Source organism: Durio zibethinus, chromosome 19, assembly GCF_047325235.1.
Source record: "Durio zibethinus cultivar Kanyao isolate XHJ-2024 chromosome 19, ASM4732523v1, whole genome shotgun sequence".
NCBI lineage: Eukaryota > Viridiplantae > Streptophyta > Magnoliopsida > Malvales > Malvaceae > Durio > Durio zibethinus.
Window position 1 is genome coordinate 8,203,685 of NC_143180.1, and position 72,089 is coordinate 8,275,773.

At 28.3% G+C, this 72,089-nt stretch overlaps 1 protein-coding gene and 1 long non-coding RNA gene across 3 annotated transcripts; both read left to right on the forward strand.

Annotated features, from left to right (window-relative positions):
* Nucleotides 1-32,208: 32,208 nt before the first annotated feature.
* Nucleotides 32,209-32,856, forward strand: LOC111309880 (uncharacterized). The gene is made up of 3 exons (XR_016330377.1): nucleotides 32,209-32,317; nucleotides 32,449-32,614; nucleotides 32,747-32,856. It is a non-coding gene; the product is annotated as an uncharacterized LOC111309880 (long non-coding RNA).
* Nucleotides 32,857-58,287: 25,431 nt separating this feature from the next.
* On the forward strand, nucleotides 58,288-61,834 carry LOC111309881 (protein PIN-LIKES 3-like). Of its 2 annotated transcripts, none has more exons than XM_022908883.2 (11): nucleotides 58,288-58,534; nucleotides 58,654-58,804; nucleotides 59,017-59,096; nucleotides 59,212-59,336; nucleotides 59,446-59,567; nucleotides 59,668-59,898; nucleotides 59,996-60,088; nucleotides 60,231-60,302; nucleotides 60,419-60,471; nucleotides 60,581-60,766; nucleotides 61,197-61,834. In XM_022908883.2, exons 2-11 carry the CDS (start codon nucleotides 58,670-58,672, stop codon nucleotides 61,231-61,233), a joined length of 1,134 nt encoding a protein of 377 aa, XP_022764618.2. In that variant the 5' UTR covers nucleotides 58,288-58,534; nucleotides 58,654-58,669; the 3' UTR covers nucleotides 61,234-61,834. The 2 variants fall into 2 exon arrangements, with proteins under 2 accessions (XP_022764618.2, XP_022764614.2); XM_022908879.2 differs by having other exon boundaries at nucleotides 58,292-58,534; nucleotides 60,231-60,331; nucleotides 61,197-61,811.
* Nucleotides 61,835-72,089: the final 10,255 nt, after the last annotated feature.

A 72,089-nucleotide genomic window follows, 5' to 3' on the forward strand; every position in this document is an offset into this window, starting at 1 on the left:
GTGTTTATGATGATGCATGATCATGAAACAAAAGGAAAGCATAAAAAATTAGGGTTAGTAATTGTATTAAAATAAATATTCCTTAATACATCCTAATTTAGGGTATAATCTACAAAAATGGTATGGCTCTATCTAAGGTTGGTTTCTTAAGATTCACTATATGCAGGGTTTGGTATTTAACAAAGGCTAAAAAAGTTCCCAAATTGATCCTCATTATCGTCCACTCTAAACTAGTAAGGCCTTTAATCCTCACCCATAATGGGTTATCGATGGAAAAGATTCAACAAATGTTTTGCTAGCCCAAGCGGAGGCATTATAACCTTATGAAAGCATAGGTACTCTATTCCTTCCTAAAAAAAGATAGATTTGAAAGCCTAGGTATAGAGCTCATATATTAATGCAAGCGTATATGTGTGAGAGAGAACGTAACAATTATTAACCGAAATCAAATCAATAATATAATTAGCAACAATATAAAACAAGTAAAATAACATAACAAACTAAACGAAACCATTAAAATTTTTTATTTTTTTAAAATTATTTTTAATTTATACTAAAATGAGATAAGAAATTAAAATTAAACATAAAAAAGACCATAAAATCAAAGTTTGGATGACCCATGCTTAATTTTTGGCTTGATTTTCAAGCATCTCTAATGGAGTCACCAAGCTATCATAATGATTTTCTATTTAAGGGTACTTGATTGCTAGATTTGATGAAAATTTTTGGAGTCGCCACCAATCTTTTTTTTTTTGTAAGGAGTGATTGGCCACCCAAAAAACATCATCTTTTAATAAGAATCTTAAAATTAATTAAGATTCACTAAAAAATGCTTAGGTCTATGAAATATGGGTTGGGTTCGATAGTACGGTTCTGAGTAAAAAAGGTGTTATCACCCTCACATCGCCTATTCAAAAAAGTACTAATTAAACATATGTTATCTTTTAATTTTTATGATATGGTCTTCTTTATATTTAAAATTAATTTCTTAAAATTTATTTATGAAAAACATTTTTTGTTGTAAAATTATTAGTATTATTATTTTCGTATTCTATAAATTCTCTAACACTTTGGCAGAATTTATAAAAAACCTTTATTTAGAAAAATATTTAAAAGACTGACCATTCATAAAATTCTCGAAATTTCATCATAGGATATTTTGTTTATTTATTAAAACTAATTTTAGGATTATTCCAACTCTTTGGCACAATCACAAAATTTTATTAAATTGATTTTAGAATTATCCTAACTCTCTGATGAAATCTTAAAAATTTTAAAAAGATTTTAGAATCATCCTAATTTTCTAATGAGATCATAAATAAAATTATTTTTTATTGATGATAATTAAGAAAAAAAATGAGATTCTCCTAATTTTCTTAAAATTCTTACTTAAGAGATTTAATTAATTCTTATTGTAATTTTTTTGCTATTATTTTCTTTTTATTATTTTCATCTTTTTCTTATTATTTAAATAAATATTTATTTAGTAAATATAATTTTTTTTATTATCCCAACTCTTCGGTAAAATCTAAAAATATATTTTTGGTAATAATTAAGAATTCATTTAAAGAAATATTTTTATTTATTATTATTATTTAAATAAATATTTATTTAGTGAAAATAACTTTTTGGATAACCCTATCTCTTTGGTGAAATCCATAAATATGTTTTTGTAACAATTAAGAGATTTATTTAAACAAACACTTTTTATTTTTATTTATTATTATTCATTGTTTTTTTAATTGAAACAAATTTTTATTTTAGTAAAAAAAATAATTTTTAGATTATCCTAACTCATTAGTGAAATCTAAAAATATAATTTTTTACTTGCATTAAAAAATTTGAACTCTTTCAATTTTCTTTAAAGATTGTATTTTAAAAGAAAAAATCAAATAAGTAATTATTATTTTTATAGTAAAAGTGATATCTTGAATCATCCCATTACTTTAGCAAAATTTAAGAAATATATTTTTTATATAAAAAAAAGGAAATAGAACTATTTCCATTTTCCTTAATAATTTTTTTTGTTTATTTTTTAGGATTTATTTTGAATTAATGGTTTTTGTTTATTTTATATTTTAAAATTATCACTCATGGTAATTATGCTTATTATTATCTTTTGTTTAAATAAAAAAATATATTTTTAAAAAATCTAACAAAAAATAACAAAAATAAAAATAAAACCAAAAAATAAAATAAAATAAAAAGAAAAAAGAAAAACTTACAAATGGGTCAGATCTACTAACGGGTCCACATGCGGATCTAGTAAGTTTTTCCACTGGTTAGATGCCTTAAAACAATGTCATTTTGGCAGCCCATAAAAAAAAACTTTTTCTATTTTTTTTTATTTTTCTTTTTTCATTTTCTCTCTAAAAAACTAGAGCTTCTCTCACTAAAATCCAAACCCTTTCACCAACCACCATGATGCCTAGATTTCAACCAGTAAACATTGTGCATCAGTAGCCAAAATTTTCAACAATGCTAAAAAATTCAACAAATTTCAGTCTTCAATCATTTTTCAATTTTTAGTGGCAAAAAAATTCAACCAATCGCCAAAAAATTCAATTTTCCAAATTTTAAAAACCAAAAAAAATTTTAAAAATTCCTAAAAATTTATAAAATATTCTCCTTGACTTATTTAAACCCCTTTCTTAAATTAGATTCGTCAAAAAAAGAAAAAAAAATCCAAAAGGCCTAGATCGAGAATTTTATTCTCAATTTTTTGTGTTTCTGGAATTTTTTTTTGTTTTTATTGCTGGTTCCTTTATTCAAAGAGGACTATGATTCTTTTTTTGTTTCATATATGTGTATTTTGTTTCTTTGAATGGCAAAGTTCAATCACCTAAAAATTTACTCTGTCTCTCTTTTTCTGGTAGTGTGTTTTTAGGTTCCTTATTTGTCTTTTTTTTTTTTTTTTTTGCTTATAGGAATTGGCTCTATTTATAGAGCTAATTAGGGTATCAAAATCTCATATTTTCTGAGATTATTATGGACTTTCTAGGTGTTCTTTTGTGGGAAAATTTGAAAAATTGTCCAGTGACTTTCAGTCACCTAATTTCATACTTAAAAAATTAGGCAGTGCAGAGGACTTTGGGTGCATTAAATGCACTAAAACTTTGGGGAATGAAGAAGAAGAAAAACATTCTCAAAAGAACTAAGAAAATGATAATGATGATGATGATGATGATAATAATAATAACAACTATAAAAACTAATAATAATAAAATTATATTTAGATTAAAAGGAGACTAGACAAAATAAATGTCTATAGTTATAATATATTTTTTTATTTTTTAGCAAATCCCACCATGTGTTTGTTTTCCCACCCACCCAAAGCACTATGTAACATTAGTTTCCATCTACCAAAAAATCATATCCACAAAAAAATTCATTAATTGACTTACACTTTCAAATTAAAAGATAAACGGGAAATAAATAATAATAACAATAATATAGTAAAGTACATCAAAGTGATATATCATAAAGATGCATGATAAACAAGTGTTTTTTCTTTATAAATAAATTTTAAAAAGGTGAGTAAATGGAGCTTACTTTTTCTAGCAATGCTAAATCCAAAGAGAAAAATAGCCTTACAAAAATCATAGCCTAACCTAGTCGGATCAAGGCAATTCCGCTTGTCGAGGAATAAATCTAAAAAACTATAAAATAATTGAGCTACAAGCTTGTTGGGCACATATGTTTGCCACAAAAATAACAATAAAAATATTTTGTCAATATTTTATCAATAAAATATTTCATCGATAAAATTTTATCAATAGTAATTATATTTCTGGTAGTTACTTGCCAAACTCACAAACTTTTCTAACTTGTACCATGCACTAAGAACAATTTACTTGAGGATATGTGTTATTATTTATGCTAGTTTTACATCTAAGTGAATTTCCAAGATCTTTATCAAACAAAATAGCAATTCTAGCAATCTTTTTAGCTTACAAGAAACAACTCCATCAATCATAACTCGACAAAAGTTCTATTTAGCTGATGGGTCAATTGAGCTAAAGACTCTCTTTTATGATCATCCACTACATCATGAAAACAATTAACCTTAACAAAGTGATTTTTTTTTAATTAAAGAATGATTAAGCACGTTAGGATTTGGGTTTTGATTTTTAGAGAAAGGATAAAAAAGGTGACCGAAATGGAAAAAAAATAGAGAAATGATCTAGGATTAAGGTTTCATTTTGATCAATTATATAGTTTCCCAAAACGATTTTGTAATTTTGAGGAGAGGAAAAAAAATAAGAAAGAAAAGAATTCAAATAGTCTTTTTTTAGATAAATTAAATGCTTTTTACCTAACTATTTATGTTTAAACAAAGGTAAAAGATTGGAAAAGGTTCTTAGGCGTGTATTAATATTTTTTTAGGGGGTGTTTGGTTTAGGGGAATCCATGTATTTTCCCTCGAAATTTTATTAGTAGGTATTTGATTCCCACATTTGGTTCAAGATAATTCAATTATGAAAGAAAAGGACAAATTCCCAATAGTACTCAAAGTTCTAGAATAAAAAACTCACATCTCCTTTTGATATTCTGGGATTTCAAAAGGAAAGTTACGTTATTTTCAAAATTGACCTAAATAAAAAATTATAAAATAGTTGTTACCCTTTTGAAAAGCATGTTTGGAAGTGACTATAAGTTAGTTATGGGTTTTTGCTACTAAAATAGTTTTTTATATTGTAATTAATGGCATTTGGCATGAAAAATGCCTTAAATAATCTTTTTAATCTTTTACAAAAAAATTGAATGGGATTATTTAAGGTGTTTTCTGAAAAAAAAAAAGCCTTAAATAATCCCCTAAAAAAATTGAAAAAAATTGAATGAGATTATTTAAGGAGTTTTCTGGCTAAAAACATCTTAAATAATCCTAAAAAAAAAATCTTATAAGTAATTCCCAAAAATAAGTGCTAAAGGGTGGGGTTGAACCTGTAATTTTATGATTAATAGTCATATGCTCTAACCAACTAAGCTACTCTAATTTTTTTATATTTTATCTCTTAAATCTTATAAGTAATGAAAGGAATTATTTAAGATATTTTTTTTATCAAAAACGCCTTAAATAATATCCTTCAAATTTTGAAGGGTATTATTAATTTGAAAGGTATTATATAAGGCATTTTTTTACTAAAAATAATTTAAATAATCCATTTCAAAAACATTAAAATACTAGAAGGAGAAATCAAACCTACAATCTTATAGTTAATACCTATATGGTTTAACCGATTAAACTACTTCAATATTTTTATATTTTATCTCTTAAATCTTATAAATAATAAAAAATATTATTTATGGTATTTTTGACCAAAAATGCCTTAAGTAATCCCCTTTAAAAAAATATTAGAGATTATTTAAGGAGTTTTTGGACCAAAAATACCTTAAATAATTCCCTCATTTTTTTTAAATGGCATTTCTTTAAGGCATTTTTAGACAAAAAATGCTTTAAAAAATCTCTTTTAAAAAAATAAAATGGATTATTTAAGGCATTTTCTAACCAGAAACACATTAAACAATCCTCAATATTTTTTTATTGATGATATTTTATAAATAAAAATAGCAATAAAAAAATATTTATCTTCTTTTACTGTTAAAGGCATTATTTATTATTTGAGTATTTATTATTAATAAAAACTAATAAAAAGTTGTCATTATATACGTTAAGAAGATTATGGTAATTATTCAAGAATTAATATATGTGAATTCCTTTCAACCAAACAAGTAAATTTGAATATGGGATGCCCTGAAAATGGAAAAAAATTACCTAGTATCATACTTTCTCGGATATCACACTTTCTCCTGAAATCCAAGATTTTGCGAACCAAACACCTTCTTAAGGTTTTATTCATTCACACAAATTATTTAGCAGATGTACAAAAAATTAAGGCAATATGCTTTAATTGATTGTGTTTTATACTAGCAAAATTAATTCATTAATTATTCATCAACGTATTATCAGATTTCTATATATTTGTATATTTTTATAGTGAAACATAATAAAAGAAATCTAAAAATTATTAGGAGGGGAATTAAGAGTTCAATCTTAAGTTGTGTTTTTTTTTCAAAAATAAAAAGAGTTCTATTTAAATACAAATAAATATTTTATCAAAATAAAAAAATTAAATATACTTCTAAAAGAATAAAGATGAAATTTTTAGACTACAAAATTTGTATTTTTGTATCATTTTGTAAAGTAATTCAATATGATTTTTTTGTTAAAAAAGAATTACAACATGTGATAGAGATCTAAAATAAAAATAAAAGTAAAAATATAAAAAAAGAGTTGTTAACAAATATAAATATGATAATTTACAAGTAATAATTTGTTGAATATAATAAAGAAATATATATATATATATATGATTTGAATATCTCTTAAATTATAATGCATAAATTTAATTTATAAAACACAAAACTAATAAAATTAACAATTTTTTGTTAGAGGGTCAATTTAAATATATTTAATACAAATATATATACATATTAAAGGAGGTTTCAAACATTTAGGGGGGGCAAGGCCCACTTTGGTTTCCATTATGATCCGTTGTTGATTGGGTATATGTCATTCTGTTAACTTTGTTTATAGAGTTTAAAAAAATTCATTGATAATGTATGAGAAAATTTTGCACATATAAAAGTTAAAACCCTTGATAAATTTTTATTTATTAATAACCAATAATAATATCAAGAAATATGGATATACTAATATTTTAATTAATTCTTAATAAAAAAATTATTACAAAATCCATATTTTAAATTGAGTTTATATTTGATTTACTATCAATATATAATTTTTATTTACTAACAATACACCATATTCTGGTTCCTTATTAATTTATAAATTTAAAAAATTAAAGTCCTTAAAAGATAAAATTGAAAAAGAAAATTCAATAATTACTTTGTTCAATTAAACAATTTTTAATATTTATCTTTAAGGACTTCTAATTTTTTTAAATTTAAAAATTAATGAGATGATAATATATGATACTTTGGTAATGTATAAAGTTTATACACTGAAAAAAAATATCAAATATATATTTTTTTAATATTTCTTTACCTTTTATGATCAAATACATTAAATGGACCCATATTTAAAACCTTAACTATTATATCTTTTATTCACTATTATAAATACATGACTCAATTATAATGACTTCTGGTATAGGTTGTAAGCTTTTCGACATTTAGCTTATCATTTTGTTTTTGTCTTTTTTTTTCCTAATTTCTATTTTGTTATTTTTTTAAAGATAGTAAATCCCATAAAAAATAAAACATGTGATGCTTTAAACCGTTTCCTTCTTATTTTGTTGAAAATTTATTATTTATGACTTTTAATTTTTTTCATTTCTTTTTAAAATATTTCTTTACTATTTACTCTAAGGAGGCATTTGGTTAAGAAAAATCTATACATTTTCTTTCGGAATCTTATTATTGAGTATTTGATTTCAATGTTTGGTTCAAGGTAGTCTAATTTCGAAGAAAATTGACAGATTTCCAACAATACCAAAAGTCTCAAAATAAAAAATTCACCTTTTTCTATGGTATTCTAGGATTTCGAGAGGACGTTATTTCCAAATTTGATATGACTAAAAAATTGTGAAATAGTCGTTACCATTTTGAAAAGCATGTCTGAAAGTGAATGTAAATCAATTGTAAGCTTTTGCTGGTAAACATTTTGGTTTATATATGGCGTTTTGCATGAAAAACACCTTTAATAACTTTTTACAAAAAATTGAATGTGGTTATTCGAAGCATTTTTGGCCAAAAAAGCTTTGAATAATCTTCAAAAAATTTTATGAAAGGATTATTGAAGGCTTTTTTTGTCATAAATACCTTGAATAACCTCCATTAAATTTTTTGTAAATAATTATTCAAGATGTTTTTAGTTTGAGATTATTCAAGGCGTTTTTTGTGAGAAATACCTTGAATAATCCCTTACAAAAAATTTAATGGGCTTATTCAAGGTGTTTATGGCAAAAAACACTTTTAATAATCTACTTCAATTTTTATGAGGTGATTATTCAAGACGTTTTTAGCAAAAATGCCTTGCATAATCTCCAATTTTTAGGGTTTAAGGTTTAAGTGATTATTCAAAGCATTTTTTTGACAAAAATGCCATGAATAATCCAAAAAAAAAAGATTATTAAAGGCATTTTATGAGAAAAACACCTTGAATAATCTAAAAAAGTTTTGGAGTAAATTATTCAAGGCATTTTTAGTCAAAAATGCTTTAAATAATCCCCTAGTAAAAAAATTGAAAGGGATTATTTAATGAGTTTTTGGCTAAAAACACCTTGAATAACCCTATTTAATTTTTTATAAGGGATTATTCAAAGTATTTTTTGATCAAAATGTCTTAAATAATCCTCTTTTAATTAAAAATTAAATTATTTAAGTTACTATCATATTTGCCAATAAGATTATAGTAATTATTCAAGATTTAATATATGTAGATTCTCTCCAACCAAACAAGTGAATCAGAACATGGGATACATTGAAAATGAAAAAAAACCCCAAGTATCATATTTTTTCAAGATCATATTTTATCTTAAAATTTACGATTTCACAAATCAAACGCTTTCTAAATAACAAACTTACGTATATTTTTATGAACAATTCTTTAAAAAAAAATCTTATTTATGCTTGATTGACGCTAACAAAATCTTTCAAAAAAAATTAAAAATGAAAGTTGTGAGACTTAGAGTTGGCATCGGGTCAGGTTCGAGACGGGTTTTGCTCACCTCGAACCCGATCCGACTTCATATATCATCAAACCCGAATCTGATCCGACCTGAAATTTTTTTTATTTTTTCATACCCGAACTCGACTCGATACTATATAAACTGTACTGAATCCGATCAACCCGAAATTAATAAAATATTATTTTTTAAAATATAAATATTTAAAAATATAATTATATAAATATATATAATTAAATAATTAATTAAAAAATAATTTTTTATATAATATCGGGTCGAGTCGAGTTTGCCTAAAACTTGAACCCAACTCGATCCCGATTTTTTTTCTAGTCTTACCCAACCCGATGCGAAACTTAAATTTAAAAAAAAAAAAATCGACCTTATAGAGTCGAGTCGAAACCCGTCAAGTACGGGTTGAATTGCCGACCCTAGTTAGACTTGTGACCATTGGGAGTTTTATCTTTAAACTCTCAATTGCAATTTAAGAATAATTAAGAGTTGTCATTTTATTTATTTATATGTTGAAACTTAAGATCAGTGTTTAAGATCATAGTTTTGTTTTTATCAAAAAAATCCGATTCAAAGATTGAATATGAAATATTAGATGAATCAAATCTTTGAATCTTGTCTACCATAAATAAACTTTATTTTGTCACTTTAAACCGAATTCATTTGGGCTTTCGAATCAAAGAACATTTTTTTGTTGTTTGAATTCATTTCATGCAATTTATGAATATTTATTATTATGGGCTGTCCCGCGTACATCTAAAAAGATACAATTTTAAGCGATCAACCAATTATTAAGATGATGCAATACAATAATTATATTATTCAAATGCGTAAAATAAAACAAAACAATTCATGCTTATAATTCAATCAAGAAAGTGTAATCAGACAAATATATCATAAATGATGAAATGACAATTTTATGTGGCATTCGAAATGGCCAGAATAATAATGTTTCCATTACTTATTTGTGCAAAATATGTAACAAATCTAAACGACGGAATTATACATGACATATAGTCATATGCATGATGATTAAATAAATTAATTATCCATAATCTTGAAAAATAAACACAGTTGACAAAATTACTTAAACCTAAATCAAATTATATGGCATGTCATCACACATTTAAAGTATTACATTATGCGTATTAATGGACAATAGACGTTGCATGCTTATCATACCAATAATATGATTTTAAGATTAAATAAATGTTTTTAGAATTTACTATCTACCTGATTCAAGATTCGGGGAGATAAATTGAAGATTTGGCCTAATTGCGTGGATTGGAGTGGTTTGGTCCAATCTGGTCTGATATGATCATCTGGTTTGGAAGATCGGTGATGCATTGATATTAGTGTAACAGCGACAGTGCGAAGCAACGAGAATGAAACAGCAACAGTAATCAAGGGCAGATGCAAGAGCTGTCGTGAAGTGTTTATGGATATTTCTAAAATTAAAAAATAAAAAAAAATTTTGAAAGTTTAATTATTTTTAAAGTTATCTAATGATAATTTTTTTAAAAAAATAATTCGAAAATAAGTAAATTGTTTAATATTTTATGTTAAGATAAAATATATTATACATAATAATTTAAAATAAATAACTATAAATTATATATTCAAAAAAATTTTAATAATCAATTATCAATAAAATTTAAATTTAAAATTTTTTTATTAAAAAAATTTTTAATCAATTAAATTAATTATTTATTGATATTTAATAATGATTTAACAATATCAATTGAAAATAATGTATTTGATAATATTAACAATAATTTAATATATGATTATAATAATATAGTAATATATTTTTAAAAAACTTTTATATATCTTATAATGAAATACTTTATAAAAAAATTTTAAATTCATCCATAACAATGAATCAATCGATCAAAACAATGATAGAGTTTGTCGAGAAACGAGAAATAAGTTGGTTAGGGTTTTCTTTTAGTTTGGAAAGGGGCAGGTGTTTGGTTGCTTGCGGTGAATCGTGAGAAGGATGGTGTTTTGAAATTGAAGTTTTGGACAGATAAGAGGAGTATCGTGGACAAGGACAGGAGGGTTGGGGTTTGTGGGGACAAGACGTGGATGCTTGGTTTCGGTGGAAAAAAGGACGAGGAAGCAAAACCGGGTCTCGAGCGCAGCGCCTAATAAGTAAAGTCATTAAAGTAACATAATAATATAATTAAAAATTATATTAAAAAATATAAAAATAATATAATTTAAAAATTAAAAATTAAAAATTAATTTTTTAAATTTCATTTACTCCATCCAAAATCAATTTTTTGAAATCAAATAATTTTGAATTGGGAATGATGTATTTTAAGTATTAGTAATGATATAGTTATATATTTTTAAAACATCTGAATACATAATGAATAATTGTAATAACATAACAATATATTATTTTAAATTTTTATTTAGAATTTTTTTATATAGTATATGTGAACATTTTATTAAAAAATCTTAAATCTGCTATCACTGATAACGAGTTGATCGATAAAGACAAAGATAGAGTTTGTCAAACAGCAAGTAACAACTTGGTTAGGGTTTTTTTCAGTTTGGAAACGGGCATATGTTTGGGTGTTTTTGTTGAATCAAGTGAAGGTTTGGAAGGCGTATTTAGTAATAGAAGGGTTTGGTTTGCGGGGACAAGACGTGGATAGGGATGTGAAAAAAAAATCGAAAAAATTAAAAATTGATTTAAAATTATACTGTTTAATTTGGTTTGAATTGATTTTTTTATTCGATTTCAATTAAATTTAAATATTAAATATTTGTATTATGTTTGGATTAGATTTTGGATCAAGAATGAAATATTGAAAAATCAAATTAAACTAAATTACATATTTTTGTTAGCTTTTATATATTTTTTAAATTTTTATTAAATAAAATAATTGTTTTATCCTAAATCTATTTAAATATATTAAAAATTATTTTAAAATAATATATAAAAAAATAAAAATTATCAATTGATGAACTGAACCAAACTGATAGAATTTGAATTGGATCAAATTATATGGAAATTCAATTCGAATTTGAATAGAATTTTAAGAATTTATAATTATATACATTATTCGAAAATATCAAACTAAATTCAATATGAAAAATAGATAAAAATTTCTTCAAGTTGATAAAAAATTCATTAAAATAGTAAATTTCGTAATTTAAAATATAATATAATGATATAATATAAAATTTATATATAAAAATTTAAAAATGATATGATTTAAAATTTTAGTAAAAATCACATATGAATTGAATAAAAATAAAAATAAATTTTGTATATTTAGTATTGACATAAATTATGATACCCAATTTCATGTAAAACATGATATGAATATATAAATTATTAATGTTTTACATAAAATGAATATAAAAATTATTAAATTTATAAAATCAAAATAAGTAAGAACGAGTGAATGGATCCAATAAGTCTAGATTTGATGCTAACAGGCACAAAATCTCTCAAAATTCAATTAGAAAAAAAAAAGTTTCTTTTCATGTATTATGATCAAGAAAATGTATAAAATAAGCTGGAAAATGGCTTAACTATGAAAAAAAAGGTGGGAAATTGAAACATGATTTGGATTTGGTAAGAAATTTTCAAAACTAAAAATACACCTAATCCCATTAAATTAATTAGTTTTTTTAATTAAATATAATTTGGTTGCAACACACGGTCTTCACTATTCTCTCTTCTGATTGGAATTAAAGAAGGATAGTTACATTTTTATGCTTTATGCCTATTTATAGATGTTGGTGACAAGTTGTCTTTGTGAGGCAAATACCTAAAATCATAAGGTAAAAGGTCAGCTACTAGTGAAGGTCGAAGGTTTCTCCAACATTTGTGCCACAATGTTCAAATCAGTATTCAAGAAAAGAGAGAAATTGATAAATCTTAAGAAGAGAGTGAAAATTGAATGAATATACCTAGTGTAATGAGAGTGTTGGGCTTGGTTAACCTAAGCTCTGAGTAACATGTCTAAGGCTAACATGGCTGACCTAACCTAATCCAACAGTCAACAATTTAATTAGGGGGTGACAAGTTAGCATTCCCATGTGTCTTCAGGTAAGAATTTGAGGTGATCAAGCTAACATGATTCTTAAGACTTTAGTTCGAACAAAAAGATTCCTTACAATCAATTCTTCATTTGAAACCTTAGACCATAATATTAGCTTTAAACTTTTTTACCTGGCATGTGGAGTTCCTTTCAATCTTGTAAGTCTATTTAGAATCAAGTGGACTACAATAATATGGTCATTCATTTGGATCCCACGCATAACTATAAGATACAAATGCAATATTATACTGCTTGACAAATGTCTAACTCAAAAAGTTAGGGCCACTAAAAGTCTTGTGAAACATAACATAATCAAAAGACACATGAACACTACATTCATGTTTCTTTGTTAGTTCAAGTGCAATTCCAAAGATGAGATTACTGGGATCTATTGTTAGTTCATCCAATTGTAGCATTTCCATTAATGAGTAAATCACATAGGGATTGACACAATAACCTATCTTTTAATGAGGATGACTTTGTAAAGTTTAAAAGCCAACACTCTTAGTATCTAAGCTATTTTTTCAATAGATTGAATTGTCAAACTCAATGTTCTAACATAATCTAATAGATGAAATAATTTAGAATCACCTAAGTTGATGTAACAATCAACATAATGCCGTTGATAGTTTTCCAATCAAGTTTCCTTAATTACGGGTTGTGGGCCTATAAATCTATATTATAACCCTAAACATGAAAAGTAGCTAAAAAATTAGCTTCTAGTCTTATCAAAATTTATGACAATCTTTAGGAATTGATTTTGCTTAGAACTTGATTTGGATTGAATGTTACAATCTCGAAGGTTTCATTCCACATGAAATCCAAAAATACAGAATAACTTAACATATACCACACTATATATAAATGTGTGCGATTGTCTTTTATTGAAATCTTATTTTCTTCCGGCATTCTAAGTACAATATGCTAGGCGTCAACACCACAATCTTACAAAAAACTTAATAGAATTGTCCAAGATTGCACCTAATTTTATCATACTAACCACAATATTCATCACTTATGTCTAATCTTGTAGCCTTAATTTTTAATCTTTTGACAACTTGGTAGCAGCAGATTTAAGAAAAACTTTAAATTCACAGAGTAAGACTTCTTACTCCACATGACTGAAACCTAAATGGTTTTTAGTGAGGGTGATAAAGTACCTACATCCATTAAAAGTAACAAGTGAAAATAATTTAGAAATGTCGGTGTAAATCAATTTCTAAAGTTCTTTGTATCTACTAATCATGACTTATATTAATAGTAAGATTTCTCTTAATGCAATACATGCCAAATTCAGAATGTCCTTAATGCCCATGCTACAACATGGTAAACTTTTCATCTATTCTACCAAGATTAGAACTAATAACTACATCATTTATTATATGTACAACTGAATAAGATTGTCCATGTTTATAAATAGTACTACTATCCCACCATGAAAAGCAGAAGCTATAGTCTCTATATTAGATTGGAATGAAAAAGGCTAACAAAATGCCTTGTTTCACTTTATAATTCAAATTTTTTTTACAAATTGCCTTCCTATAGCTAATTTAACAAAAGTGGCTTACATTTCCAAATTTCTCTAATTTCAAGATTCATAGACATTTGTGGAATCAAATTAGAAAGTAGGCGTAACAAAATTCTTGTACTTAAAATGACTTTTTGTAGGATCTTTCCCAATGATGTTCCATTTGGTAGTAGTATTGACTTGTATCATTTAGAGGACAAAATGAGATTTTTGACTTATAATGCCTCTTTCTTTTAAATGGTTATAACACATGATATTTAAATCCTATGCTTCTTTTCTAGACTTTATAAGTGAATTTTACATTGTCACCACCAGAAAGAAGCAATTTAAAACCCACCACATTAGGTCATTTTCAAAAATGCATTCATGGAAACCATCTTCCCTATCTAATATAGTAGTGGAGAATGGTTTATATGGTTCAATACTTAAACCTTATGAAACTTTTTAAATTGATTCTTAATGGCATCTTTAGTTATCAGTGTGCAAATACTCTATCTGATGTGCTTACTAATGGTATACATATTATATATATTTGATAATCTTAATTAAAGTATCTTTAGAACACACACTATGCTTTTGTTCTCAATTGATCTCTTAAAAATGGGTATTAAATGTAGGTCAACTCTTAGGAAACATTTAAAATTCATTACACCTTAAACATCAAAAAGTGGTACACACCATTTATCTGAATTGATTTTGTTAGATAATAGTTGTAGAAACAAAACTGCGATTGGAAACTTCATAGAATAACTTAATTTGCATCATGCATGAAAAACAAAATCATGCCGTGAAGGTTATTCTATTAATATAAGAAATTAAAATTTTCTCAAAGCTTACTATATAGGATGATACCAATTTGGTCAGATATAAAGTTGAAATGACTTCCTACTGAGAAGGTAGCTAAATCATATTATATCTCATTCATGATCCTTTCCTTCCCGAGCATCATTCAAAATAATAACTAGTCCAACAAGAAAAGTGTTACTATTTCTTCATACCTTAGTTAGTATTGCAACTATCATAAGGGATTTGCTTCATTATTGTTTAGAATAAATTACAAGAAACATCTTTAAAATCTTCATGATTATTCCCATGACAGGTGAGTTCTAACCAATCTAATTAGAAATTTGTGTAATTTAAGAATATTCATAAAATTTTTAGACCAAAATTTAATTATAATAGAAATATGCTATCTCCAAAAGCATATATAGAAAATAAATTTGACAAAATCAATTAATTTGATTTAAAGTGAATATTCAAATAATAAGGTAATTTTATTAATTAAATGGGTTTTATGAAATTAAATGAATTATTAGCATATTGGATAAATTTAAATTCACAAAATTAGGCTAACCAAAATATCAAAATAATTCATTTAAAACCATTTAATTAGGCTGATATTTTACAAAGTGGAGCCATTAATTTTGGACCAAAATATTTTACAAAATTTTTTAACTAAAATGGTTTTAGGCAAAATGGTGAAAATCAATTAAATTAGGACTAATTTTAATTTCAACAAAATTAATCTAAAACAAAATGACCAAAAAAATTAATTCTAACAAAATGGCCTAGACCTAAATGGCCTAAATGAAATTAGTTTTAAAATTGACCTCAATTTAATTTAAGATTATCCTAAATCAAACAAATTTATTAGGCCCAAATTAATTAACAAAATGGTCAAAATTAATTAAATTAATGGCCTTACAAATTAATAATTAAGCTTAGCTTAATCAAAATAGCTCAACAATAATAAATCACTCCTTAATTCCCATCCAAATAGGCCTAAACCTAAATGATCCAAAAGGAAAAAAATCTTTAATGGGAAAAATTGAGGAAAATGACCAAAATTTAATTTACAACATGGTACAAGTTCTAAATTTAAACAAACGTGGCCCAGATAAGTAAAAAAAGGCATAGCAACAACAAAAAAAATCCAAAAAATGATCCAAAACACTAAGAGGGCATTTAGTTTGGGGAAAAGTTAGATTTTTTAGCCAGAATCTTACTTTTCGAAATTTGATTCTTTAGTTTGGTTCATGAAATTTGATTCATGAGGCTTTTTAAGACTTCTAATAGTGTAAAAATAGGAAGGTAATAGCCCTAAATCAGAAACCCGTCTCTCTTTAAAGGTTTTTTAAGATTCTGGATGAAATATAAAATTTGTCCCACTTTTGCCTTCAATAATAATTTTTTACAATCTATTTTATCCTTGAAAATCAATATAATTATATGATAAATTAAGACCCATTTGTACAAGTAAAGTAAAAGATTTTCATTTACACAACATTGTTATATTATAACGTAATCATATGTTATGAAAAAATTAATTATAATAAAAAATGTTTTTAAAAGAAAAACATAGTTGATTGTTGAAAAATATGAATTTTGATTTTTTTTTATAGTTTCAGAAGTACTATATTTTTAACATATGAAACATGGTTGATCATAGAAAATTATATTTTCAAGATAAAAAATAAATCTTTTGTTGAAAATATGAAAAAATATTTTCTAAAATTTAACAAAAATGATGCTTATAAGATAAAAAATAAAGTCTTCGTTAAAAATTAAAAAAAAATTCAGAATTCAATAAAAGTGATGTCTTTAAAATAAAAAATGTAATCTTTGTTAAAAATATGACATTTCTAAGATAAGAATGTAGTCTTTATTGAAAAGATGACATTTCCAAGTTTAAAACATAATTTTTGTTGAAAAAAATTATATTTCCTAGATAAAAATGCAGTCTTTGTTAAAAATATAGTTTTTGTTGAAAAGACAATATTTCTAAGATAAAAACATAGGCTTTGTTGAAAACATGAAAAAAAATATTTTTTAGAATTCAACAAAAACAATGTCTTTAAGATAAGAAAATTGCAATCTTTATTGAAAAGACGACATTTCAATATTATGAATGCTACGTGTTAATCATGTGTTATAAAAAACAATATAGTAAAAAACTTTATTAGGTAATCTTACATTTTTATTAATCAAATACAAAAATCATATATTCTCTAAGTCTATAGAAACCCAAGAATCACACATTTCTCTTTAGTATCACTTTCCCCTAAATCACTTTCCTTATTGGAATATAAGAATTCATAAACCAAACACCCCTAAAAGGTAAAAGTAGAATTTCATTACAAAATTTTCCTTTCCTTGTCTTTTTTTTTTTTTTTTAATTTTTGTCCAGCGCATGTATGTTTGGCATGTGTGTTACATGTACTTGAGGGATTGACCATGGCATGTGTAACACATATGCCACAGGTGGGGGGAATAACAAGCGCGTGTATTACACACACCATAGACAAAATTTTTTAGTGTGTAATACATGTGCCAGTCTATTTTTTCACCTATTTTGGGTTTTCTTATAAAATTTTGAGTCCTTCAATGCATGTTATCCCAAAACGCGCCATTTTCACACCATTTTGCATTAAAAAAAAAAAATCCTATTTTAACCTCATTCATGCTCATAATAAAACTAAAATTTGGAGCCCAAAATCGTAAAAAACCATATAGGTTTCAAAGAACCTAAAACTTTAAAAGCTCAAAATGAGCTCAAATGGCACTACAATAAATAAAAGTGGTAAGTGACCTCCACTGTGAGTTAGGTTTTGATACCAATAATTGGATTTGACCAAAAGCTCACCAAGTCATTAATACAATTTAAAATCGAAACTAAAATTGACTTGAACACAAACGAGATCCCAATCCCACTTAACCAAGGTCTATGGGTGTGTTATCATTGTCATAAGCTTTTCAATGTTTTTTTCAAGTGTCCAAACGGAGATCTACATGTGAAAGAAAGGAAAACTACTCTTTTCCTCTAGAAACTAAAGTTATGAAACCTAATGGGCCAACCTCATATATATATAGAGGTGATAATAGGGACCTCCTATAACATATTAGTCAAAATTGACCCATCCTATATTTGTCTAGATATAGAATTAAAACGAGATTATACTTAACTAAAATCATACTACATAATCGATATGTTACAATATGGTATGGCAATAATTATTCGTAATTTAATGTTAATTGTCTTAAATTCAAATTAATTCACTGTATTAGTTTATAATATGAGATAAATTCAACATTGTAGAGAGGTAACTGTTCCATGTATGACGTTAATAATGGGGGCAAACCTTTTATAAGGTGGTTAATTTTTTGTTTCTATTTTTATCTTTATGTCCATGATGCTCTCTGCAATTGGTGAAAAGTATAATTATTTCAGCAAATATATATGTAACCATCTAATTACAAGCTTGTTTTTGTATGTATAAAAAGATTTGAGATGAACATGTTAATAATTATAGGGATTATAACAGTGAAAAACATATTCTCACCTTTATTTAGGATCAATGTTATTACTATTCACTATTTTGGCATGGTTAGATCAAATTCCTTATAACAATTTGTTCTTATGCTCTAGTACATTCTGTTAGAATTTTTCAGTAAATGGCTACTATTAATTGGTAATTTTAATAATTTAATAAAATAGGTCGATAAGTTTAGTCCTAATATAAGACAAGTATAAGAGCTCAAATAATTAATTATGATAACTTACATATGGGTTTTATATATTTTATTGGGTTGTGTGGTTTGACGGTTGTATAAGCCTTTGGCCTAGTAAACCTTTGATAATGAGGTTTTTAGAGTTTTAATATGTTTGGCTAAATTCCCCTTTTCAATTCTAAATATCAATATCTACCTATTGAGAGCCGTCAATAAAAGAAGAGTGAAGAGAAAGACCCAGTCATTTTAGAAAAACTATAGTTGTTTATGTTTATTAACTATTTTTGCCTAAACATGTATGCAATATGATTGATTGGTGTTCTAATATTTACATATAGTTCTTGAGATTTAAGATTATACTTACATGTGGTATTAGAGCCTAATTATGTGATATTAGGATCCAAATTTATATTTTTAAATTTTAATTTCACGTGAAATTAAGTTTTGGGATGAAATTTTATGTTTGATGCAAGCCTAGCTTTTCAATTTTCTTTTTTCAAAATTGATTTGGGATTTTTGTTTTCCTTTACGAGAGGATTAAAACAATGTATGGAACATTTCTTAATTCATTTTGCAGAGTAAGAAATCAAGATTTAAAGATTTGAGATCAAGATTTGAACCAAATTTAAAATTTCCTTAAAACATCAATGTTTTATGTGTTTTAATCTGAATTGGTTCTTGAATATTGTTATCCATATGTTTTTAGATTGAAACATGTGCTTTAATTTCATGAAATTTGAATTTTAATTGATCAATTGGGAAGAAATCATAAATGGGTTATGCATGGATTTTTATCCAAAAATTTTGGCTCAAATCAATACTGATTCATGTTGTGATGTAATTTGAAGCATGAATTTTGTAAATATATGTGTTAATTAAAGTTTGGAACATTTAATTGTATTAAAACTCAAGGAAAACATGAAAAATTGAAGAAAGAAAATCAAGTAATAAAAATATATCAAGAATGGGTATGAACATGAGATTTTGTTCTCAAATTCATGGTGGTTTATGTGTTTTTGATGCATATTATTGATTGGGCTTTGTATATTATGTCCTAATTAAATATTTAAAGGTTTCATTATATTAAAAACTAAGAAAAACAATGTAATTTGGACTAAAATCTGAATTGGGTTGAATTGTGCCTTTAACAAGTCGAGTTAACCTAGTTGGAGGTAGGAGATAATGAATAGTACTGAATTAGAACAATATAAACTCAGTGAATAGTACCAAGTCATGAATAGTGCTAAAATCAATAAATTGACCTTTTGGACTTATTTCGAATCTATTTTCGATGTCATTTGTTTTATTAGTTTCAAAATTTTATGCTACATTTTTTTATTATTTTTATGAAATTTTTAAATGGCATAAATATTTATTATATAGTATTTGTGCATGATTAAATAATTATTATATTTTGTGCACGTGAATTCTATTATTTTATTTTATAATAAAATATTTGGGCATGCTTGAAGTCTATTGAAAATATGTACACTCCCTATGCATATTTAAGATTTACATACTCTCAACCTAAATTTTATGTGCACAATTAACAAATTTAGTAAAATTTATTTTTACTTATTTTTTGTTATTCATTTAAAATGCAAGTTAGATTTAAACTCCATAAGGTTTAGGTACAGTTAGTATCAAATTAATAATTTTATTTGGTAATTTTATTTAATGAACAAATAATTTTTGAATAGTTATTCATTTCAAATAAATGGATTTTATAATATTTTTTACACTAATTTATGTTTCCCATAACTATGTTGATATTGTGTATCATTGTTAATTTGTGAAAATTTTATTTTTGGTACATGATACATAAGAATAAAGTATTGAATGAAAATATTAAATTATCCATAAAATTCAAGACACTTGGTTTGAATGCAATAAATTACTTATTGATTTAGTGAAACACATTCAATTTAAGTATCTTATAAGAAAATATCATACCTATGATGATCTATCTAGATATGTATTAAATATTAGTGTCTCACAAAAGAATGATCAATTTTTAATGATCTAAAGAGAAACATCATAGTCAAGTATCTCGCAAGAAATGGTCAAAATGCATACACTCAGTAAAGTATGGAAACTAAAATTATGAGCAATTTAAAATTTTCAGTATGAGAAATATAATTAGTTAATGTAGGTTTTTGGCTACCAAAGTGGTTCACTCATTGATACTTGCAAGAATTTCTCATGTACAGAAATGGAAGTATTGTCAAATTACTTTATAGAATTGTCTTTCCAAAATGAGTTATTTTGTTTGATAATTTGGAGTGAACATGAAGCATCATGATTGAAGGTATACTGATTTAGAAGTTTTTTTGTCTAAAAAGGATAGATTTTTTGAAAAGTAGAATATTTTCATATTCACTTCATGTGAAAAGTGCCTAATAGCATATCATATTCTTTGCCAAAAGGGAAGTTTATGATAATGTGCTTGGATTGTTCAGTTTAATTATAAATAATACATCATGAACAAGTGTTATTTGTACGAATTGTTGTTCATATATGAAAAGTTACATTCTTTCATCTTGAATATTATAGTTGATTTTAATGATAAGAGATTAAGTAGCTCTAATTAAAAGTGATTTAAAGTTTAACTAAGTCATAGGTGTTTTCTTGGACATAATCACTAAGTATTGAACATTATGTTGATTATTGTCCAATTGTTAAAATGTTGCATTTTGTGATGATAAAGTCTTTTACTTGAGATAATTTTGTGAATCCTTTAAATATTGTCTAGTTATATGAATCCATGAAAAATAATTGTCACATGTATGATCAATAAGTTTTTTATATTGATTTGTTTTGATATATCATTATTTGATAAACTGATTTTATGAAAGGTCATGCTTATACAAAATGTGATATGTAAAATTAAGTTTGATTATTTTGAGAGCATGTGTTATGTGTGATAAATATGTTTAGCATGCATACAATATTTTAGTTTTATATATATCACATAATTTGGAATTTTAGACATTAAGTTTAAAGCCTATTAAAGTGCATAATATGATATATATTTAAAAACTCATATTTTTCATGGACACATAAAACATATATGTTAGCTATAATGATTTATGAAAGACATTTAGGTTTTATGCTAGTCTGTTGAACAATGGGAGAATTTTATTGTTAAAGTTATGAAATTATGTTATGGGAAATAACATGTGTTAAATAGTTGTATAGTGAATTTGGTTCACATAAATTGCTAGATTATATTTTAAAATCTTTTGCTTTTACAAAATACTTATTAAATCAAGTATGCTTTCATATGATATTAATTATTTTTTAATTATGATATTTTGAGAAAGCAATGAGCAAAAGTTGATTTCTTAGTAAGTATTTAGAGCATATTTTTTTATATCATAAAACTCGATAAATATTACCATAAAGATCCTAGGTAATAAAAAAATTGAGTTGTGAAAGTAAATGATATGAATAAAAGTTTTAGTCTATAAGAGTTAACAAAATTAGCTTTGTAAATTTCAAAGTATTAAAAGTTTTGACTAAAATGTAATATTGTTTAGGCTTACTAGGTTAATTAGCCTTATTATTATTTTTCTCATAGCTCGTGTTTGATAATATTGAAAATATTGTATTCCTCATGTGAATATGAGATTGGTTTATACAATAATCATTATTTGTATATGACTATCTAGAAAAATAAGCATTGTTGACATTAATCATATATTTTTATATTGAGATTTATGGTATAAAGATTGTGAACTTTGTTAAATTATATATAAAAAATAACCGCATTATGGCCAGTCAATTTTTAATTTAAAATTTCTTGTAGTCATACTTGAAAGTTTGAAATGCCATAATAAAATATAATTAACTGTTAAGATAATTTTCTTAGTAGTATGGCATGCTAAGTGTTTACACTGATTGATAGCATGATTATGAAATATGATTCAAAATTTTTTAAGATGCATAAAATGATAATGAGCATTCTAATTTTTAACTTTTAGTGATCTACAAAAGTACATTTAGATGTATCTTGTTTGGAGTGATCATATGTATAAATAGACATAAGAAAATTCGTAGAACTATAATGATAATGAAATTTCTTATGTTGCTATAGATTGTCTCTAGGTAACTACATGTGATTACCTGCCCAAATGAGATGATTATATGTTTTTAATTTAAAGATAATTATGAAACATTTTTATGAAGTGAAAAGATAAATAGACCTAGGGAATTTATTTGCCCAAATGAGATATATTTTCAAAAATCATTGTATTTTTCATTATTTTAAAGTGTGATCACACAAAAAGATAATATTTTCTTTAAAAAAAATCCAAAATTAAATTTATGATATGGTACCTTGATTGTTTGGATAAGACTAGTAAAAATATTAACTTGCTAAAGTCTTATATGCTTAGATCATTTATTGGCCTTTGTACTTAAATTTCAATATGCTAGGAAAAATGTCATCATAAGTCAATGTTTACCATGAGTGATAAGTTGTTAAATGTTTTATACAACATAGTAAATGCGTATATTGTTAGTCACTTGAATTTATCATATATGGGGATATACATATGCTATATAGTGTTTTATGATAACTAAAAAGGTTAGTTTCCATACAAGAAAGTTTTAGACCATTATGATATCTCAATTTGACCTAAGTAAAATTGAGAGTTGTTGAAATATAATAATTTAATAAATATTTATTTTAGTTGTTTAACTCTCAATTAAGATATTTGTTTGATTATCTTAGTTACCATTATCAAACCTAACAGTTATCAATTTTAAAGGGCATATTTGTTGTCATTTGTTTACAATGTGTTTTAAAAAAAATTAATATTTTCTTTTGAGGAACTCACATGTGAGGGAGAGAATATTGTTTTACACTTATCACATGTGTGAGAGTTTTGAGGAATGAAGTTTTGTGCAAATAAGTAAACTATTTGTTTCATTTTTATTAGTTCAATTCCTTTCTTGATAATCTTCCTTAAAATATTGTTGGTTTACTTTTCAGAAAGAGCAATAATTTTATAATTTTTTCTCATTTCACTTCCATTGTTTTGAACTATATGTGAACTAATTTTGACAATTATTTTAAAGAATGATAATATAACAGTTTTGATTTTATTATTGTTATCATTAATATTTTATTAATGCCAAAACTATTTTTTTAAAGAAAGTGAAAATCAATGGGAGTTTGTTTGCATATGTTTTAAAGTAGTAAGAACTCATAAATGCTATAAAATTATTAATTTGGAGATATCATATGTGTTAAGGTTAATGGGAGTTAATAGGTTATTAATTAAGACATTTTTTAGACATAAAAGATTGGCAATTCAATTAATTCCAAATTTATTGAAAATGATTTCACGTTAAAACATTGACAAATTTGTGTTGTATGAACATATGAATATGAAATTTTGTTCATAATATATTATTAGTTTGTAAGTGGTTTATTAAAGTGACATCATGGAAGTCCAAGAATAATAATGGTTATCACATTTCGCATTAAGGCAAACAATACATAATTTTATTATGACTTCATTTATTGAAGATAATTTTGTTATGACTTTATTTATTGAAATGCTTTTTATTTATCATTCAAAATTTAATTGGAGCATGTTTGTGATTCAATAGAGCAATAAAGTCATTATAATTTGATTACATGACTACGTATTTTCTCTATGTGAGGATTATGGTATTGCCAAGCTTATAATATGAATTTTTGTAGGTATGAAAAATAGAACATATTAAGATATTAAGTTGATGGTTACAATGATGCATTGCAAATTTACTTTTGAAACCATTACTATTTTAGGTTTCTTTATTTTGTTAAATAAATTGCATGTGATTGCTAATTACTTATAAGATATAGTTTGAGATTAATAAGTCCATGAGATACCATCAAGTGAAGTGGACACAATTATTTTATGTATACATCATAGTTGTTATTTATATATGTTTGTTATTGCATGTGCATATCTTATATTGACAAGTCATATTATAAAATTTTAAGACTTGGTATCTGTTTTAAGTATAACTTTAATTTCATTTGACTATGTCTCATAAATGATATCAGTAAGGAACTTCGAGGATAAAGAAGAGACATACATGCACAACTGGATGCCATAAAGATTTTTTAATAAGTTTAGAGAAATCAACAAGAGTACTAATAATGAAAATAAAACATTAAGATCACATTTAGGTATTATTTTCTTGCTACATAACCATACTAAGATCCATTGTCGATAAAGTCATTAGTACTTGTAACTATAGATTGGTCCTATGTTGATAAGAGGCATAATGGCTACCATGATTTAGTATTAGATGGTTTTATTGGACAAGATTATTAAGATATTATCTCAAGGGCTAAATTATTTTTAAAAAACTATGACCACATCAAAGTAAAGGTAATTAGCTTGGAGTTTTATTTTTTGGTTATGTTTTCTTAAAATCAAACAACCTAATTAATATTGCTTAAGTGGGAGAATATTTGAATTTTCCAATAAATGGGCTACTATTAATTAGTGATTTTAATAACTTAATAAAACTGACTAATAAGTTTAGTTCTAATACAAAATAAGCATGAAAGCCCAAATAATTAATTGTGACCACTTACATATGGGTTTTGCACATTTTATTGGGTTAGTATAGTTTAACGATCATATAGACTTTTAGCCCAATAAACTTTTGATAGGAAAGTTTCTATGGTTTTAATAATTTTTGGCTAAAGTTTTTTTTTAGCTTTTAAGTAATGGTATCTATCCATTGAAAGTTGCTACTAAGAGAAAAGTGAAAAAGAAAACCTAATCTTTTCAAAAAAACTACAATTACTTCTACTTATCAACTATTATTGCCCAAATAGATATGTAATATGATTGATTGACATTCTAATATTCATATATAATTCTTGGGATTTAAGGTTATACTTACATATTTTTTCACTTGCAACAAGTATAGGTAAAATAAGCAACTAATGTAAGATTTACTGTCTTGACCCCTTTCATTCACTCTTGACTAGCTATAATCTTGGTTTGAACAAGTTTAATCTCTCTATCAAATTCATTCACCTTTGTCATGTCTTAAATTTAGTGACAGATTAAAATTTTTTTTATGTGTCCATTTATATAATATTTATTAAAGTCGTGACGGTTATATGAATTCTATTGACAAAAAAAATATCCAAAAAAATTTGAGTATAAAAAAAAAATTTCTTTTTAATATTCTTGTTTTTAGATATTTGAAGTTATTCATTAACACCCTACTTTTGAATATGAATTCCTCATGCTTAAACTAAATTAAAGAAAACTGTTTGTTTGAACTCATCAAATAGGTCGTAAAATGAAAATTTTGGGTTAACTTTGGGAGTATTTCTTGATTAATTGGTCTAATTAATGAGCTTTCGCAGGTACAATGACAAAATTATTTTAGTAGTCAAAGTGAAAGCTTTGTGATTATCTTACGGAGTTATGCTGTATCTTCATTCTTTAATCTCCCTCACTCTTTGTTCAACATTGTCCATGTGGCTTTTAGCTTCATTTGTTGTTCAAATTCATTGTCTCCAACTTATAGTCATGCTACCACAACAGTACTACAAATCGTCTAAAACATTTCCAGTGAAGAGATTGTTTCATAATGAAACTTGATATGGATAAAGCAGTATATCAATTAGAATTATTATATTACAATTTTTAATAAAAATCATGAATTGTGTGGGGTTGATGAAAATATTAGATTAAAATAATAAAAAAATCCTTAAATTTTACAACTTTATATAAGTAAACTCTTATATTTTTATTGTATTCAAACAAGTTTTTTTATTTTTAATTATACTTTGTCATAACGCATAAATCTATGGACCTATCATTAGACATAATAAGAGGAGTCATTGTTAATCTTTTTTGATAATGTGTATTTAACCACCCAAGTAAATTTATCCTTTCGAAAAAGTCCTAAACTTAACTAAGGGTTCTTAAAAAAAAAAAGATTTAGTTTGTATTTTAAAATTAAGTTTAGGAATTTAGTTACGTATGGAAAAGGTTATTGATCCCAATATGATCGTCTAAAAGACAATACCAATTAATTTCAAATTATCCTAAATATTTTAATTTTAATGGTCTTCTATTAAAATTTGATATTTAAATATTAAAAATAATTTATAATATTTTTTTATCAATTTGGTAGAATTTTTAAAAATACTTCATTACTTCATTTGTTTTCTTGAAAAGGTTCTATTATTGAAAAAAGATTTAATCAATTATTTTTATTAAGTTTTTGTTTTATTGAAAAAATATATAATTTTTCCATGATTTGGACCTAACTCAAAAATTTTTTTTTCATTTAGAAATTTTAAAATTTTCACAATTAGGGTTAAATTTAGAAATATCTTTCCTAGATAAAATCATTTATTTCTTAATCATAAAAAGAAAGAAAATAATGTAATAATTATTTTTTAAAATTTTATCTAAATTCTTCAACGGATTGAATTTTAAAAAAAAATTTCACCTAAAAATCTTATAGAAAATTCAATCTCATAAAAATTCAATCATTTGTGATTTTTCTTAAGATTTCATCTTTAGATATTATCATATATTTTCAAACAAATTTATAAATTATATTTTTACTTTTTAATTTAGAAAGAAATATAATTATTTTTATTGAAATTTCTTTTAATTTATTTTACCATTTGAATTAATTTTAAAAAAATTCCTCATCTAGAAATTTTTTAAAAATCTCATTATCTAATAATTACTAACTTATTTCCAAAGTTTTAAAAAGTTTATTTATATTTTTTATTTTAAAAATAAATATTAATTATTGTTATAAAATTTTTGTCTAAAATTTTTTTCTATTTGAATTAAATTTTAAAAAAATTTCTCATTTAAAAATTTTTAAAAAATTACCCATTCATAATTTTTAAGAATTTCATCATCAAATCATTTTATAATTGAAAATATTCTTGTTTAAAATATTATTTTTTAATTGATAAACAATGGTTTTAAATCATGAAGACATATCTCTAATATGACAACATATAATATAAACAATTAAAAATAAATAAATAAATGCTAAAACAAGATAAAAAAAATACAATACCAGAATTTGGACTAAGATCCAAGTGGAAAATCAATTCAGGTTGACATTTTGGATCATAAAAATGCTTCTCAACGGACTTAGACTCACAAAGATTCAGTCTGGGTTTGGAGCATCCATTTGGGTATGACCATTAGATCAGGCTTCGGCCTAAAACTCATTCCTTTCCTTTCTTATTCAATGCCCATTGTTTTACATAATACCCAAAAAAAAAAAAAAAATTCCCTTTCATTTTTTATTATTCCTCGTTCTCGGTAACAGCTAGCTCTCGTTAAACACCAGATAAACGGCAGTCACCCACGAACTCCATCGCCGCCTGTGCTCCAACAGTCGCTCGGAGACTGTCGAACTTGGTTTACGGAAGCTTCTTTTGGTACTCTTCAATCCCTTCGTCCTCTCGTGCGCCGGTCACCACACTATGTAGCCGTGCCTCGTTGTCACCAGCCGCTGCCGTTCTTCACGGGTCTAGGTCCGATCACCACTGCCTTCTCCTTTAACCGTCTTATCGTTCTGGGTTTTCAGTATGTTTCTCTTCTCTCGGTGCTATTCGCGCTTGTGGGTTCGGCTCTCCCAGAATCACTCCGGTCCCCATCGACCTCCACTGCTGTCGCAACCTTCAAGCAACTCGAACCATCATAGCCGCTTCTTTGGTCCTTCAGTCGATTGGTCAATTGAACAGTTTAACTCAGAAAAACAAAGACAAGTAGCTTCTGCTACCCTCTGGGTTTTTGCAATTTTTGTTGTTTTCTTTTGGTTTTGTTCCTTGCTCTTGTGAATGAATTTCTTTCCTTTATTTGTACTTGATTATTAATTGCTGGCAAAATGGGGTTATTGTGGTATTGGATTATGGGTGTGGGAATTTTGTAATGGGTTCGGATATTATGGATGTTGGCTGATTGGTGAGATTTGGTCTAGTGGTTATGGATGTTGCTGATGAATTGCTGAGATGGTAGGTGGCAATCGGTGGTAATGATAATTCGAATAACTGTTAGGTTGTGGGTTAGAAAGTAAAGACTAGATGTTGAGTCTTGCAATTTCGGTTGCTAATGGTTGCCTTCTCCCTCAATGTGGTTGTTTGTACTGCTTAAATAAGGATTGGGTCTGAACAGAATTTCGAGAAAAAAATGAGATTGCATTCCATGGGATTCTTCTGCATTATCTCTTTTTTATTTTTATTTTTTTATTTTTTATTTTTTTTCTAATTTTAACTTTAATCCCAACAACTTTTTCTTTCAAAAATTTCAATCCAAATCCAAATTCAAATTCCGATTTTTATCATTCTGATCATCCTTTCTTTTTTTTTTTTTTTAATTCCGAAAAAATATAATTACAAAAAGGTAAATGGGTTTGGTTTGGATTTAAAGTCCAAAGTAAGCCTAATACTCAAATGATAAACCCAAAAGCAGATCAGTTAGCTTAAAGTCCAATTAGACCATTAATATTTCGATATTAACTTGAGATTTGAAAATATTTTAAATAATTTTGAATAAAATGGGATGTTTACATATTTAAATAAATTTTTAAATTTTAAATTTGTATTTAAATAGATTTTTAACATAAATTATTATACCATTTAAAATAAAAAATTATTTAGATACAAATCAAAATATAAGTATTTTTCGGATATAATACAAATATAAGAGTTTATTTAAGAAAAAAAATAGTTAAAGAGTTTTTTTGAATAATTTAATCAAAATATTATATATGCACTGAAACTCCATTTAAATAAAATCTTGTTATTACAATTGAAAAATTATAAAATTGTAATAAAAAGTAACATTGTGAAATGTTTTGTGTAGATCAATTATGTAATTTATCATATTCAGGAAAATGTTTAAATTTATTTATTTATTCTTTTACATAATAGATCATAATTAAAAAATAGAAAAAAGGTTTAAACATTGAAATTTAGATATCAAAATTTTTAAACATTATCCCTTAAAAATAATAATATGAACAAACTAATATTAACTCTAAATTTAAAATATCTAAATTTATACAATTTACTAAAGCTTTAATTTACCAATTTATTTTGTTATTAATAAAATATATTATTACTTTATATAATATTTTAATATTTTTAAAGATTAAAACGAGATAAATATTAGTATTATTTTTCAACAAAATAATCTACCATTGTTTAACCGGAACCGACTAGAAAGAAAATTATATACTCAAATCTAACACCTCTGGTCAAGTTATAGGGTTGGGTGTGTAATCCAGCTGTTAAACCATACTGTAACTAGAAAAATATTTATGTAAATACTAAAAAAATCGGGCTTTGGTACTATATAATATCACAGCTGTTAAAGTGTTGGGTGTGCAATCTCGAAGCAGCTCGGTGAGGAACTGTTCAATTCTAATGTATAATTTGCTTTATATAATGACTAAAACCTACAGCGCTCAGATGTCAAAGTTTCTCCTTCTTCTTCCCCTGGATATTATTAATCTTTACATTTTTCAGTACTCAGTTCTATAGCTTTTTCTTTTTCTTAAGTCGATTTACCTTGTTCTTTTTAATATTTAGAATGTTGAATTTTACATTTTTACAGCTGAGAAATATATCCCATTTCATAGGGTTTTCCCCTTTGAATTTTGATGGGTATGTGACATTCTTCTTGATGAACTTGCAACGATTTGGAACCCTTTACTTTCTAGGATTTTATGTTTGATAAGCAAAAATTAAAGAAACCCAGCATTTTATAATTCATGGATAAAACGAACTCTGATGTTTATATATATATATATGCTAATAGCAGCACGTGGTCTTGGTTTAGTTTCTGTGGCCAAAGTTAAAATCTTGGCAACCTAAGTACCAAAAAAAAAAAAAACTTTGGAATATGCAATTTTCTTTTCTTTCATTTTGATATTACTTATTTGACAGTTGCTCTGGTATGAAATATATATCTCATTTCAAACAACCCTTGCTCTTCTTTGTTAAGGTAATTACCAAAATTTAGTGACTTTGACATTGAGGTTTGAAAAATTAATGGCTTCAACTGCATTTCTGATGTATAAGACACTTAATATGGAAATTTTGTGATTGCCCATCATATTCAGTAAAGCTTCAGCTTGAATATAATTACTACTATATTTATATATCTTAGAATTCCTAATTGGGAACTTATTAGAAGAAATTTGATTGATGAGTCATTTTATTTCGTGTTATAATAATCCTAATGGAATTGATTTTTATGTATCCTGAGTCAGTGCTCGATGTGGTAATGGTAGATTGTTGAAATCAAAACATGACACCAGGTTATCTAGAATCTGTTAGTTTTTGGTATATATTATTTTCATAAATTTTGATAGTCAGACATAGGAGCTCATGTAGGGAGGTTAAACAATTTCATTTTTATGCTACGTTTATTCATCATCATTTCTGGCCATTGCTGATTGTGTTAAATGTTGTCTACTAGGAATAGAATTCTGAACATGGATTCAAGTGCTTCACCATCTAGGTTCAAAACACAAAAGGTTTTTGAAGGACAGGATGCAAGTCAGGATAAAGATGTAATCAGCAGATTGCCTGATGATATTCTTGTTCACATTCAATCATTCCTTTCAACATAAGAATCTATAAAAACTTCCACATTATCAAAAAGATGGCAATTTCTATGGATATCCGTTCCCAACTTCTGTTTTTGTAATTCTTTAGTCTGGTCAAAGACCATCAACCATGAAGAGATTCTAATAGTTGGGGCTAGCTTCTTAGATTCAGTAGAGAGAGCACTCTTTGTTCAAAATGCCTCATGTGCAGGGAAATTCCATCTTTGGTTAAATATGTTTGTAGGTGTATACCGTGTTCACTCATGGCCGTCTGCTGCTATAAAGCATAAAGTTCAAAAGCTGAACCTTTTCTTACCTAAGGAGAGCTTGTATTGCCTAATAGTCTTTTCACTTTCAAATCCCTGTGCAGCTTGTGTTTGAAAATGTATTGTACTTGAAGCTTCCAAGTTTCATCTGTTTCTCAAGCCTTAAGGACTTTAATCTTGGTGGTGTTACGTTACAGGATGATCACTCTACCCAACAGTTATTTTCTGGTTTTCCAGTCCTTGAAGACTTGACTTTAGCTGAATGTGGTTGGGAAAATATAAAGGAAATCACTATTGAAATTCCCACATTAAGGTCGTTGATTTTTTCTGAAAATGGTTTTTTCAAAGATAATTTCCTTGATTGCAAGATCATAATTTCTGCTTTGAATCTTGAGACTCTCAAGGTATACAGTTACCTGGAGGCTGAACTTTTACCATCTAACCTGCCATCTTTGAATGAAGCATCTATAAATTTCTATAACCGGATTGATGGGCAGTTTCTATAACCGGATTGATGGGCAGCAAGAACAAAGTCACCGCCCAGTAAAATTACTTCATGGACTTGGCAATGCAAAGTTTCTTAAACTGTCAAATGAAGCCCTTGAAGTAATGAATTTCCTTTCTTGGATACAGTTGGCAATAGGAGAACATATTTTTTTCTAATTATTATTCATCCTTACTACAAATAACTGCTTTTTTGTTTGTTTGTTTGTATTTTTTTTTTTTTTACGATGCAGTCTCTCTTCTTTGTAAAGTATTGAAGGGCATCTTCCTACATTTTATAATTGGACTATGTTGAATGCATCTGTGAATGGTCCTTATTTCAATAATGATTACACTAATGGTGCATTGATGTATATGCTTCAAAAATCACCAAATCTTGAATTTCTCATCCTTACAAGGGTATGTTTGGGGAATGGATATTTAGTTATTATGTTTTGTATTGCTGCATTTTTACCTGCCTAAGCGAGTAGAGTCTTTTTATGCTAAGATTGATTAGCTTTGATGTTAAATGGTTTTCTGATACACATTCAGGGATTCAACCTAGAAGACCAAGGCATGATAATGGACACTATACCTGGTTGTTTTCAGTCTAGCCTTAAGTCTGTTCGAATCTTTAATGCTGGTGGTGATGATAAAATATTTTTACAAGAATGCACCTGTTTTGGAGTGGTTACATGTCAGTTGCTCGCCGGAATTATCAGAAGATTCGGAGAAACAAGAAGAGATCATCAACGATTTGCAACAACTTCGTGGAGGTTCAGGCAGTTGTACAATCGTGTTTGATCCCTACGTTCCCTAAAAACTTGGCATTGTGAAAACCTTCACTATCAAGGTCCGTGCTTGACTCATAACTAGCTTAAATTTCAGCTCTTTTGTCAAATTGGAGGTAGAAAATATACTTAATTTTGTGTGTTATGACCTCTAGCAGGTAGCATGTATCTTTTTGAAGTTTTGAGTCTAATGTGAAGGACCTTGAGGTCCCATATGATGCCACTAATGTATATATTGATCGTGGTAATTAGTACTAATATCAGTTAATATCTCAAGCTCTCTGACATGATAATTCGTATTGATGTCAGGGTAAATTACACGTTTATAAATTCAATTTTAGTGGAGTTTTTATTTTGGTCATCCAAGTATGAAAAATGAAGATTTGATTACTCAAGTTTATATTTGATACACGACCAAAAAAAAATAAAAGTTGCAACTCGTCGTTTTATCAAAGGTTTTTTGGAGTCTGGTTTATAAATTTTGATTGAGTTGAGAAATTGGCTGATAGTGGATAGTATTAAATGAGTCAATGGTAGTATATGGATTGTAAAAGGTTTTTAAATTGTTGTGAGACAATGACTTATAATTCATTGTCTCAATGCATATATATATATATTTGAAATTATAAGAAATTAAATTTTGTCACTAAAATTAAAAATTTAATATTTTTACAACAATTAAGAGTTCATATTTTATCCCATATAAAAGGTTTAAAAATTGTTATGAGATAATGAATTATAATTCATTTACAATGCATATAAATTTATACACCTTTAAATCTGTTATTGAAAAAAATGTTGAAAACATATGTTGTACATGCTTTTTTTTTAAAAAAAAAAAAAACCTCGTATGTTGTATTTATCTTTTGTTTCATTTGACAAATATTCTGTTATGTTTATCTTTTGTCATTGTTATTATTACAAGGAGAATGACCGCGTGTTGTCAGTAGGATTCACTATCAAATACATGATGAAATTATATTTTATAAAAATTTTATATTAATTAACATATTATAATCATGCAAACATATAAATAATAAAACTTAGCAATTTTTTAGCTTAAGAAACATAAAAATCTTAGCTAATTTAATCAATAATTTTATTTTCTTTGAAGATCTTTGGTAATTATTTTGGCTATTTACTTATTTCTTCTAAAATTAAAAGCAAAATGAGCATTGAAAAATAAAAAGCAAATAATATTTTCAAAGAATAAAAAATTTAAACAATATATTTTCTTCTGCAACTTAAAACACATAATTTTACTTTCATATTAAATAAAGATTTATGATTCAATGAATGTAATTTTGGATGTATATTTTAATATATTTATAAGTCTATATAAATCTAAGAAACTTGTACCTTGTAGATGATTCAATAAGAAACTAAACTTGTCATTGATGACATGATCCTCTCTCATCAGATATCATTTAGATTGCCAACAATATCCCAAATCATGATAAGACCAATATCATAAAGACCTTTCAACAAATGCTTTTATAAACATGGATATAGAAAAATGATATGTTTAAAAGCTATACACACATCAATTGTTTGAGAAGGAAAAGATGCATTCAGAATGAAACCACTAACATATTAATTTAGATTAAGTTTCAAGATAATGGAGACTTACATTTTTATTCATAGATTCAAAAATCTCAAATAAAAGTGTGCTAAGCTCTATAAAAGGTTTAGCATTGCTTATATATGTCAATTATCAAATATATACATAATACAAAATTTATGAGAATTGAATCCTATAATATAAAAAACCTTCACGAGACATTTTGACAAAACACTTCTAACTCATAAAAAATTAATAGACAAAAAGCTACAAAAATGGTGCTCTAAAAAAATTTTACACCTTGTATTCTCAACTTGATGTAAACATAAGAACATTCTATAAACAGTAAAATATCTTAGCATCTTAGCAAAAATTTTTGTTCAAATATCTTCAAGCTAATCTTAAGTATGAAAAAATAGTTTTTCTTTATATGAGCAAATTTGTTTTAAAGAAAATAATTAAAGGCTTTTATATTTATATGTATCTCACTTTTGAAATACCTTCAAAAAGGAAGAGCCATAGAAGCTCAACATTAATAAATTAAGGCTCACATCCCATATTCCATGCAAATGTCTAGTATTAGTCTCCCGACGCAAAGAAACCATGAAAACATCTCACAGCCCATGAATAAACAATAACACCATGAGACATTTTGACGAACATGTTGATCTAAACCTTGTAAGTGCAATAATCATATGTCAGACATGTAATGTAATAACTAGAAAATTGCAGCACCAAAATCCAACATGAGGAAAAAAAATTCTAAGAGCAACTATTTAAAATAAGAAACATAGTGGGATAAATACTCAAATTTTCTATTTACGCTATTAGTAGTAGCAATTGTAGTCTTCCTCCATATCTTGTCAAAGTCTTCCTTAACTCTTCCCATAAATGCAAGTGTAACTTAATAGCAAGCAAATTCAACCATAACTACAACGACTGTAATAGAAAGTTCATTTGATAAAAGCGAGCACATGAAACATATGTTAAAGAAATCAAGATTCATGGAAATAAAGAAAGTAATAAAAAATAATATTTTTAATCACATTACTTCTAATCATTAAAAGCCGAATTAGATATACAATAGCACTCATTTCAAGAATTTCAAGATATGCAATGGGACCAAAAAAATCTAAAACACGTGCTTAAAAGCATAATAAACTCAAAATCTAAACTACTTGACCATAACAGTTTCTTCATTAATTAAGCTAATGCATATGTAAAAACTATTGATAAATAATGCAAATTAATATTCTATCATTTTCTTTCTTAAACAATGTTTATATACATATATACATATATAGAAAATTTTCATTCTTGCACTTAACATAGAGTGTAAAAGCTTAAAATAAAGTAATAACAAAGCTATTAAAAATATAAAATCTAAAATCAAGTCATATGCAGCCATTAAATTTTACAAACGATATCTTTCATCTAAAAAAGACATCTCAAGCCTAAAATTTGCATCACTTAATTATAATTTTCAAACTACGTAAAAGCACTTTTAAAGGCAACATGACATTATTAATTGAAAAGCATTTTCAAACCTTGGTATACATTACTGAGTTAAAATTAATTCCAAAAGTCATTAAACTAAAACTTATCTAGCTCAAGTGCAAATTAAAACTCACTCAAATTAAACTCACAAAAAAACAAACTTACAAAACTAAATATCCTAATCTTTTTTTATCATTTCCATTGCATGATAAATGTTGTTTCTAATTATTGGCACATTTCCAATGCCCCAATCTAATTCCTTTCAAAGTTTTTTTTTTTCTGTGATAAATAAGCAAAACAAAAGAAAAAAAATGATGTATTCCACCAACCACCATGGCACCACGTGATCAGAAATGAAAGAAAAAAAAAAGAAAAAAATAAAATAAGATGTATGTGACTCACCTATCCATCACCCACCACTACATCAATTATCTAATTCCTTTTTCAAGTAAATGAGCCTACCTTGGAGTCTTCAACATCATGGTGCAATTTTCAATCATTACACAATACATATAGTCAAATACATGTATAGACAGAACTGCAGAAGAAACAATTATGTTTTACATTATCAAGTATGGAAATGTACAAGTCATTCATGTAGATAAAGGTAAATACTTAAAACCCTGGAAATTTATGTCAGCAGTAGAAGCGATTGCAGTAGTTCTTTAGAAGAGTTGGCACCAACTTGCGATATGGAGAAAGCTAATAAAAAATGTAGTTCAAATGTAGTCAAGCTACTAAAAAGAAAGAAGAAAAGAGCCCATTAAAAAAAAAAAAGATTGCAAGGTTAATTAAACTAATGTTGTGGCCAAAAAAATTAAATTGAAGTTGATAATATAAAGAAACAATAGTTTATGATATCTTTTTTTGGAAAAAAAATTTATGTGATTAACAGCTATGCAATACCACATAAGCTTAATAGAACAATAACAATTATAGGTGAAAGATTTATTAATATAAATACTTGTCATAACATATAGATCCGTAAATCTATAGCTAAACTTAATAAAATAGATGAGTAGCCACCGATCTTTTTTAACTATGTGTGATTGGTCACCTAAAGAATCTATTATTTTAAGGAGCTCCTAAGCTTGACTAAGGGTGTCTAAAAAAATAGGTTCGGGTCTACTAACCACAACGGGGTTCAGTTACATGTGGAGAATGTTATAGCACCTCCACATGCCTATCCAAAGGATGGTACCATTTTATTTTAAATTTATCTTATTGTTTTAATTCTAATGGTTTCAAATTTATTGTTTAAATATTAGAAATAATTTTTAAGACTCTCCATCAATCTGGTAGAATTCTTTAAAAATATTTTCTCACTTCAAGAATATTCAAAAATCGTATTTGATTTCTTAAAGAGGCTCCGTCATCTAAAAATTTTTATTTATTTTTTTTGTCGAAAATATATCTAATTATTCTACCATTTGGGTCAAATTAGAAATATTTTCTTTTTTTTTTAATTTCTAAATTTTTCACCATTTGAGCCTATCTAGAAATTCTTTTTATGTTTTTTTTATCTCTAAATTTTTCACTATTTGGGCCTATTTAGAAATTCTTTTTTTTTTTGAAAGAAAATAATGACAATTATTTTTATTGAAATTTCATTTAAATTATTCTACCATTTGGGACAAATTTAAAGAAATTTTCTCACTTAGAGATTTCTTAGAAATTTACCATTTGAAAATTTTAAGAATATCATCCTTGGATAATTACCAAATATTTTCAACCCAAATTTGGGACAAATTTAAAGAAATTTTCTCACCTAGAGATTTCTTAGAAATTTACCATTTGAAATTTCTAAGAATCTCATCCTTGGATAATTATCAAATATTTTCAACCTAAATTTTATTTTTTTAATTTTTTTGTTTAAAAATAAATATTAATTATTGTTATTGAAACTTTATTTAAATTTATTGAAACTTTATTTAAATTATTCCATCATTTGGGATAAATTTAGACAAAATTTTTTGCTTAGGAATTTTATAGAAATTTACCATTTGAAATTTCTATAAATTCCATTATTGGATAATTAATATTTATTCCCAAAATTTATTTTTTTTTAATTTTTTTCAAATTTAATCATGCAAAAACACTCCTAAAAATAAATAAACACATAATAAAAATAAATAAAAAATAAAATAAAAAAACCAAAAAATGAAACAGCTCGGTTCATGGGATTTGGCACGACTCGACTCCAAGCACAAAAATGGCTTGAGGGACAGACTTGGTGGTTCAGCTCAGCTCCAAGGATCAGCTGATACGTGGGTCAAAAGCGGGTCGCGCTGTAAGTCAGGTCGTTTAGATAAAAAACGCGCGGATCCTAGGTCTTACTAAACTCTAAAATGGCGTCGTTTTGGTGACGCTATAAAGGTTGAGTTTCAGCTCTTCCTCTCAGGTTTCTCCTTCATTTTCTCTCTCTTCCCCCTTCTTTTCTCTCTCTCTTTTTCTAACCGGATGAACTCTGATTGAATCCTTTATCGGATTTTGAAAATTCCATCGAAATCTAGGTTGGGTCACCCAAAGTTCACTAAAAAATTCAACCGATGTCAGAATCTTCAACTGAATTTTGGGAAACTTGTCGAAAAGTTAACCAGTGTTGGAAAACTCGTCAAAAAATTTAATTGATGTTGAAAAACTCATCGAAAAGTGGAAAATTTCCAGATTTTTCCAAAAAAACCCATTTTTCCTAAGCCTAAAAATCTTCAAAAAATTTTTTTACTACTTTTTGCTTGATGTGATTCTGTGATTTTTTATGTCCTGTAATCTATAGTCTGTGTAGGTATTTATAGCCTATGATCAGAAGAGTTTCTGATCTATTCTAAATCTCACTTTTAATTGGATTTTCACCTTATCCTTGAACCTAAGGAGATTAAAAGCAATTGTAATTCTACTAGCACCCCATACATGGCAGAATTTTTTTTTTTATTTTTTTTATCACCTAAAAACAACTAGAAATAAATCTAACAAAATAAAAATATAAAAAAATAGATAAATCAATAAAAAAAATCGAAGATTAATAATCAGCCTAATAAAACCAAAAAATAATAAAACAAATAAAACCAAAAAATAATAAAACAAATAAAAAAAATAAAAGAATGGCTAATTGGGCTTAATAACCTGGGCCCTATTGAGTTGGGCCCAATGGGCTTGGACCCGGACCAAGTAGAGTGTCTACAGCTGTCCCTCTTTGTACATTTTCTGTGAAACAAGAATTGTGCAAAGACGTAGACACCCAATCAAGACTTAACTTGACATTTTTTTTAATTAAAAAAAACTCCATTAAATAAAGGCTCAATGACTTTCAGAAAAATAAATGTTCCTCTAAACAGAGACACCACATCTTTGAAAAATAAATTGCTCCTCTAAACAAAGGCACCTTTAGAGGCACCATAACTTTGAAAAATAAATGGCTCCTTTAAACAGAGGCACCACAACTTTTGAAAAATAAATTACTCTTTTAAATAGAGGTACCACAACTTTGAAAAATAAATTACATCCCTAAATAGAGATACCACAACTTTTGAAAAAATAAAAGGCTTCTCAACAATCATGTTCAGAGGAATCGTAGATCAGATCTGATGAAATTTGTAATGAAAACTCAAAGATTCACAATTTGAGTTCAAAAATCAAAGGTTCAAATTCATACAAACTTTTCAGCTTCGTAAGAATTCACTGAAATTTGATTATCAAAATTTCAGTTCCATAAGGATTCAAATTTGCAAAATCTCAAAATTCGCATTTGCAAATTGCAAGATTCGCATCCAACATTTAAAGATTTTTATTTGAATTTTGGAGATTGACATCCCAAAGTTCAAAGCTTCTCATTTGAGTCCAAAGGCTCATATTTGACAAATCTTAAGGTTTCACACCTCAAAGATTCTCATTTAAAATTCAAAATTCTCATTTGAGTTCAAAAATTCACAATCAACAAATTTTGGGTTTCACACCTCAAAGATTCTTATTTGGAATTCAAAGATTCTCATTTGAGTTTGAAGATTCACATTTAACAAATTTTGAGTTTCACACCTCAAAGATTTTCATTTGAGAACTCAAAATTCTTACCAAAAGATTTTTAATTTCTTTTTCAAGTGACTCAAAATTGTGCATACAATGAATGTCATGATCAACAATGCAAATATTTTCTCAATAATGCAAATATTTTCTCAATAATGCAAATGCAACAATCTAGATTCTCACAATGCCATATTCTTAACCGTGATTCAAATGTTTACTGTATAACACAAATACACAGCCAAACCAAAGTTTCAAATATTCTCCAAACAACAATGCAAATGCAATGCATATAATGTGGATGTTAATGTCTTGAAATTCTAATCAAAATGTGGTAATATGGTTCTCAAGACCCCATCATCTCACACTTTTCCTTTTATAGCTCTTCAGTATTTTAGAACAATTTTCATCAACTGATCTTCATTATTTTTATCACTTGATCACCATTCATAGGCTTTTCAACACTAGCAATTTTAGAATAAATTTTGTCAATTGATCCATATTATGTTCATCACTTGATTACCACCCACAGGCTTCTCAATACTAGCCATTCTAGAATGAATTTAATCTATTGATTCGCATTATTTCCATCATTTGATCACAACTTACAGGTTTTTTAGCATTATCCATTCTAAAACAAATTTCGTCCACTAATCCATATTATTTTCATAATTTGATCACAACTCACAGGTTATGTCGACCAATTCATCCTCAAATTCGTCACTTGGTCATATCATCTTTTTAAATTTTACCCTCTTTTCATCACCAGATTCATCATTTGGTCATACCATGTATTCTTTCAAATCATCTTTTCAAGTTTCTGCACTTTTTTCATTTTTTCCCTTATCATCTTGGATTCCTTTTCAAAGGAGTGCAAGCCTCTTTTTTGTATATTGTCATTTATTCATTATCATTTTAAATCGTGACAAATACAATACAATCATGCATTTCCTCAATTTACTCTAGAGATGCAATAATAAAGGAGCATAAAATGAATTGAGAGAAAGATAATCAATGAGGAGTGAGTTGGGTAAAAAAAAAATAGGGAAAGAAACAAGTTGGATGCATGTCATTGGGATGAATGATATATCCAAACAATGAATATTCAGGCAATTCTAAACATTAATCTAGGATTCTTTTCAAAAACTCATTCCATTGACTATTGAAATCATTTAGGCTTATCAAAATTTGCCCTAGCTTTGGAGGATCTTCAGATATCTTTGACCTTTCATCCATGCGAACTATTTATCCAACTCCCAACTCAAAGATTTTTCTACCCAAGTGCCCTTTCGGGTTTTCAATTTGAGTTTTTTTTTTCTATTTTTTTTCATTTTTCACCTTTTTATTTGTTTTCTTTTTTTCCTTTTTATTTTATTTTATTTTTCCTTTCTTTCATTCTTTCACCCATTATTGATATCTCTTCCACATCAATTTTTAAAGCAAAGAAGCATGATTCTGTCATTCCATCATGAGCATGCTTTAGCCCAACATATGATCATTCAATTCGAGCACTCACATTTGATCTAAATGGACTTTTAAATATTGTAATATAGGCCATGGTGAGGGGTTATGAAAGAAATGGATAAAATAGGCTCAAAATATGTGTTTAAAGTGTTCAAAATCAAAGGATCATCACTTGATACAACTTGGCATTTTGCCATCATTTCACTACGTTTTCCCTTTTTCATCTCATTTCTCACACAAAGACTTTCATTACTTTGCCCTAAATCTTGTATGGCATTCATTTCTTTTTTTTTTCTTTCATTTTATTTTATTTTTTTTTTCATTTTTCACTTTTCTTTCTTTGAGACCTTTTCTTCCTAAAAAATTACCCTTTAGTGTGGAAGGTGATCCTTAGTCAAGGCTTTTTAGAAAAAGAAATCATAATAGGCTCAAAGGGGTAGCAATGATGGTTTTTTAAATGGTAAAAGAAAGATGGTCATTTTTCTCTCAAATAGGAATGCTTTCCTTGAAGATTATCTATTTGAACAAAAACAAGCTCATAGATCTTTATAAATGTCTACACATCTCCAAGATATATACATATTTCATATTTGTTAATAGCTGACTTCTTTTGCTCAAACAATCTCTTCAGATCAATGTGAATGAGTTTTCAAAATTAAATCCTAGAATTATTGTTATCATTATCTAAATATTCACCATCCAAAATTTGAGAATGGAAATAAAAAGTTATAAAGGATAACAAAGCACGAAACAATGGTTAAATGAAAGAGAAAATGAAATGCATCAACTTGTTTTTTTATTAAAATGATAACAAATGAAATCCTACTGCAAAAAAGAAATCCTAATATTATTTTTAAAAAAATCTTAAAATGACAAGAAACTTTCAACCAACCTTTTCAAAATTATGCCTCCATGTGATTAAGTGAAGGGTCTTTCTGACCATTTGGCTCCCTAATTCATTAAAGCTTTCCAGACTTTTTCGGATCAACGTGTTCTTGATTCTCACTCAGAGCATTGACATTGTGATTAGGCAATGGATTGCCACTAACATTAGGCATTGTTGCCCTTTTTTGATCAAAACTTATCATTCCATCCTTAATTAACAATTGTACCTTATGCTTTAGAGCAGTACAATTCTTTGTGTAATGGTAAAAAAATCTACAATGGTAGTCACAATGAACTATAGGATCATACCGCTTGGGATCGGGTGGCTTAAACAACTCCACACGACTGGAGGTAATTAAGTGGTTGTTATAGAGTTCTTGGTATAACTTTGTATAAGTCATAGGGATTGAATCAAACATGAGCTTTTCTCAGGTAGTTCGTTGCTCTCATGAACTACTTGTTAGGTTAGTAGATTGAATCTGGGGTTTTGTAGGAGATTGGATGTTAAAGCTGTATATGAGAGCCTGAAGGCTAAAAACAGGCTGGTATGTTGAAGGAAGACTGCAATGGGCTGGTTGGTATGGGTAAGATGAGGTATTGTTCACAACTAGATAGTATGAAGAGTAACCTTATAGTGAATAGGGTTGATATCCTTTGAACTGTTTGTGAAAACTCACAACCTGAGCTTTAGTCTCTTTTTTCTCTAATGTCTTCTTAGTTTCTCTTCCTTTTCAACTTGCCATTTTTAATGACATTTTTAATAATTTCACCTGAAATCACTATGTCAGTAAAATTTTTCATCGTATTTCCTAGTATCTTTTCATAATAAGGAGACTTCAAAGTGCTAACAAATAGCACTATGATTTTTTTCTCAGTCAAAGGAGGTTGCATTTGAGAAACTATATCTTTCCACCTTTGGACATACTCTTTAAATGATTTAGTCACTTTCTTTTCCATATTCTATAAAGAAAGACGATCTAGGGCTAAGTTTATGATATATCGATACTGACTAATAAAGTTATAGGCTATATCACTTTAGGATCGGATGCGAGTCTTATTTAGATAGACATACCATCTAGCAGCAGAGCCTGTAAGGCTGTCTTAGAACCTATGTATTAATAGTTTTTCATTATTAGCATGGGCAACCATCTTTCAACAGTACATAGTAATGTGAGTTTTCGGACACTTTGTACCATTATATTTATCAAACTTTGGCACTTTGAATTTCAGAGGAATAATCATATCAGGGACCAAACAAAGTCCAGCTAAACCATAAAAACCAATTCCTTCTATTGCTCTTAACTTGTCCTCTAACAAGTTCATCTTCTGTTTAGCTTTTGAGGCTTCTAAAGTCTCATTCTCCTTGGACCTTAGCTTTTTTTTCTCTTCTGAATCATCTAAATTAGGAACTAGTATTGGTTCTACTGCATTCTCGATAAAGTTAAAATTTACATAACTCTGATACTGCTATAGATTTGAAGCTGATGGCATTCCAGGGTATGTATACCTTATAGGATAAGTGAACTGTTGTGGTAGTAGACCTTATACGAATTGGGCTTGATATGGCCCAAAATCAGGAAGGTATAATAGGTCATCCACCTCTTATGATGGATGGGCTTGTTGGCTAGCACTTTTTTCTATTCCTTTCCCTTTGTTTAACTTATTCAAAGCCTCCAAAATCCTATGCAACTTTCTTCAGCTTCTTTTGATCTTTCTCTATCTTCTCAAGACGATTGGAATTTTCTTGTTTCATTTGTCTGGCTCTAGCTCTTATGTTGTACTGGTGAGTTGATTGTGTGGGATTTTTAGTTGATGGAGCTATCCTTAAACCTTGATACCATAATTATGATCAGAAATAAGATGCTATGCTTTATGTTTAGTATGCTGATGCATGAATGAAATGTACATTTTCATAGATGAAATCTAATATGAAAGTGAGGCAGATGTAGAATGTTACATATGAAAACAAAAATGATGCATGACATGATGATGCCAATGCTAATTGAAATAATGCAAATGCACAAAGTTAAACAAACTGGTTAGATCATAAATTGTTCCTTATTGTGTCCTATCTTCAGGTTACATCTATCATTAGGTAAGAGGGCTCTATTCTAAGGCTGGCCTCTTAGGAGTGAATTATATGTAGAGTTAGATGATTTTAATCACTAAAGGTTCTCAAATTGTTTCTTACATCATCGTCCATCATAGATTAGTAAGGCATTCCAATCCTTACTTATCACAGGCTACCAATAAAAATAATTTAATTTGAGTGAGAGTATTTTGCTAACCATTATGGAGATTATTATCTTATGAGAGTGTAGGTACTTTATTCTTTCCTAAAAGGGATAGAGCTCGGGTATAGAGCTCATGTAATGCAAATGCATGTGATAGTATGTGTGAAAGAACATATTGGTTTAATGCCTCAAAAATCAAATAAGAAACAAAAAAAGGAAAATTGTTAGTAAGTAAATAATTACAAATTAGAACCATTAGATCAAAGGATATGATAAATTCAAAAATTATGGCTTGACTCTCTAACGTCCCCAGTGGAGTCGCGAAATTGTCATAATATATAGATCCGTAAATCTATAGCTAGACTTAATAAAATGGATGGAATCATCACCAATCATTTTTAAATAAGTGTGATTGGCCACTTAAGGAATCTATCCTTTTAAGGAGCTCTTAAGCTTGACTAAGGGTCCCTAAAAGAATAAGTTTGGATCTACTAACCAGAACAAGGTTCGCGGGTTCAGTTGTATGTGAAAAAAGTTATAGCACCCTCACGTGCCCATCTAAAGGATGGTACCATTTTATTTTAAATTTATCATATGGTCTTGATCCTAATGGTTTTAAATTTATTGTTTAAATATTAGAAATAATTCTTAAGACTCTTCATCAATCTGGTAGGATTCTTTAAAAATATTTTCTCACCTCAAGAGTATTCAAGAATCGCATTTGATTTCTTGAAGAGGCTCCGTCATTGAAAAAATTTTATTTATTATTTTTTTTGTCAAAAATATATTTAATTATTCCACCATTTAGGCCAAATTAGAAATATTTTCTTTTTTCTGAATTTCTAAAATTTTCACCATTTTGGCCTATCTAGAAATTCCTTTTTTATTTTTTTATCTCTAAATTTTTCACTATTTGGGGCTATTTAAAAATTCTTTTTTTTTTCTTTTGAAAAGAAAATAGTATGACAATTATTTTTATTGAAATTTCATTTAAATTATTCCACAATTTGTGACAAATTTAAAGAAATTTTCTCACCTAGAGATTTCTTAGAAATTTTCCATTTAAAATTTCTAAGAATCTCATTTTTGGATAATTATCAAATATTTTTAACTAAATTTTATTTTTTATTTTTTAATTTGTTTTTGGTTTGAAAATAAATATCAATTATTGTTATTGAAACTTTATTTAAATTATTCCATCATTTGGGATAAATTTAGACAATTTCTCACCTAAAAATTTTATAGAAATTTACCATTTGAAATTTCTATAAATTTCATTATTGAATAATTAATATTTATTCCCAAAATTTATTATTATTTTTAAAATTTTCAAATTTAATCATTCAAAAATACTCCTAAAAATAAATAAACGCATAATAAAAATAAATAAAAAATAAAATAAAAAACAAAAAAAAAAGAAATGGATCGGTTCACGGGATTCGGTGCAGCTCAGCTCCAAGCATAAAAAATAGCTCAAGGGATGCGACTTGGTAGCACAGCTCAGCTCCAAGAATCAGCTGATACGTGGGTCAAAAATAGGTCGCATTATGGGTTAGGTTGCCTCGATGAAAAACGTTCGGTTCTTAGATTTTTTTAAACACAAAAATAGCATCATTTTGGTGATGCTATAAAAGGCTGAGTTTCATCTCTTCCCTTCAGATTTCTCCTTCTTCTTTTTTTTCTTCCCTCTTCTTTCTCTTCCCCTTTCTCTTCTCTCATTCTCTTTCTAATCGGATGAACTCCGATTGAATCTTTCACCTGATTCTGAAAATCCAGTCAGAATTTAGGTTGGGTCGCCAGAAGTTTACCGAAAAATTCAATCGATGCCGAAAAACTCGTTGAAAAATTCAACAAGTGTCGAAAAATTTATTGAAAACTGGAAAATTTCTAGATTTTTCCAAAAAAGCCCCTTTTTCCTAAACCTAATAATCTTTAAAAATTTTTTTACTACTTTCTGCTTGATGTGATTCTATGATTTTTGTGTCCTCTGATTTGTGTTCTGTGTGGGTATTTGTCGCCTATGATCAGAAGACTTTTTGATTGATTCTAAATCCCACTTTTAACTAGATTTTTGCCTTATCCCTGAATCTAAGGAGATTAAAACTAATTGTGATTATGCTAACACCCCATACACAGTAGAATCTTTTTTTTTATTTTATTATTATTTTTTTATTACCTAAAAAAAACTAGTAATAACTCTAACAAAATAAAAATTCAAAAAAAGATAAATCAACAAAAAACGTCAAAGATTAATAATCAGCCCAATAAAACCAAAAAATAATAAAATAAATAAAAAATAAAAGAATGGCCAATTGGGCCTAATAACTTGGGCCCAATGGGCTTGGACCTGGACCAAGTAGGGTGTCTACAATACTAATCTAAAAATGCTATAGAAGCCTTATCCAAAAATTTATAAACTCAAAATATCACTCAATCCTATTTAAAATCCACACTAACTAATGCCAAATGAGTTGAAATTATAATTATTCACACCAAAGAAAAAATGATCTTTTATAATATTATAACACTATTTTTCCAAGAAAGGAACATTTTTATAGTCTAAAGCATGTTGTCTTCTTTCAAGTCAAAATAACTCTCTTATCATCATTCCAAAAATAATTATGAAATGTAGAGAAATATAGTCAAAAAATGAAAATGAAAGTCAATCTATAACTATTCACTTTGCCTGTGTGAAAATGGCATCAAACTTGTCCACTTGAACATGCCTAGATTAGGCAGCGTGGATGTCCCTACAAGCAATCGAGTTACGGTTTATTTTTATATAAAAAGACATTAGTAAAAGCAGGTTAATACGATAGCAAAAATACATATATTCAGACATCAAAGAAAATAAGCAATACAATAACAATATATGTAACTGAATTAGTAGCATGCAAGAAGAAAATTTTATGGAAACTAAAACTTAAGCTAACTTTACTGTCTAAATGGACCAATTTACAACCTTTAAAATTGTTGCAATTATCTTTATTATCCTTAAGTCAAATTATGAAAATACACATTTATATATAGCAGCAACCTACTAATCTAATCTAATTCTTATAAATATTTAAAGATGTTATAGCCCTAAAAAATCTGCATATTTGATGCTTTTATTGAAGCTCAAATTGTACTCACATTCAAATTTAACAATCAAAGTATTTAAGTTTTAATTTTTTTTATCTTTTTTTTTATCAAGTATACATCATACTCTCATTTAGATCTGATAACCAAAACTCATACATTATATATATTTTTTATACATTGTATTCACATTTAAGTACTACTTGAAGATATGTATCTAAAAATGTGAATACAATTACTATAACTAAGTTTTAATCCACATAGATTACAAGCACCTAAAAAGCAAATATCATTTTTTTTCAAAAACTATAAAAAACCACCATAATTTTAGTCATTACAACTTAAATATCATGCGAAGAAACATAAGAAAATAAATGAATGACAAACATGGAAATAGTTTTAGATAAAGAACTAATAAAGGCAAATAATAAATTAAAAATAAAAATATCTTTAAAATATAAACTTGAACATAAGAAAACAATATGGTTTAAATATTTTCACACAAAGCCCTAAATCTCTAACTCCAATGCATTCTTCAAATCATGGAAGCTAATATATATGAAATATATAGAAACAAAGTCACATAAAAATGCAAACTCAAAAGACAAAACTAAGAGTAAATTTATATTGAAACAAAAATAGGGCATACTTTTAATGAAGATTTTTACCCACCATAACCAAAACTCACTAGAGAATGGAAGATGTATTTTAAACTATTTCAAAACCTAAAAAATAAAGTCTTAAAAAAAGTTAATTAAAAGTATTAAATATCAATATGCAAATAATAGTATGATAAAAATGGAGTAAGCAATATGGTCTTAACAATAGGTCTCCATTTAGTTAAACAAAAAAAAAATTAATTAAACACAATATTAGAAGTTTTAACCTCAGTGTCAAAGTATTGAATGTCTTAATTTAAAATTGCTTCAAAATATTTTATCCTCATCTTTGTTGTTTGACTTTGCTCAGTCCATATTCACCAAGATATTTTTGTAACAAATTTTCAATTTTTCTTTTAATTATTGCATCAATAAAACCACTTAGAAACTTAAAGTAAAAAGCAAAAAAATTTGTCTTCTCCATAAAGAACTATTCTATCCATGAAGATATCCAAATTGTAGCACACAATTCCATTCCAAAGTAAAATGCATATTATAAATTACAATTCGATCAAACATAATTTTACCCGATCAAATAAATACGCCCATTATACACATGTATACACCCATAACAATCTATACTCACAACTGAGAATATTTACAATCGTACAGAATTCATGCACACAATACACACAAAATCAAATTCAACAAATTTATCATATGTATTTACTTTTTTTCATCATGAAACGAATAAAAGCTATAAAAAGCAATTGAAGATTTTCATACAAATAGGTTAAGATGAAAAACTTAAAATCACAAATTTAAAAAAAAAAATTTTTCCAATATAAAAATGCAATTAGCAAAACTCATGATTGTTAAGTAGTGTCTTGATTATCTCGTAAATTAGTCTGCTTCGTTGATGGTACAAACACAAATTCGCAACTTCCTTGGCTCATAAATTGGTTTTTGACCATTGAACAATGATGAATGATAAAAGAAGGGGAGGGGGGGACGACAAGTTTGGCTCTTACGTTTAGATCAATGACTTTAAGGTGGCTTTTTATAAAGTTTGTTATGGATAGAATGATCTCATTTCCTTGCCAAATAATTTCAGCTGGCCCTTTTTCTACATATTCCTAATCATCATCCATCTCTTCTTAGCTATCATACATGTGAGTCAAGCCATTTATAAAAGAACAAACATAAACATGTACAATTTCCTTCATTTCCATATTTATGAAGAAACAAATAGAATTTGCTACAATGAATCAATAACTATAAGAAGGTAATTATAATTAACTAAGGAGCAAAACATAGAAAACTAACTCCTACTAAAAGGGTGATACATGCATATATAAATATATTCACTTCTCTTTCTTTTCACATAGTTTTCTTTTTATTTATAAAACACAGCTGCACAAACAAACTAGTGATAGTAATTACCCATAAAAACCAAAACCAAATAAAAACCATGTTTAATTGAAGATTAAAAAGTTTCCTTTTTTCCTTGCACTTTCTCAAAGAAACCAAACAACACCAAAATATAATAAAAAATAATTTTTTTCTATCAAGATAACCAAAAAAAAAAGTCAAAAGCCTTTTTCTTTTTTTTTTTCCTTCTATATTCCATTTCTTTTTTTTTTTTCCTCTTTCAACCCTCTTTAAACCCATTTTTTTTTCTTGTTTCCCCTTTATGTTCCATTTGATTAAAAAAGCAAATCATTTTTTCTCATAGAGTACACAACTAATTTAAGCATCAAAATCCAACAATTAATAGAAACTATTATGTGTAAAAAGTGGGCTATTTTACATTCATGCATGATCCATTCACGCCACCTCCAATACAATTTCAAACAATTCATTAGCTATATTGAAGCAAAAACAAACAATATGAAATATTCAATTCCTTAACCTTTGGTTCTAATAATAGTAATCATGCCTCTTCCTTAAGTTTGTATTTTGGTAATGGCCACCATAACGTTTCCAAAAAAACTAGGATCATCGGCAAATAAGCATGCCTACAAGTAAACTGCTTCACTAGGTGGCTTACCAGTCTTGTCGGTGGCATTAAAATCCTTTCATTAATGTCATTTAGGGTCATGTCACCTTTAAGCTCTCCAGGTTTCACTAATGTTAATGGATACACAACCCTTGTTATCACCGTTTTCTTCTTCATATCATCATTTCCTTAAACATATAAAAAATCAATGTAAATATTTATGTATATACCCTTAGAAAAAAAAAACACTATAGATTTCTTTTGTATCATTGGAAGAGAATTTAATTACCAAAAGAAGATATGGGGTTAATGGAAAATTAGGTGTGTTTGTTAAAAAATGACTTGGTCTTGATTGATCCTTTGAAAGAATAAGAAACTAAATCAGAAGCTTTAAGGCTACCTGATATTGCCTCATCTTATGTTTTATCTCTATAACAATGTTTGTTTCCTCACTGCTAACTGATGTGCTCATTGGCTCATCTAAAGATATGGTAAAAGAAAATGAAAGAGTAAAATAAATGAAAATGATAAAAAAAAAAAAGTAAGTCAAAGTACATTTTCTATTTATTACATTAGCCATCCATCACATTTATTTCTCTTCATCACATTTAATACTAAATGGAAATATTTATTTCTCTTCATCTATCACATATATTATTACGCTTCTTATATAAGAAATGTGGTTTATGGTTCAAAAACTATGTTTCTTTAAATCTAATTTTTTTTATTCATTATCAATCATGTTTCAAATTAATAAATATGATCTTTGTTAGCAAAGATTACGCTTTTAAGTATCATAAATATATTTTGTAAATTACATCAATTATTATATATTTTTTTAAAACTTAAAAAAAAAAGGATGCATGTGGACACGCACAATGCACTCCATTCTTTACAACTTTAATATTATGAAAATTTTTTAAAATGTAAAAAAAAAAAAAAAGAGAGAAAGAAGGTGCCACGTGGATTGTAAATTTTTTTCAAACAAAATCTATGTTTTTACTTTTATAAATGTGGTGATTATAATTTTTTTTTAATCACACTATGTTCTTTATTTTTTTATATAATATTGTTGGATTGCTTTTCCCGTTTAACCATTCAATAAATTTTTTTATCACATGAATGAGTTGTCATAATATTAATGAAAAACTCACAACAACCATCACAATCCAATATTTTTATCCTAAAAATAACCTTGTTGAGGTATTTTAAATAAAAAAAGAAAAGATGAGAGAAAGCCATGTGGCACTCTAAATGAAGAGTTCTGTACTTTGTTCATTTGTAAAATTTAAGAAAAAAAAAAAATGAGACAATGCCATGTGACACTCTAAATGAAGAGTTCTATGCTTTGTACATTTGTAAAATTTATTTTATGGACTAAAATTAAATCTATGCTTTGTTGTGAGTATTTTTTTTATTTATTTTTAAATTATATTTTAAATATAAAAAACAAAATTTTTATATCAAGTTTTAATGAATGAAAATATATAAATAATTATAAGTGTATTTATTTTTTTAATAAAAATTATAACTTAATTATAAATAACTATAAGTTGTAAAAATTTGAGATAAAAATTTATATAAATATTTGTAAAATTTATATAACCTAAATGACACCAAAAATTTTAAAAAATGGAATGGTGTATAGTTCACGTATTTTCATCAATCCTATCCAAATAATTTCATTTGTTGCTTTTCACGTGTGCTTCCGTTATCCTCACGATTATCTTCATTTATTGTTCTTCACATGCGCTTCCCACATTCTCATGGTTATCTGGGTCCACTAATAATAGCCTCTTCCTTCTGCAAACATATCTTGTAAAGCTAAAAGCTATGCTTATAATTTTAGAAACGTAATTTTTAGTGTTTTTCAACTAAACATTGCATTTTTAATTTGAAAAACATAATTTTTTTATTTTTTTAATTAATGATTAATTTAATTTTTTAAAAACGTAATTTTTATAAAAATTTTATAATAAGTATCAACTATAAGAAAATAGGAACCAACTGCTTAAATGAAAAGCTAAAAAAAACTAAAAAGCAAAAAAAAAAAAAAAAAAACATGAAACGGCCTTGTGGCATTCCTAATGAAAAATTTTGTGTTCCATAAATTTACAAAATTTATCTTGTGGATTATTATTGTTATTATTTTGTCAAAGATCTTTTAGTCAACAAATCGTTTAGTCACAAAAAAGATATCCTATAGTACTTTAATTTTCTTTTCCTCTTCACTAACAAAATAAAATTTTCTATCAATTAATCATTATAATACATATGAAATCAATGCAATAAATCATATCCATAATTTTACACTATGTAAATTCAAACATAAATCTCTAATTATCCGAGTTGTCTCCTATTTCAATTATTGTTTTTCCTAAGTTAATAGATCAATTATCATATAACAATTGATTCTTCATAATCTCCACAAACATCATAATGTTTTGAATTTTTTTTTTTGCCAAATATATTGTTATAATCTCTAAGTCAAAGTCAAAACTTATTCATCATAATCCATAAGTAAAATTCTCTTATAGAATTTAAACAATAAAAACTTCAAATACTTGAATTTGTGCTAAAAGTATAGTTATGAACAATAAGTAAATGCATCACATTATTTCAGAATTTTTCTCAAATTTTTCTAAAATCAAGTACATGCTCAGCATCACCAAGTACACAAAATCATCACTAATTATTAATACCTAATCATAAAATAAACAATCATTTGCACTTATAAAATTTCAAATAATCATTCTTAACCAAAACATATATATTTTTTTGTAAATTGATTACTCTTTCAAAACCAACTTCCTTACTAAATTATCTAGATAATCACAATTTTAGTTTTTATCCATAATTTAATTCCTTGCTATGTATACGGCCTTGTACCATAATAGGCAATGTTCTCCATAAATATAAAATTTGAAGGAATCAAATATTTACTTCAATTAGAAACTATAATCACAAATTAATCACTTTAGCTATTAAAAAAAATCAGTACACCCCAACTAGAAATTTAATGATCAAACTTCTAATTAAATATACAAACGTCCAACTCGTATGATGAAAACCTTAAATACTTTCTTAATAAAAATATAAAACCAAATCAAGTGAACATTATTCTTTATGTATATAAAACTATTTACCATAATTATAATATTTTGGACTAAATCTATCAAAACAAATTCTCAAACATTATAATCCATAAATAATTACTTCAAAACTTTAAAATATCATTTCATTCTAACTCCAATATTCTATACTTTTAATTTTAACAATGTACATTCTTATTCCAATCTTAATCCATGACTAAAGGTTTAGGTAACACTCAACAAATAACTTCGAAATCTTGTTAAATCAAATGTCTTTTTTTAACCGATAGAATCTTCAATAACCAAATCATTCTCTTTGATAATCATTTTAACTCGTAAAATATGTTTCATTATAAGTCGCATCGAAAATCTCTTCAATTTATAAAATTGCACCATATCAAAGTAATTAGACTTTCTCATAACTACAAGATCTTAAAAGCAATATGTAATTATTAACCAAAATAATTATTCTAAAAATCCATTGAATCATTGATTCCTCACTTCTCTAAATTTATTGAATCATTTACTTATACTTGTCACTATAGTCTATGGATCAAACTTATGTCCTTGAAAAATCATCACATTATCCAAAGGTTATCATCTAAGTTCTTAAAAATTTTGACATAGTATATGGATCATAACTATGCTAAAAGAATGTTTGTTTGAACCTAAGGATCATAAACTACGTTAAAAAATCACTGTTAATCTATTTATCATAATTTAACCTTTTAAGAAATCTCCAAAGATCATAATCTAAATTCTTAAAAAATCTCCAAAATCATAAATAAGCTCTTAAACATCCCACATAGTTTAAAGATTATAACCTGAACTCGTAGAAAATTTTCAAAAATCATAACTTAAGCTTTTTCAAAATCTCATCATATTCTAAAGATCATAATCTAACTCATAGAAATTCTTTAACTAAGCTCTGATACCACTTTGTATTATACCCAGATACTGAAACACAACACGACCATATTACTTTGAAGTAAAACCTCAAAGTAATATGAAAGTTTTCTTTTTAACCATTCTAAAATTCTTTAATAACTGATGATAAATCTCTTTATATCCAAATACAAATCAATAAAAATACAAAATTATCTTATAAGATCTCATTAGCTAACATTGTCTCCAACGACTAAGTAATCTTTTCCATTTTGATTTTCTAGCTTCTCACAAGACTAAGAAAACTTACTACTTACTCATATGTAAAAAAAAAAGGTAAAAAAAGGAATGAGCAAACCACAGCTTAGCAAATATAAGCTCACACACTATACCGAATTAGGTATCACTTTCATACATATCATATAGATCATTCAAAATATTCATCAAACCATAATGTCAAAACGTTTCAAAAATCACTATTTTGTCAAACATTTCGTAAATCATAAATCAATATAAAAACATGTTAATTCATAAATAATTGCAAAAGATACTGCCATTCAAATATCATAATCAAAACAAATCATGGATCAATATTTAAAATCATCATAAATTATTATCATTAGCTACGATCACTACTGTAACCCATGACATCGACAGTATCGACAATTTCATTCTCATGATCATTGCTAACTATTATAACTCACTAGTAACGGTTTTATGCTAACTACTACAATCTATTAGTAGGGCCGTATGATCATGGCTATGCTAACTGTCATAGAATTAGTTTTAGTATCAATGATCCCACTTCCTAGGTACGTAAAAATGTAACTATCATAAAATCATTCTTTAAATGTAAATCATTTTCTCATTCCATTCATAAGCATGATCTGTTATTTACATAGCACAAACACAAAATAATCGCATGCTTGATCTTATTTTCATATATCAAAAATAAAGAAATAAAACATTTACTCTTTTAAAAGCATACATATATACATAGGTTTGAAAATAAGCAAAGTATGTGAGATTTTACTTATCTTTTTTCGATACCACCACTTAATTTTTTTCTAAAAAAATATTAATAGCCTATTCAAGATCATTTCAATATAACAGAAATTAATCAACTCTTTTTGAGACCATTTATGCTAAAAACAACTAAGTTAGACAAGGGTTAACTTAACTAATTAATATTGATAACCTAAGCTTTTTTCACTAACGTTATGTTTAGATAGATATTAATAAATGAAAGAGAACAAAAGGAAAAGAAAGGAAAGAAAAGTTTTTTAAAGGAAAGGAAATGATACATGTACCCCTTATTTAGATAGTTAAAATTAAAAGAAAAGAAAGAAATTCTAACTACCGTTGTTTGGATAAATAGTGAAAAAGGAAAGAAATAATTCATTATAATATTTTTTCTAATTATAACTCCCCCTTTTTTATAAATAACATATAATATACAAATATATTTTTATACTACCTAACTTGTATAAACAAATCTTTTTAAACAAAATTGAGCATGTTTAATACGGTATGATATATTGCTAGTTATTGATTTACTCTTAATTTTGTGTTTAATTCAACCTTAAAATACTCGTAAAAGGAAACTATTTTTGTAGGAAGTATTAGCTATATAATCAAATCTAATGTCATAATAAAAATATGGATATAATAATCTTTTTATAAAAATAAATTTTTTTTTAATTTTCCTTTCCTTAGTTTTTCCCCCAAATTGAGGTATAAAAAAAATGAGGATTATAAAGGAAACCAAAGGTTATTGAGGTTTCACCTCTTTCCTTTCCTTTAAATTAAAAGTTTATCCAAACAATTGAAAGGTTTTTCTATTTCTATTACTTTCCTTTATTTTTCTTTCCTTTCCTTCTCCTACCCTCAATCTAAACATAATGTAAAACAACCATATCTCAAGCATCGAACTTGGAATTAAGATCTTTTTAATGTGTTAGAAACTAGACTCGATAAGCTTTCTAACCATATATGGCCACCTCTTAATTCCTTATAGATTAATTGTAATAATTTTTGAAATTCACATCATATGCCACTACCAGATAGCATGTATCCATTCTAATAAGAAATACATATTTATTCATAGGAAACTTCAAATTCAATTTTGCATGTTTCGTTGGAAAGTAGACTCAATAACCTTTTCAAATATGTATGGCTTAATTTGTAATTCATTTTATAAAAATTAAGAGAAATTTTGAAATTCCTCTTTGCTACTGCTACAAGGCAGCCTATACATCCTTAAGTAAAAATTAGACAACTATTCATAGAAAACTCAGATTCAACTACTGTTTGTTTCATTAGAAAGTACATTCAACAAGATTTCCATACCTATAGTAATAATCTATCCATTAATACATAATTCCATTTTAATTCACTATTATAGATACTAAAATCTTATCTAAAAACAGAATTTCTCCATCAATTTTTTAAAAAGAAACCCAAATCTCTACTTTCAACCTTTAAAATCCACTCAATAATCATCATTAAATCTTAATAACATGAAGTAAACAAAGATCAATAATTTACCTAAATAAATAATGAAGATTAATGAAATGTTTCGTAATTTTTTTTTATTTTTCTCTCATAACTTTAACTCTAAATAATAGCAACTAACATAATATTTTTCTTAAATAATAAGATGGCATATACTCACTTTTATTAGATTACCCTAATTGTATCCTCTGATTTCGCATCTCTAATTTGATTTTTCATGCTTTCTAACCCTAAGAAAGATGAAAAAAGAGCTCTGTTTTTCTTTCTGTTTTACGATAGCTAGGTTTTCTCGTGTAAAACACTTTAACTACTTTTTTTTTTAACAATTAACCTCTTAATTAAACTAATGAAGTTTAATAATAGTCTAATTTAATTATCATTTGGGCTGTGATATTACATACACTCTATCATTTCTCCCAACAATTTAATTCGGAAAAAGCTAGCTTTCTACAGTAAAAAAAGATTTATAGGAACACCTCGAGGATAACTTGATTGGAGGATTGAGTTTAATGATTGCTCTCAATCTGCCAGACTTCTGCCCTTATTTTGTCTCGTAATAATTTCTTTGGACAAAGCTTTATAAAAATTTATACTTATTTCATATGTGAAAATTGAGTCATGTTGGCACTGTTTTTTCAAATATAGCTAGCTCCTGGATTCATCGATGGATTCAGGCAAATGTTATCTTGGACCTTTTTCATTTCATACAGGTCTAGAAGTTCTAAATCTAAGTTTATAGAGAGATTATGTTAAAATGTCTGATAGTCTGATTACTCATAAGAAATATATCTCTATAAATTCATAATTTGTTAGCTGTCATTCATGGGTAATCAAACTGTCTGCTGTTATCATTACCCAAGTTTTAATTGATTGATGATGGATGTTCTTTATTTTTTTGGGTGCTTAAAAAGTTTAGGTGAGGGAAGGTTATCCCATTCCAGGACCAGGATATACTGTTCGGCAAGAACTTACATAAACTTTACGGATTGTTCAAAAAAAAAAAAAAAGAAACTGTTGGCTGTAGAAATTTGACCTAATTTGTTGTTAGCCTAGTCTTCAAATCTTTTGGTATGCAACACAACATTTGTTGCTAACAAAGGACTATATATGAAAAACGTTGCAAAAAAGAGAATAAAAAAGCAATCATAGATTCCTACCATCTTTCACTTTTCCTGTTGTTTTTCCAAAGATCGTTGAAAAGATAAAAAAAAGTTAGGATCCTAACTTAATGATCAGCTTCATTACCTTGCCAGTTGCAAAGGGATATCTTTTCGCTATATTCAATGAATCAAATGCATAAAGATAAAATAAACTGGGTAGCCCCAAGCACTGATTATTTTATTAATAAACCTAAAGCAACAATCATGGAATCAACTATACAAATCATTATGACTGTTTACTAAGTTGGGTTATTGTATTGGATATGTGGGTATACCATTTCAAATTGGCTTCTTTAATTTTTTTGGCTTTTGAGGTTTATAAGTATCAATATCAATCATATGTTAACAAAGTATTTTTCTTCTTCCTGTTTGGAACCTTGGTGGTATGTTGGGAGTGCAGTAACAGTTTTCCCTTCTGATTAAAACACCCAAAATGCCATAAAAATTTCTATTGTTTTGGAGTTGATTGATCAGGAAGTTCAGTTTAAGGAAATAAAAGTTTCAGGAAGTCTTGGCTTGAGGAGAATTCAGAAGGGAAACTTTGGATTGTGCATGTAAAAGGTTCGTGCATTAGTTTTCTCTCATTTATGTTTCTAAGTGAATTCCAAGCAGCAAAATGTGATATGTTAATTGGAAAATACTTCATACTAAAAGCATTGAAGTTTCTTCTCCATTTCCAGGAAAAGGCTTTCACAAATGAGATTTCTGGATCTGTTCATTGTGGCAGTAATGCCAGTTCTCAAGGTAATATTGATTACTGGTGTTGGCTTGTTGCTGGCCATGGATCGCATAAATCTATTGGGACCAGAGGCAAGGCACCATTTGAACAATGTAAGCAAATGGTTTATGATGTAATCGTTTAATTGGATATGCTGTCAATAGAGTTTTGATGCTGCTTCATGGCACCATTATTGCAATAAATGGACATATGTAATCAATTCCATACGGAGATTTAATTTCTGCATGATTGTTTCCTTCCAAAAAGTCATATAGATTAAAAGATATTTACTATAGTATCTCTGTCATCTGTTTCTCATGTACAGATTGTATTCTATGTGTTGGGTCCTTCACTTGTGGCCAGCAACTTGGCTGAAACTATCACTTTCCAAAGTTTTGTTACCTTGTTAGTTACATTCCTTCCTTTAACTTGTTTTCAATGTTTGTTCTGTTTACTTGCCTCTGTATCGATTAAATCTTATGGGGTTTGGTCCATATTGTTTGCTTGTTTTTCTTTCTAGGTGGTTCATGCCAGTGAATATTTTTATAACATTCATTATTGGCTCAGTACTGGCTTGGATTCTCATAAGAATTACTAAAACTCCTAAACATCTTCAGGGTATGGTCATCGGTTGCTGTTCTGCAGGTAATTTTCCTTCAAGGTTCATTGTTTATCATGACTGCGAATGACCGTGAAACCCCATCTTTTTCTTGTATTCAACAATTCTTTTTGGTTCTTTTGGAAACGTGTACAGGAAATATGGGAAATTTGCTTCTTATTGTGATTCCAGCAGTCTGCAAGGAATCAAATAATCCATTCGGAGATTCATCTCTTTGCTCTACACATGCTGAGGCTTATGCTTCACTATCTATGGCGGTATGATTTATGTAATATACAGGTAATGAAAATAGATATCAAAGTGTTTATACCATTAATTTCAATTTCTTTTCTGTTGTTCTATGTTTTGAATCTACAGATAGGAGCCATTTTCATATGGTCGTATGTGTACACCATAATGCGCATGTATGCACAAAGTGGAGCGGAAAATGTCTCCACCATAAGCCTCAATTCTCCCAGAGACACCTCTAAAACAGTTTCTGAGAGTTGTACAGAAGCTCTACTACCTTCAAGCAATGTTTGCCTTAGTTCTGAAGGTTATTCAGAACAAGATGAACTGCCTATTACCATCTATAGGGGTGGAACAAAGGTTTATCACTTTATCGAGCTCCATTTTGATGCTATTTTTACTTGGGATTTTCTTTTTGATAACAGATGGTATTTGTAATAAAGATTTTTTTGAATAGATGCCTGTTTTGAAGAAGACAATTCAGCACATTAAGATGATTATGGGGAAGATTGACCTGAAGAAGGTGTTTGCACCTACAGCAATTGCTGCGGTATGCCCAACTGCTTACCTCTGTTGCATCTCTTTGTGTTTTCATTTTACAGCAATTACCACATCCGTGTTACTGAGTCAGTACCTAGCAGAAAACGTGTCTCCTAAAGTTCAACCTATTTAATTATTCCTTTCGCCTTCAGATTGTCGGGTTCATCATTGGGATAGTCTCTCCAATCCGAAAACTAATCATTGGTGATAGCGCTCCCCTTCATGTAATTGACGCTTCTGCATATTTGTTAGGGTATGATATGTTTCATTATAGACATCCTGCAATTAGCTTCCGATAAATGTCTCAAGGAAGAAGTACTTTCTGTTTTCTGATATGCAGGGAGGCAGCTATCCCATGTTTGACATTGATACTAGGGGCCAACCTTCGGAAAGGTTTTCAATTTTGAAAATTTTTAGCATGTTTGCTTTAAGTTAGTGAGCCTAATTCCCCCCTTGAATTGTTGAAAACGACATTTTCATTTCAAGAACTTGTTGATTACAGGTTTAAATGGATCAGAAGTAAGCCTATTTGTCATTATAGGGATTATAGTAGTAAGGAACATACTCTTGCCTCTCTTGGGGATATTTGTTGTAAAAGCTGCACATCATTTTGGAATGGTTGGCCCAGATTCCTTGTATCAGTTTGTTCTTATGCTTCAGCATGCTGTTCCACCTGCAACTGCTGTAGGTATGACAATCCATGTACTCTAATGTTTACAATTTCACAGTTTAAAAGTTTTTGCATGATCTCATGATTTCCTATCCAATCTCAAAGTCGCGCTATTTCTGCCTAACATAAATATCTTGATTTTAAACATCGAACCACTTTATACAGCAATAAAATCCTAAGCTTAGCTCAGTTGGTTTATGTAGTTACCCTTAAAAGGTAGCATTTGACAGATCTAGAGTTCAAATTTTAGTACCCGCAACCTTCCCTCTATTATCAGTCTACAGCCTCTTTTATACCAAAAAAAGAAAAAAAACTTTATAAAGTAATTGAGTTTAATGCTCTCTCAAGCATCGACAATACTATGACATCTGGGAAATTTTAGTGCATGACATTTTCATTAATTGTTTTTTCGCATGCTAAGTACTGATCTAATAAACTTTGGTTGCAGGTACAATAACACAGTTTTTTCAGCTTGGTCAGGGTGAAAGTTCGGTGATTATGCTATGGAGTTATGCCGTAGCTTCATTCTCCCTGACACTTTGGTCAACCTTATTTATGTGGCTTCTAGCTTGATTTGTTGTTCAACTTTTGTTCCTCAACTTTTGTCATCGTATAACACTGAGAACCTCAAGGCTATTAAGGCCCTTCTCGTAGGATCTCCCACATGAAAGAATTACGCGAGTATTAGTTATATTGGATTCCATGCTTGTAAAATTGTGATGGTTTTAACAAGGGATGTATTCTGTCTTTGATTTAAAAAAAAAAAAAGAATAGTTTGTTGTGCAAGAAAATCCCACCTAAGGTCTTCAATCACAAAGAGGATGTCGATGAATTTTCCCTGCCAACAAAAGTGAGAAAGAATGAGAGGAGGAAAAATATGTAGAGGGAGAGGAGGAACTCTAGTTACCTCCTTGAGCCAAAAGTTCTTGATGCAATGAACAAGAAGGTTGCCAGACCCTGCTTATATAACACTACGACCCTGGGGCTCACCCCCTTTAGAAGAATTAACTCATGCAAAGCAGAATGATGATCCAACCATGGCCAAAGCAGGCATGGAATCATCGATTCTTCCGATACCTAGGATATACATGTACTTTAGATACTTTAAAACTGACTAAACCCCGCATATATTGTTTGTTTCTGCAATCAGGGGAAGATCCATCTTTTTAGCAAAGGTGTTTATGGACACCCCAAAAATTGAAAAACAAGAAAATTTGAAGAAAAATTTTCCTTACACACTCCACAAAATTTCTCTGAACACATTTTCCATGGTAAAATTAACAAAGCTATTGATAGTTATATATATATATATATATATATATATATATATTATAAATGGACATCTTCTGAAAAAAATTCTCATCCGTCATTGTAATGCGAAAGAGATGTATGTAATTTGTGGAGTTCTTAAGGCTTCAATATTTTGTTTAAACTCTCTGTGGACTCTCTTAGGCCAGAGAGAATTAATATTAAAAGCTTAAAAATTTTTGCCAATTTCTAGGAACCGTAAGATGTGTTGCTGGAGCCATTTCCCTGACTTTGCTTAAAGGTCTAAAGCTACTAAACACAGAAATAGTACCATCAAAGACTTTCTTGAGCCTCGGAAGGTGAAAATTATTGGTTGCTGGGCTGTTTACTTCTGTTTCAAATCAGCCTTTTATGGTCACTTTGGGCAGTATTGCAGGTATATACTCTGCACAAGTGCATAATGTTCAATATGCTACATTTAAACATGTTGATCACGGCTAGATTCTCTTCAAATTTCTGAATTACAGGTCCCAAGTTCAGCAACTTGTCCGGATAGTTTATATTCATCGTCTTGGATGTGTTTCTTGGCGACATTATAGTCGGGAATAATTGTAGTTCAGTAGAAAGAGAGAGAGAACTTGAAGCTTTGGAGTCTGAAGAACTTGCGTCCTGTTTATACACGGTCAGCAGTCATTTCTATATCATGTGATTAACTTCAGACCATTGCCAGGATCATATTAATGACTTGAAAATCTTTTAATTTCATATTATAGGGAATTGTATTGGCGGCCTCCTTCCATGTTCAAGCTTGGCGCATTCCTAAAGAGGTCCACTCTATTCTGCAATTTTTCGTCCTCTATGCACTGTTCTTGTGGCTGTCTTTGCTGCTATATTCCTACATTAGGAAACAATTATAAGAGGGTACATCTAGCTATATCTCTCCCTTCTTTTCTTGGGAGAAAGAAAGAAAATTAAATTGATATCCAGTGACTGTCATTTTCGTTGGAATTTCGTTTTCTATACACCATTGGTGAAATTTGTTTTTAAATTCGCAAGCGGTGTTAGAACATTGTTATATGTACTATTACTTTTTAAAAAAAATTTATTGATTTCTTAAATATATCCTAATAAGATATGTGATAATTTTTTAATCTTTTGTTGTAATTTTGAATTTCATTACCGGTGGAGGAGATAAATTTTCTTTTATTTGTTCTTTTGATTACGCTTCCTTTTTCTTTGATAACTGTTTTTTTTTTATTTACCTTTCAGCTTGGTTGATGCTTTTTATATATTGTTTTTTGGGGTAAAATTAAAGATCTTGGAGAGATGAAACAAAACACAGATTCAAGGATGCTAAACAGTCAAACAAACATTGTACAAGTTATGATAGGCGAATCCACTAAGAAGAATTGTAATTAATTGCTCTAGAAAAAGCACTTCTTTCTGATATAAATCAACTAACTGATGATGATTAGTTGGATGAATAACACATCCAATAATTGTTCAAAATTTTGTTTGGTTTTAAATGGATGAGAAGAAAATTATTTTTGGGGCATGTTTTCATTTAAAATCAGTCTGGTTTTCGATCTTGTATATATGCAACAAACAGGATTGCCCTGTCAATTACTGTGCTCCAATTAGCTAGTAAAATAGTAAAACATTAATTATCACGTAGATTAATTTGAAAGATATAATATTGCATAAACATCTTAATTCCAGTGACTTCAGGAGTTGGATTTAAATAACAGGTCTTCGATGAATATTGTGAATAGGTTAAAATTTTTTTTTTTCGTTTGTTAAATTAAATAAATGATTTTAAATAAAATTTTAGAGATTATTTAATAAATGAGTCATCTCGAATAAATTAGTATGTTATGTTTTAATTATGTTTACGAAAAAATTTGTTTATAATTTGTTTATAGAATTATTTATGTTTATAAGATTATTTATTGTAAAAGAATATTTAGTTACAGTTGGTTGTAATATATATATATATATATTTATATTCTTACAATTATGTATTTGTAACATTAAAATTGAGAGCAAAAAATTAAGATAGATAATTTTTCGATTATAAGGATTAATTTTAGGAAACATTATTTTTCTAATTTAGTTTTTAGTTAGCTATATATAAACCAAAAACATTTGTATGACTCCACAAAGAGTTTTTTTTTTTATATATATATACCTAGTTTTTTCCACATGTTATCAGAATATTAGACATTTCTTGGGAAGAAAATTTTTTCAGCCTTTATTACTAAATTTTATTTTAGGCTTTCATAGCCAAATTTTATTTAAATCTTTAATAGTCTTATATTTTTTCCTTATTTGGCTTTCATTGCCTAGAATCATCTCTAATTAAATCTTTACTACCAAGTCTTGTTTTAGTCCTGATAAAGATAACCACATTAGAAATAGTAGAATTTGTCATTACTACTCTATTTGAGGAAATGACAACTGGTCAAACCATAAGAGAAGTACAAAATATCCAAGTTGGATAAAAGTTGAATGGAAAGAACTACTTGAAGTGGTCTTAGTTAGTTCAAACATTTCTAAAAAGGAAAGGAAAATTAAGCCATCTTTTTGGTACCGATTTTAAGAAAGGAGATCCAACATTTAAGGCTCAAAATGAAGAGGATTCCATGGTTATGTCATGGTTGTGGAATTCTATGACACTAGATATTATTGACATTTGCATGTTTTTGTCCACAACCAAAGACACTTGAGAGTCAATTCGGCAAACTTTTCTAAAGTTAGGATGCTACTAAATTCTGTGAGATAAAAATCAAGACTACAACTCTCAAAAAAAGAAATAAGTCAATCATAGAGTATGTTATTCTTTTAAAAAAATTTTGGCAAAAGATGGACCACTACCAATGCATAGAGATAAAGTGAGTTAAGATGCAACAACTTTAAAAAAGTACATTGAAAAAGATCAAGTCTATGATTTTCTTGCTGGACTTAATGATGAGTTTGATCAAGTTAAAGTCCAAATTTTGGGAAAAGAGGATCTAGCTTCTTTAAATGAGGTGATCTCCATGGTTAGAGCAGAAGAGAACATAAGAGGAGTGATGCTTAATGGCTTGTATGTAGAAGGATTTGTTATGATGTCTAATGGTGTGAACAACTATAGCTTAGAACAATTACCAATCAGTGAGAAAAGGAAAGGTGATTTGGCTAAAACTTCAATTCGTAACAATCTTTAGTGCACCTACTACAAGAAGCTAAAGTGCACCAATAATCGTTGTTGGAAACTAAATGGAAAGCCTTCAACTTCAAGCAAAAAATAGGTTTATAAAGGAGGACAGCCAAGAAATCAAAGAGAAGTACACATGATTGTAATAAAGCCAAACTAAGAAAAGTCTCAGAAACAAAAAGAGTTGGATAGAACAAAGAGCTTTTTGAAACCCTTGAAAAGCCTACCAATGTATGCTCCTTGGCACACTTAAATAAGGTTTCTAATTGGGGTAAAATCTCTAGTTCTCATGGATTAAATGTCTTAAATAAGTCTCTTATGAGTTATTAGGTCATTAAATCAGGAGCAATAAACCACATGACATATTCGTCACAGAAGTTTAGTACTTATACCTTATGCTTTGGTAATAAGAAAATTGTTGTTATAGATGGTCACTTATTATAGTGGTAGGATTAGAGATGTTCAAATTAATCCCTTATTTGTTCTTAAAAATATTTTTCATGTTCCTAGATTGTTTACTAATCTGATATCTATATAAAATTTTATTAGAGACATAAACGACAATATGATTTTTTATTCTTCCTATTATAAATTTTAGAACCAGGGTTAGGGGAAGAGGATTAGATTCGCTAAGAAAAAGAATGGATTATACTGTCTTGAGACATCAAACAATGCAAGTAATATAAAAAATAGTTTACCTTTGTCATTTCTTTAAGAAAAATATCCCAATAAAAATAAAATCTAGCTTTATCATTTCTGTTTTGAACATCTTTCTTTTAGAATTTCAAAAAATTATGTTTCCTTTTTTTTAAAGGATTAAATGTTGAAAATTTTCATTATGATATTTGTGAACTTATAAAGTATAGACATGTATCTTTTATAGTTAGCAATAAAAGAAATTCTTCTCTTTTTTACTTAATTCATAATGACATTTAAGGTCCCTTTACAATTCATAACATTTCTAGTACAAGATGGTTGTTTCATTAATAGATAATTGTACCAAGGTCTCTTGGATTTTTTTTTATTTAAATTCAAATCATATGTGAATAATGTGTTTTTAAGCTTCTAAAACATGATCCAAAATCAATTTGAAGTGAAAATAAAGAGATTTAGGTTTGATAATGTAAAAGGCTATTTCAACCAGAGTCTATCTACCTATTTCTAAAAATAAGGGATTATTCAGGAGTCCCTTGTGTTAATACTCCACAGAGGAATAGAGTGACAAAAAAGAGAAAAATCATTTACTAGCTACAACTCGAGCCTTACTTTTTCAAGCAAACGTATCCAAATCCTACTGTAGGCAAGTTGTTTTCACTATCACGTATATTATAAATAGGTTATCTTTAAGAGTTTTGGGATTTAAAACTCCTATGAAACTACTTTCACAATTCTATCCCAACTTTAATACCACAAACAACCTCACACTTAGGATATTTGGTTGTACATCTTTTGTTTATGTTCACTGTCATAATAAGTGGAAGTTAGATCTAAGAGCAATTAAGTGTATTTTTATAGGGTATTCATCAATTTGAAAAAGGTATAAGATTTATCATCCTTCTATCAAAAAATTTTGTATTTATAGATGTCACTTTTAAAGAAAGTAAACCATTTTTTACTTAACCTTATCTTCAAGAAGAGACTTCATTGTGAGCCTAAACACTATTTTTATCCCAACTACATTATCCGAAGCATCATCCAATGAAAAATAGAGGCTAGCCATGAAAATAGAAATGGAGGCTTTAAAGAAAAGTTAGACATGGGAACTGGTAGAATTGCCTAAAGAAAAAAATCAAGTTAAGTGTAAATGGGTTTTTATTGTAAAATATAAGACATATGGTAATGTTGAAAAGTATAAGGTTAGGTTGGTGACTAAAGGCTATACTCAAACTTATGGAGTGGATTGTCAAGAAACTTTTACTTTAATTGCTATGATGAATATAATTAAGATTTTGTTATCCTTAGATGCAAATAATTATTGGCAACTTCAACAATTTGATGTAAAGATTTTTTTTATATGGTCATTTAGAAGAAGAAATATATACATGAAAGTTCTATCGAGATTTTGAGGTCATCTAGAAGTAAATAAAGTATGCAAGCTAAAAAAAGCTTTATACGACCTTAAATAGTCTTTTAGGACCTGGTTCGAGAGATTTGTCAAAATGATGCTAGCAATAGGATATAAATAGAGTTAAAGGGATCACACACTATTTATCAAGCATTTGGATTCAGGGGGAGTCACAATTCTATTAGTGTATGTTGATGATATAATTGTAACTAGCAATGATGAAATAGAGAAAGAATCTTTAAAATAGTGTTTGGCTAGAGAATTTGATATAAAAAAGCTAGAGAGATTGAAGTATTTCTTAGAAATTGAAGTAACTCACTCATAGTGTCATGAGCCAACCTTGTATAGGGCCATGATCGGGGCTTAGGTTGTCATGAGCCACCCATATATAGGGCAATGACCAGGTATATCTCTTGTGCTAGGAAAAGTGTCCCCATTTCAAACATTGTAATGGTTAGTGGTAGCATAGCTCTAAAATCTCTAAGGCTCTTTAGGGGGGTGAACAGGCAGCATACTGTTGGGCTATCTCACCGATCGTGATACGGGCCTAGGCCATCCGCAAGGGCTGCCCCCTGGCCCTGACGATGGTAGGAAGTCTTGATGTACTATCCTCGATTATAATAAAATTCATCTTCAATTCGAATGTCTCGAATGTTGCCTTGATGTAATTTTTTTTGTCGATGTGAATGTGCCTTCTTGTGTGTGCTTGAGATTGATCTTGATATGAATGTGTCTTATTACGTACGCTTGGGGCTAACTATGGCTTATGGTTATTTGTTCAAATAGCAAACTATTGAGGGCTGACTTGAGTGGGAGCATCAATTCAAGTGCCGCACGATCTATTGTTTATTGAAAGAAAGCCTAGTTCGTGACACATGGTATCGGAGCACAGTTGAGAAGTGCTAGAAAATGGATAAGATGGCCACAAGTGGTGGACCCAATTATCAACAGAGACTTGAAGAAATTGAGGCCATGGTGGTCGTAGTGAAAACTCACATGGTGACTAAAGATCGATTGAGAGAGATCGAGATAACCCAACGGAAGTTGTTTGATACTTTGCACAACGTGAGCGAGAAGGTTAAAGATACCTTAAATATTCTCCAAAAAGAGTTTGAGGAGCTTAGAGCATAACTGAGTATCATACAAATTGCTGTGGACAAATCGAGTTCGAGTTTAATGAAAATAGGGAAAAAGGCTAAGGTGTCGAAGTCTCAATGCTATGAGGGGGCAAGAGATGCCAAGGAGCTTGAAAATTTTCTATTTGACATAGAACAGTACTTCCAAGTTGTACACACGGATTCAGAAGAAGACAAGGTAGCAATGGCATCGATGTACCTCACAGGGAATGTCAAGCTATGGTAGCGTTCCAAGTTTGTCAATGATGAGTGTCTGATTAAGACTTGGATGGACATGAAACAAGAACTGAAAAACTAATTCTTCCTTGAGAATGTGGAGTATATGGCCTGAAGAAAACTTCAAGAATTGGTGCAAATAGGAACAATGCGAGAGTTTGTGAGGATTTTTTCTACCCTGATGTTGGATATTCGAGACATGTTCAAAAAGGATAAGATGTTTTATTTCCTTGAGGGCCTCAAGCCTTGGGCCAGGATAAAACTACAAAGATAAAAAGTGCAAGACGTGGCCACGACCATGGCTACAGCTGAACGTCTTTGTGATTATAATGATGGCTCTTCAAAATAGAAAAATCCTCCATTAGTTGGCAGTAACTTTAACTTTGGAAGTGGGATAAAGATGACTAGATTAGACTGACCCTTCAGTGGGGGATCAGACAGGAAGTCCTTTGATCGAGATAGCACCCAACCCAAGATAAACAATGCAGTGATTTTTAGACCTAGGTAACCACTAGCTTGCTTCCTATGCAAGAGATCGCATCAGATGGTCGAATGCCCACACAGAAGAGTCCTTAATGCCTTAAGAGCCTCGTCTCAAGAGTCCACAAAAGCACCAGAGATCGTTGAAGAAGTTAAAGAAGAGCCAACCATGATGGGTTCAATAAGGTTTCTTAATGCCCTCCACACCCAACTAAACATAATAAAGAAAGAGCAGGATAGAAGCCTGATGTATGTGAACTTAATGATCAATGAGAAAGCCATAAGGGTCATGGTAGACACGGATGCAACCGATACTTTCATCACACCAGAAGAAGCAAAAAAGTATGGTCTTCAGGTTAGCACGGACTGTGGGTGAATAAAGGCGATTAATTCACCAGCCTTTGCGATCAATGGAAGCTTTAAGAGTGTGATAACCAAATTGGGGCCATGAAAAGAGAAGGTAGACTTTACAATTTCCCCCATGGATGACTTTGATGTCATCTTCGGATTGGACTTCATAATGTTGGCTCAGGTGATCCCTATCCTCGTCGTTACTTGCCTGTTGTTCTTAGGGGAACACCCATGTGTGGTGTCGGCCACTATCTTACCAAAGAATGGAAAGAAAATGATCTCAGCTTTATAGTTTAAGAAAGGGGTAAAGAGAGGCGAACCCTTATTTGTGGCCATGTTGATTTACAAGGAAGGGTTGGAAGAGGAACCGATACTCGATGATATGGAAAAAGTTTGGAGGAATTTGAAAAGGTGATGCTAGGGATGTTGCCTAAGGTTCTACCTCTTCGAAGAGTCATGGACCATGAAATTGAGCCCCTCCCAGGAGTTAAACCCCCTGTTAGAGCCCCTTATCGCATGGCCCTGCCAGAGTTGGTCGAACTAAGGAAACAGTTAGATGAGCTTCTATAGGTCGGGTTCATTAGACTATCAAAGGCTCTTTTTGGAGTGCCAGTGCTATTTTAAAAGAAGCATGATGGAAGTTTGCGATTATGTGTTGACTACAGGGCCCTGAACAAACTCACCATGAGAAACAAAAATATCATCCCTCTTATAGCAGATTTATTCGATCAACTAAGTCGAGCCAAGTATTTTTCCAAATTGGACTTGAGATCTGGCTACCATCAAGTCAAAATTACTGAGGAAGATGAGCCAAAGATCACTTATGTAACACGGTATGGAGCATTTGAATTTCTTGTCATGCCCTTTAGACTGACCAATGCTCCTACTACATTTTGTACATTGATGAATCAGGTGTTCCATGACTATCTAGATAAATTTGTAGTCATCTATTTAGATGACATAGTGGTATATAGCTTTACTCTGGAAGAACATCAAAAACACTTGCCCCAAGTGCTTCGAAGATTACAAGACCACCAGTTGTATGTGAAAAGGAAAAAATGTGCATTTGCTCAGACCCAAATCCATTTTCTCAATCACATTGTCAAATGTGGCCACATTCAAATGGACATGGAAAAGGTTAGAGCCATCAAGGAATGGACAACACCGAAAAATGTTAGTGAACTTCGTTTATTTTTGGGATTAGCCAACTATTATAGAAGGTTTGTAGAAGGATACTCTCACAAGACCACGACCGTCACAGAGCTATTGAAAAAGGAGCATAAATGATGTTGGACAAGTGAGTATCGAGAGGCCTTTGAGGGATTGAAGGATGCTATTATGAAGGATCCTATCTTAGCTCTCTCTGATATTGAAAAGCCTTTCGAAGTTCAGATGGATACATCTGATTTTGCTATTAGGGGAGTGCTTTTACAATAATGTCACCCAATAGCAATTAAAAGTAGGAAGCTAAATGAAGCTGAGAGAAAATATATGGCCTAAGAAAAAGAGCTCTTGGCGGTAGTTTACTGCCCAAGGGCTTGGTAATATTATTTGTTGGGTTCACATTTTGTCGTGAAGACAGACAATGTGGCCGTTAGCCATTTCTCACCCAACCAAGGCTTACAGTGAAACAAGTTAGATGAAAAGAATTTTTAATGGAGTTTGACTTTTGTTTTGAGTATACCATTGAAAAGACCAACCAAGTGGCCGATGCATTGAGCAGACGAATAGAATTAGCAGCCCTTAAAAGAATTACCCCAATGGTGGCTAGCAGAGTCATGACAGACATTAGCAAGTTAATTGAAGATCATTTAGGGAAAGACCTACAGGCCAGTGCTATCCTGAAGCTAGTTGAAGAAGGGAAGTCCAAGTACTTCTAGCAAGAAAATGAGGTCTTGTGAACCAATGGGCCCTGATTGTTTATGCCAAGAGCAGGAGGTCTGAAACAGATGCTGATGAGGGAATGTCATGACACACAATGGGCCGGACATTCAGGCTGGCAACATACTTTGGCTTTATTGAAATAGAGATACTATTGGCCTCACATGTGACAAGATGTGATGGACTATACAAAGACTTGCCTTATTTACCAACAAGACAAAGTTGAAAAGAAAAAACCTACAAGCATGCTTGAACCATTACCGGTGCCCGTTAGATCATGGGAAAACATCTCTCTCGATTTCATTTTAGGCCTTCCCAAGGTTGGTGGTTTTAGAGCTATTTTGGTGGTGATTGATCATTTTTCTAAGTATGCCACATTCATTCCCACTCACAAGTATTGTACTGTGAAAGATACAACATGATTACTATTTAAACATGTGGTCAAATACTGGGGCCTCCCTCAAAACATTGTAAGCGATAGAGATCTGAGACTCAAGAGGTCCTTCTGGAGAGAACTTTTAAAGATATTGGGGTCTCAATTTAACATTTCCTCAAGCTACTGCCCTTAAACTGATGGTCAAAAGGAACAGTTTAATGGATTACTAGAAGAATACTTAAGGCACTTTGTTCAAGCCAATCAAAAGAACTGGCTTTCGTTATTGGACGTTACTCAGCTTTACTTTAATTCTAACAAAAGCTCTTCCACTAATAAGAGCCCATTTGAAGTGGTCACCAAACAATTACAAAGGTTACCCTATACTTTTTTGG

Excerpts from the sequence above, each read along its gene's own strand:
- LOC111309881 (XM_022908879.2), top strand. The coding sequence starts at position 58,670 with ATGAGATTTCTGGATCTGTTCATTGTGGCAGTAATGCCAGTTCTCAAG. Across the intron at positions 59,097-59,211 it reads TTCCAAAGTTTTGTTACCTT|GTGGTTCATGCCAGTGAATA; the intron begins GTTAGTTACATT and ends TTTTCTTTCTAG. Across the intron at positions 60,472-60,580 it reads AGGGGCCAACCTTCGGAAAG|GTTTAAATGGATCAGAAGTA; the intron begins GTTTTCAATTTT and ends TGTTGATTACAG.